At 45.7% G+C, this 72,089-nt stretch overlaps 1 protein-coding gene across 1 annotated transcript; it reads right to left on the bottom strand.

Annotated features, from left to right (window-relative positions):
- Positions 1–22,664: 22,664 nt before the first annotated feature.
- NDUFAB1 (NADH:ubiquinone oxidoreductase subunit AB1) lies at positions 22,665–70,583 on the bottom strand. Its single transcript, XM_086940454.1, has 5 exons — positions 70,193–70,583; positions 47,335–47,457; positions 24,874–24,961; positions 23,535–23,645; positions 22,665–22,959 (listed from the first exon to the last, which is right to left on the bottom strand). Exons 1-4 carry the CDS (start codon positions 70,355–70,357, stop codon positions 23,554–23,556), a joined length of 468 nt encoding a protein of 155 aa, XP_086796580.1. The 5' UTR covers positions 70,358–70,583; the 3' UTR covers positions 22,665–22,959; positions 23,535–23,553.
- Positions 70,584–72,089: the final 1,506 nt, after the last annotated feature.

The following is a 72,089-nucleotide window of genomic DNA, read 5'->3' as shown; positions in this document are numbered from 1 at the left end:
ATTCTGCTTGAAGCAAGGTACATCCAAAGGGCTGCAGTGAATCAGAATGCAGGGCATGATGGTGCAAATCAAGTTTCCAACTTGGCAAGCCTTCTTTTCTTAGTTTCAAGCAGCAGAGCGGATATGCTCTGTACCTCTCTCATATTTATTCAGTGGTTTCTGGGGTCAAGCAGGAGAGCACTTCTGTCCATTGAGGTGCAGGGCAACTCCCCAGGGCATGACCACTTCCTCCAAAGTGTGGCATAATCTTCTCCCAGAAAGCACTTTTCACCAAAATTCAATATAGCTGAACTTGCACAGAGGAGCAAGAACCTCCGAGTTAAACGAACCTCCAGTGTGGCTCCTTTCCATAGCACACCACCCACCACCATCTGCTTAGGCCTGCCAGCTGGCCGGGTCAGGGGAGCGGGTGGGTAGATGGGCATGACATTCCCTGTCTGTCCTAACCCCCATTTAAACTCCATGGTTTACAATGGCATTTCTGTGTAGCAAAGTCCTCTTACAAGAGATAGCCTCTCACTAGGCGAGCCACTTATCACTACATAAAAGCAGCCTGGCTAATCCTTTTAACTCTGACCAATCACGGGAGACCACAGGAAGGTTGAATTTTGGCTTATAGACAAGAAAGTTGTACAACTTATTTTCTGTATACTTTAGGATAAGTTAAACAATAGCATATTGTTGGATTTTTCAATACCATTCTCCTAAGTCCTTGAATGACACTTTCTTTGATACCTACCAATAGTTATGCATTAAAGAAATACTGCCATGTTAACCTGTGGCTGAGGATCTACAATGGGGAAAGTGAAATGCACAATTTCTTCACCAGGGACTAAAAAACATTTTTTTTATAAGGACCCTGCTTAAAGCTACATGACTCCCCAACCCTTGGAGACTTTAGGGGTCCTGAATATGACAAAAAATAATGTAGATCCTCACTCCATAGTGCTCCTAGCATGAACATCAATATTGGGAAGCACTTTGCTACAATGGGGGGAATTAAATGTGCAGTTTCTTTATTCCCAGGACATATAAACCTCTTTTATAAGGGTCGTTCCTTTACAAGTACCTGCCCCCCACCACTGGAACACGCAGGGGAGATCCAAGGGGTACCGAATATGCCGAAATATTGTAGTTTATCAATTTTTAAGTGCTCCTACCACCACAGCCCAGTTTGGGCACAATTTACATTTAAAAAGCAGTGCTGCAACACAGGGCTACTTTTAAAATGACCCCAGGCTCTTAGAAGTGCACACATGCAAGTGCAGAAAGGGCTGCTGGACTCTAAACTGCCATGCCCTATTATGTACTAGGAACTTATAGGGTAGGTCCTGCCAGTTATAGGGGTACCCCAACACATAATGTAGCCGTGTGTGTGTGTGTTTTCACCATAGTACTGGCCCTGGTTAAACAGAGCCCAGGGAGAGTCAGTTACCACCAGTCAGCACAAAACATTAGGGTGCCCAGGGCATAGGACGACTTTGCAACACAGACAATCAGCTACTTTTTGCAACACAAACAAGGAGTTATCCATTTTTACCATTAAAGCGTATTAATATCTGGTACGACTGCTCAAAAGGTCAGAAGTAAAGACATTTTTAGAATATCATTGGGAGTTTGTACTTTAGGTCGCTCATTACCTCAGCCTCCCATAGTAGAGGTCACTACTTGACCTACTCTTCTTGCGCAAATCTAATATCGTAGTCAAGGACACCACTCTATTAGCATGAGACGACCACCTTCTGAGCCTGTTTTATATACCGTCAATTATTAATGAGCAGCAGACATAGGAAGAGCATCTTGGTGCCCTATTTCAATCTGAGAGCGCCAGTTAATTGTAATAAAAGACGCTGTATCAATCACAATGCATATTCCTAATAATCCACAGCCTAAATTTAACAGTGACATCTGTAACTCAACTTTTGACCAGCAGGGTGAGCATTCAACCAAGTAGGGGTTGGTAGGTCTCGCCTTGAAGATGGACCATGTTGGCTTCAAAAGGAGCTCCCATCAGCAGGACCCTAAATGGTGAAACAAAACTGAACCAAACTTAGGCGTTGTATTCTAACTTGTGACGTGCCAACCTAACTTTTCTAGAAAAACCACAGGGCTATCACTTTTAGGTTCCAGTAACTCTTGATAGGTTGTGGGTGTCAAGGAACATACATCACTCAGTCGTAAAATCTGTTTACTCCACTCCAGGTCTGAAGACCACAAGATCAGGAAAAATCTAACACTGGCTAAAGTACTGATGAAGCACCGTGTGGATATTAAATGGCTGTATGTGGCATCACAGAGGATGGATGTGTGGCTGAAAGAGGACATGGATTAGGAAGAGGGTCCGCAATCCGCATGCCAAAAACTTGGCGGGATGAAAAAAAGATTAGAGCAACTGGATAATGTTTGTAGGTAAGCTACTATAACAAGATGACACCGTAAAGGTTTACCCGAACCTGTCAAACTAATATGCACTGGATCTGTACTAGCTTAATCCCCATACGGAACTCTGCTTTCGGAACTGTATAACTTCCGATATTTCCTCTGTGTTTTTCCGAATATTCAATCGCCATTTTATGTATACTTTTAACCCGAAAAATAATAAAGAAAGAAAAAAAAAGGCTTACAAGAAGGCTATCTTTAGGCCAAAAAGAAAGGAACTTGGGTTAAGGATTAGACCAGCTCTACCAAGGAAATATTTCAGGTTAACCAATACTTCCTAAATCCAGCAATCAGGCTAATTTCAAATTTTTTTCATTCAGAAAGCAAAGGATATTTAACAATCTATTGTTAATGCTCAGGGAAATAATTGCAATGTTTCAGAAATTACAGAAGGGGACATTAGTCTCCTGACAAAATCCAGAAACATCTAAGACCACATGGAATACAGGAAGTCATTGTACACTTGGCTCTTACCAAGATGAACACATAGCCGAAGGACATAATCCCTTGCCTTAACTACGAGTGCTGGACAACAAAAATGCCAGGATCATACCCACCAGAAACTGGGAGAGAAAAAAATAACAGAAAATTGGGACCGACATCATATTCAGATATCTCATTTTTCTTCGCTCCAAGGACAAGCACAGATGCACATTAGTAGCAACACCATATGAACAGAATCTGCCATACATGAAAGACAACAAAGCACTCCCCTTATAGGCCACACTGCATTCAGGCACTCTCTCTCCATCAAGTGTCTTGTAAGGCTCAGTGGTTCTATTTCGTAACCTTTCGCTTCACTGTATGTACGCGGTGACAAAAACACAAGAAGAGGACAACCATGGTGCTCTTACACAAAGCAGAAACACTACTCACAGCGGAAACATGACCAGATGCAAACTATTGCATCCAAGCACTTGCTAAGGCTAGTATGCTACCTATCCGCAAATGTCTTCGGTTCCACATCAGAGGTATGCAGCATTAAATGAGTAGTATTCAGGGTTCATTGATGTCGGTGTCACTGTAAATACAGCAGACAGGGCACCCATCACTATTTGGCGAATGTCCTGCTCAACCAAACTCTAATTAAGGCCCTTAGTACTCCAAAGTTTGGTTTGACCCATGCTGAAGGACTTTTTCTTTGTGCGAGTCCTGCTTCATTTATTTTCAGCCACTGACATCGTCCACCAGGCTCTCCTTGTTCGCAGACTGTCATTGGTGGCTTGGGTTAAGGGGGTTCCACTAGAATAGTTATTTTCCAGCGTCAGTACCGGAAGGTGGTCTATGCCAGAGTTTCAGGATAACCACTTTCCAGAAAATGTTTTTCATTTAGATATAGTGTGTTGAAAAGTTTTTCATCAGAACATCTGGGAAATTCAACATGGATCCGTCACAAGTGGACTCGCAAGCCACGCCCCTTTTTAACAAGAACAAGTAAGTTTAGCAACTTGTGTATTCAGAGCTGGCACAAGTAGACTAGCATGCAACCACATCCCCATTGCTCTTTAACATCCACTTAAGGCCCTTGATTAACCTAAAAACATGGTCAACGCCTTCAGTCTTCTGCATGGAATAGGCCACTTAATCAGTAGGTCCACCGTGGACCAGAAACTTCTGGTGAGGTGTCGAGGAGCTTGGAGTTGGATGAGCAATAGTGGCCGGAAGACAAATGGTTGGAAAGCATAGATGTGCTCGAGTCCACATCATCTGAGAGCTACTTCTAGGCAGCTTCCTTTCTTTGTGTAATGCAAGAAGTTCAAGATTACCTTAGGACTCCCACCTGAGTACTAGCACCCTGGTTGTCGATGATGCACAGGCAGATCTTTCAGACTTTTGAATTTGAAGAAGGCGCTTCCTTACTATGCGATGAACTTCAGAAAATGGTTGCTGAGGCCCTAAAAATTCTAAACAGAACTATACAAACATTATTTAAGCCAGATTGCGGACTTACTAAATCAAAGGTTCAAAGGCTGTGCAAAATAGTGCTGCTTGCTTGATACCGATGAAATTAAAAAGGGACTCAATACAATAGGCCGTGGTTTAAAAAGTCTACTCTGGGCTCCAGTCAATAAACATATTATCGTTAAGCCACTGTACCCGACTTTGAAATGTTAACACATCCTACCCCCCTCTGATCTGAAAGGTGAAATCATCAATGTCTTTAGACCACCACTCAGCACTAGTGATCACAACTCGCTACTTCCAAAACATGAAGCAAAAATATTGGCAATCTGACGTAAGCAGTGAGCACCAATCCTGCTACTAATAAATTAAAACTACCCACTTTAGTGAAGTACGGCATAAACTACTATATTTTAGAGTGAAATGTGCCCTTGCGCCCATTTTGGATGTGAGGACACATTTAATACTTTAAATAAAAAAAAAAACAAGAAACTAAACCCTAAGTATTGCAAATGAAAACTGTTTGCATTTCGTCAATTCATCTTGTACCCCTGCTATAATTTGGCAGAGTAATTACACAATATTGTGTAACGGTTTGCTTTTTGTACATCAACACAAAGTAGTGACCTTTAGCGGCAGGGACTACTATAGCAATGTGTGCTTTATGAGACCAACAGAAATATTTGAGCTTTTAGACACTTTTCTATATATTGTTTAGGGGCCATCGGGTCCCCCAGCAAGAACGTTTTACAGAAGACATTATCAAACAAAATAAGCATTGACAAATCCAAATGGCTGGTAGCCCACATCAGTCCTACTGTCTTTGCCAATACTTTAAATGTTTTGTTTTTTATGTGCACACTCTACTAAGGCCTCTTGCGGTAGATACTACTAGAACATAGCCTAAATGCATGAGCTCTGAGCGCCCTGTGAAGGTAGACACAGGGCCAGTGCTACGCATGGGCAGTGTGGGCAGCTGCCCAGGGCCTCGGACTCAGCCCCTCAGCATGGGGCCCGTACCGGTGGTGTATTCTATTTCCCTGCTGATCCAACTGAAAGAAAGGAGTCTCCTTGCAATTAGGGTCCATGTGAGGAGAGCGTCCCGGGGCCTCTCAGGGATGGTGTCGGGAGGCCTAGGGGAGGGAGATACTTACTCTAGTCCCAATTGCAAGTAGACCAGTCAGAGAAACCGTGGGACGCCCATTGTCCAGCATTTTAGCACCCCCACAGTTTTAACAGACCACAAACAATTCACACACCTTCAGTCGGATAGGAGCTGTAAAAGAGGTGCTTGTAGGTGGCTGAGAGGAGGAGCTGCGGACCAGGAGGAGTCTCCACAAAGCAGCTTCCGAAGCTGTGTAATTTATGTAAATTAGAGGGGGCCTCGTACATTCCTTTTGCACCAGAACCCCACAAATCCTAGAAACGGCCCTGGGTAGACATATCTTTAGTGTTGTGGAAAAGAGTTCCAAATAGACCGACTCAGGACTGAGAACCTCCCGACACTTTCCAATGTAAGTTTGACACGGAAGAGGCAATGAATCCGCACATCTGGACTTATTAAATGTTTTACTGTACAGTCAGAGATCCTACTAGCCACAGGTATTAGGGCCGGATTATTTCTGTATCTGAACACGGGCATAGTGAACCCTCTGCTTTAACAGCTGCAGCGGGAATGGAGCTCCCTCTGGGCTTCTTCTATCTGCAATTGGCAGAACAAAAGCTCACAATTAAAGTTAGAGAAAGATGGGTCGACAGAAATGGGAAAGAAGAACGTAATAGTTTGTAAAGGTATCAGGATTTTTCCCCATATATTTTTAGACCTAGGGTTATGAATAGCCTGCGGCAAGCTCTTAAAGAGTTTGAGTGCAATGATACGTCTGTCCTTTTATCAGACGGTCGTCTAGATCAGGATAGACCTGGTGTCCTTGTCTCAAATATGCTGCAACTGGCGCCATGCCCTTCGTGAACACTCTTGGTGCTGAGCGGAGACCAAAGGGAAACACCTTGAATTGGTAGTGGCACCCCACCACCTCGAATCTCCGAGACAGTTGGTGTTTGACATGTATTGGAACATGGACTTATGCATCTAATAGATGTCATATAGTCTCCTCTGTTCAGCATTAGAAGAATCTCTTGCAGCTATAACATTCTGAAGAGTTGCTTTCTGATATACTTGTTTAAACCTGTCAGATCCATCACCTGCCTCCATTTGGTACTTTTTTCTTTAATAGGGAAAAAAAATGCGAGTAGAATCCTTTCCCTCGTTGATTTTGAGGAACCTCCTCCATTGCCCCTTTCCTAAGGAGATTCAAAATCTTTCTTTAGTAAGGATAGGTGTTGATGTTTCTTGGGAATAGGAGGACGGGCCGGTGGTTTTTGAACGAACTTTAGGGTGTGACCATGATGTATAATGTCCAACACACATTTGTCTGATTTTATTGACAGCCATTGTTGGTAGTACTGAGAGAGGTAGTGGTTCTGATTAGGTTTGCTTTCTGACAAGGTGGTTGGCATCCTGAGAATGTCACTGTCGCCTACCACTGTAGTGCGACTTTTCTCTATCTGAGGTCTTTCTTCTGTTGATGGTAAGAAGCAATGGTGGATCGAAACTGTTGTTGATTAGGCTATTGTCAATACCCATGTCGCTGGTACCTATATGATTGAAAAGACGGCCTTTGTTGGTAATGGCCTCTTGCTCCTATACCACGAAAGGACTGAAAACTTTGTTGTTGTAAGATCCCTAAAGCACATGCTATGTCTGTATCGGTCTTAATTCCCCGAAGAGCATCAGCCAGGTGTTTACCAAATAGATTTTCACTATTGAATGGCATATCAACAATTTTTGCTTGAATTTCTGGACGGAAAGAGGTGGCTTTGAGCCAGCCCTGTCTGCGAAGAGCGATAGCCCCTGCCATCTGCCTAAAAGCCACTGATGAAATGTCCATGGCTATATAAATCATTTCAGACTCTGCCCTAGACCCATCTTGAAGAATTTGCGTTGCCTCTTCCTTCTTATCCTCAGGAAGGTGAGATAGCAAAGGCACTAAATCAGACCACATTTGTCTGTCATACCGGCTTACTATGGCTAAAGAATTTGATGCCTTGATGGACGCGGCTCCAATAACTGCAAATCGTTTACCTGTGTCATCTAGTTTTCACCTTCCTTGTCTAGTGGAGCGGAACATGTAGCTACCGGGCGTCTAGAGCACCTCTGCACTGCTTGCATGACCACTGATTCCGATCTAGGATGACCAATCAGACATGCCAGAGACGATTCTGGGGCTTTATATTTCTTCTCCATTCTCGGAACTGATGCCGAAATAGAAGCTGGATTTCTCATAATTTTTAGGCCTTCCTCCTATATATAGCTCACCAATGGGATGGTCCGAATTGACTTCCTAGCCGAAACTTTGAAATCGTATAAGAAACAGTCTGCCTAATTTACCGGAAGAGGTAGGTAGATCAAAACTTTTTGAGGCTCGCTCCATTAACTCATGGAATCCTCCAATATCCTCCGGCAGAGAATTTGATGGAGAAGGAGATGACGAAGCAATATACTGATCCCATTCGTCACCCACAGGCTCTTCCTCCTGTGTCAGCTCTCCTTCTGGTTGTTCTTCCACATCGCTCTCTATATAGTTATCCCTGATGGCTAGAACTGTTGGGGGAGCATCTTCTGTGAGGCTTGCGTGGTGCTGCCTTTTCAGCGGAGGGTGCGCTCTGCGTCTTGGTGTGTTGGGTACAGGAGCATTTGTTTCCAGAAAGTGTTTATAATAGTCCTTAATCATGTGCCTCAGATCCGTAACCAATGAGATTGGCACTGAAATAGTATCTTCTCTAGGCATTAGAGGATTATCCTCCTCTTCCTCATACTCATGTGTTCTGAAAAGATTTGTACCTCTGATCTTGATGGAGGACGATCTTTAGAAGAGAAATCCTCTTCTAAATATTCAGTTTTGTCCCGATAGTCTTCCTCATCCGAGTCTTGGCATTTCACCTTGAGCTGAGAGGGACTATACGCAGCTCCAAAAGAACCCTCATCCTCCAATTCCTGCATTTCCAACAGAGGAGGGTGGTAGCAGTGAGACTTTGCTCCAAGATGCCAATTCTGATGAAAATCTTCCAGAATCAGGTATGACTGAGGACCTTTTTCTTTCCGAAGAGCCGGTCGATGGTGGAAACCTCTTCAGTGAAATAGTCAGACTAGCTCTGTATATTTGGCGACTTGAATGCTATCATCGACGAGGTAGTCGACTGAGCGGTCGTCGAGGATGCAGTCGTCATGGATGCAGCCGCAGAGGTAATCCAATTTGAACTTCCTGCCGTCGACTACGCCATCAGAGTAACCGCTGTCAACACCGTCCGTGAAGATAAATGTGCTCTCATCAACGAAGCTGCAGCAACTTGGCCTTTTTCTCCACTGATTTCTTGTGTGGCACTGAGGAAGAAGACTTCTTAGAAACACCTTCAGGAGGCAGTAATTCCTTAGTTTTACTGACTTTAGTAACAGGAGGCTCTAGTTTCCTTTTTAGAGTAGAATGAGCCTCTTCAGCCTCTGAACCAGACTCTAATCTGGATTTCTTCTTCTGTAGCCAAAGAAGTAAACATGCCTCTGGGTCTTTTGGAGTTTTGGCACAGCAAGTCCTGCAATGCTTATTCTCCTTGGGAACAGGTTTTGGATATAAACAATCTTTGTGGGGGCCCTCGGAGAACAGTCTAGCCTTCCCACAAGATCTGCAGGGTCTGAATAACCTCTTCTTAGAGCCCTCAGACATCTTTCCAAAAGAGGAAAATACCTCTTTCCAGAGAAATACTGAAATGAATAGCAAGGTCAAAAGTTCACCACAGAGAGAGAGAACTGAGCAGAGCTCAGGGAGACGACTCGCATGACGTGCAGTTAGAAGTCTGAGGTAGGGTGGCTCTGCTGGGGATTGTGAACTCAGGGCTGCAGTCTCATTAGCTAACGTTTGGACCATATAAAGATGGTGATGGGTTACCAAAGTATGCCTTTGTACTGCTTTAAACGAATAGTTTACCTGTCGGTGTAGTTTTGCAGCTTGAATATCTTTCTGGATTCACTATGCTGTGCATATTCCGCGGTCTTGTGGTTGGGTCCGGATTCGTAGTCTTTTCTTTGTTTCTCCTTTTTTTTGTAGCCCCTGTGGGCGTCGGCGTCACACCTCCTCGGGTGCATTTCCGGTGACGTCGGCATGCTTCCTGCGGAAGCTCCCACTCTTGGGCGCCATCTTCGGATTCTTTTTTCCGTGTTTCCTTCTTTTCCGAAGCTATGGCAATGTTCTAGTCAGGTGATAATCTCTTTACCACTTGTCCTTATATTCTGTTATTTCTTCTCCTCCCATCTTCCATTTTTTTTTTTTTTTACCACCTCTTCTCTCTCCAGCCTCATCTTTCTGGCGGAGGTGGGTGGGTTCGCTAGTGAATCCAGAAAGATCTTCAAGCTGCAAAACTACACCGACAGGTAAGAAACTATTCGTTTTGCAGCGTGAATCTTTCTGGATTCACTATGCTGTGCATAGATTTCGTAGCGGTTTCTCATTTCCGTGGTGGCTGGGTGGAAGATGAGCTCTGGTTTCTGAATATATGCTGGAGCACCCTTTGTCCGACTTGTGCTTCCTTGTTCATCTGAACATCCACGCAATAGTGCTTCGTGAATGTGTGCACCGAAGCCCATGTTGCTGCCAGGCATATGTCTTGTATGGGAGTATTGGCCAGGAAGGCTATTGTAGCCCCCTTCTTCCTAGTGGAGTGGGCGCGTGCCCCCTCTGTCAGTTCTTCTCCTGCCCTCTTGTGGCAGAGTTGGATTGTCTGCGCGATCCATCGTGCAATAGTGGTCTTAGTGACTGCTTTGCCCATGTAACTGTTGGCGAACGACACAAAGAACTGTTTCGTTTTCCTGTGTCCTTTCGTCCTTTCGATGTAATGCATGACCGCCCTTCTGGGGTCCAGGGTATGCAGAGCTCGCTCTGCGCTAGTGGTTGGTTTTTGGAAAAAAACTCGGTATCTGTATGGACTGGTTCATGTGGAACCTGGACACCACCTTCGGCATGAAGTGTGGGTCGGTCCTCATCACCACCCTGTCACTGTGTATTTGTAAGTAGGGCTCCTGCAGCGTTAGCGCCTGCAGCTCGCTCACTCTGCGTAAGGACGTAATTGCAACCAGGAAAGCAGTTTTCATAGTTAGCATCTTCAAAGAGGCCTTGTGAAGCGGCTCGAAGGGCTCCTTCATGAGTTCCATGCCGGTGGCGGCACCCGCTTGGGTGGTGCAATCCTTTTTGCTCCTTCTAGGAACCTCTTTACAACTTGTGATGTGAAGAAGCTTCTGCCCATCTCACCCCTTGTGTATGCCACTATAGCAGCCAGGTGAACTCTCAAGGAGGACGAGCGGAGCTTTTTGTCCAGTAAGTGTGTCAGGTACTTCAGTACCGTGGAGTCTTTCTTCATTTTATTGTGAAGTCTCTCCCTCCTGCACCACATCGTGAACCTTTTCCACTTTGCGACATAGCACTTCCTTGTGCTGGGCCTTTGTGCCTCCCGAAGGACCCTGAGGGTGCTCTCTGGCAGTTTCAAATGTGCGAATTCGATGTCCTCAGGAGCCATGCTACTAGGCTCATGCTCTCTGGTTCTGGGTGCAGCACCTCTCCTTTCTGCATAGAGAGCAGGTCCTTTCTCCTGCTGAATCTGTGGGGCGCACACTGCGCCATCTCCATGATCTGCGAGTACCATGTCTGCCTCGCCCACTGCGGCGCGACCAGTATCAGGGTCATGGTACTCGCCCTGCACTTGCTCAGTACTCTGTGTATCAGTGGTATCGGGGGAAAAGCGTATGCAAATTTCCCGGACCAATCTATCCATAGGGCATTCCCAAGGGACTCCTCTTCGTGCTGTCTGGATGCGAAGTTTCGGCATTTCGCATTCTGGCGTGTTGCAAACAGGTCCACTGATGGTGTTCCCCACCTGTTGAACAGCCTCCTTGTCTCCTGAGCATTGAGCTCCCACTCGTGGGATGCCGATGTCTGTCTGCTCAGCCAGTCTGCCTGAATGTTCTCCTTCCCTGGTAGGTGTATGGCTAGCAGGACTATCTGGAGAGGGATGGCCCACCACCATATCTCCTGTGCCAGCGTCGAGAGCGTTGTCGACTGTGTTCCACCCTGTTTGTTGATGTAGAACATCGCCGTGGTGTTGTCCGTCTGTAGCAACACCCTCTGTCTGTACAGCCTTGTCTGGAAGGCTTTCAGTGCAAGGAAGATTGTCTTGAGCTCTAGGAAGTTGATGTGTTTTGTCGCATCTGCTGGCGTCCAAAGGCCCCTCACCTTGAGTTCCTCCATGTGAGCACCCCATCCCTTCAGGGATGCGTCCGTGGTGATGGTCACTGTCGGAGTTGGGAGTGTAAGAGGCTGTCCCCTTCTTAGGTTCTATAGGGTCCACCATGCCATCTCCTTCTGCACTGCGTGCGTCACCACCACAAGATCCTCCCAACTGCCCGAAGCCTGTGACCATTGTTCCTGCAGCCATTCTTGCATGGGTCTCATGTGGAGCCGCACATTCGGCACTAGGTGGATGCATGATGCCATCATCCCCATGATCTTGCTCGCAGTCCTCACTGTCAGAGCTTGCCCCTTCCGGTATAGGCGAGTTACCTTGACCAGTGCCCTTGCTCTCTTCTCGCTGGGGAACACTTTGCCCTGTAAGGTGTTGATCTCCGCCCCCAGGAAGGTCTTCACTTGCTCCGGTTCCATTGATGATTTTTTCCAATGGACGGAGAACCCCAAGTTTATGAGTGTGCTCGTCACTGTATGTGCATGCTGCCTGCACTTCTGATACGAGTTTGCTTTCACGAGCCAGTCATCGAGGTAAGGGTATACGTGTAGCCCCTGTCTTCGTAAGTGCGCTGCGACTGCCGCGAGGCACTTCGTGAACACCCTTGGTGCTGATTTTAGTCCGAAGGCCAGTGTTGTGAACTGGTAGTGGCCTCCTCCGATTGCGAACCTGAGCATATGCTTGTGTTTGTCGTTCATCGGTATGTGTAAGTAGGCGTCCTTGAGGTCTATCGTGACCATGAAGTCTCCGACCTGTAACTGCGGCAGCACTTCCTGCAAGGAGGCCATTTTGAACTTTTGTGTTCTTATGAATTTGTTGAGGAACCTCAGGTCTAGGATGGGTCTCATTTTGTAGTCGACCTTTGGCACTAGGAAGTACGTTGAGTATATTCCTTTGTTCCTTTCTCTGAAGGGAACTCTTTCTATGGCCTTTTTCTGTAGAAGTTCTTGCACTTCTTCCTGAAGCCTCGCCAGCTGTTCTTTTGCTGGTGGCCTCCCACTTGGTCTTCTGTTTGTTGGTTTTCTCTCCAACTCCAAGCAGTATCCGAATTGAATGATGTTTAGGATCCATTTGTCTGATGTTATTTCTCTCCATTCCTGGAGATAGAACTTTAACCTTCCTCCCACTGGTGTCATGTGGTCGTAGGCCATTAGATTGTCCTGACCCCTTCTTACGTGGTGCCCCTTGGGATCTTTTTTGTGGTCGGGCACCCGGGAAGGTGTGAAGTCACTTCGAGGTGGGCTGCTGCCCCCCTCTTCTATTCTGGCCACGTCCATTTCTCCCTCGAAAGGACTGACCCCTCGGTTGGTATTGCCAGGACTGCTTCTGGTGACCTTGCCGAGCCTGCGAGTCTGCCTGGTGCGTCTGCTGGAAGGCCTGGTGCGATGTACCAGGCTGGTTTCCACCTCGCCCGCCGGGCCTCCGTGCTGGGGTGCCCCTTCTGTTGCCTTCGAACTGCAATGCACCCATGGATCTTGCAGTCTCGTTATCTTTTTTGAGCTGGCATAGTTTGTCGTCAACCGTAGCTCCGAAAAGTGTTTCGCCGTTGAACGGTGTGTTCGGGATACTGTGTTGTACCTCGGGTTTGAACCCTGAGATCCTGAGCCAGGCGTGTCTCCTTTCCGCGACACCCATCATCATCAGCCTGCTGGCGGTGTCTGCTCCGTCCAGGGCCATCTTAAGGCAAGAATTTGCCGCGTTCTTCCCTTCTTCGATCAGTTTTTCGGCCTTCTGCCAGGCATCCTGGGGTAGGTCCTTCACCAAGTGCCCCAGCCCCTCCATGATCTGGTACATGTGCCTGTTTAACAGGGCGTTGGAGTTAGCCATGCGCCAGTGGGTCGCGGCATTTCGCTCGATCCGTCTCCCCACCAGATCCATCCTCTTGCTCTCCGTATCCGGCGGTGGGCCTGAGGTAGTAGATACGCTCGCCCTCTTCCGAGCTGTGGCCGTGATAATGGAGTCAGCGGAGACCTCGCCTCGAATGTAGGCCGGGTCCTTCGAGGAGTGTTTGTATTTTTTCTCTGGTCTGGGAGTTACCGCCTTGCATGTTGCGGGCTCCTTGAACGCTTCCTTTCCCTGCGCCAAGACGCTCTCGAGCATTGGGAGGAACTGGCTTCTTGTTTGTGTTGGGAGCAATGTCTCTAGCAGGAAGTCTGCTTTCTGCTTTTCTTCGTCGAGCTTTAACTTGAATGCAGTCGCAGCAGATTGTATTGCCGAGTTGTAAGCCCCGATGTCGTCCGGCGGCGAGGGTCTCGAGGGGTATGAGTCTACCGCCTCCTCCGGGCTCTCGGTGTCGACGTCTAGGTAATCCTCCTCACGTGGGTCAGAGGTGACCGACTCGGCGTCGACTCTACTGCCCTCTTCATCCTCGTAGCTATAATCCTCGTAGGGATTTTCTTCAGCTTCCCGGTCGTCGACCATCTCGTCGCTAGGCACGTGGTCGTCGACATGTTCCTCTTCCTCCTCGACCAGATCTAGCACGGCGTGCTTGGTCTTGTGTGGGATCGTGAAGGCACTCATCTCGGCGGCAACCTCCTTTCTCCGTTGCAAGAGGCTTGCCATCTCGGCTTCCAGCCGCCGTCTTTTCCTTTCCACCTCGGCCGCGTTCTCGGCTTCGGAACGTTCGGCACCTCTCTTCGGCGCCTGGTTCGGCGTTGATGTTTTCGGCGTCGACGGCTTGGACGTCGAACTGGCTTTCGGGTCCTTGGGCGCTGACGAGGCTTTAGGGTCTTTCTCCCTCGACGTCGATCGGTCCCTTTCGGCGACGATCTTCGACGCTTTCTGCTGTTCAACAGCCTTCGGCGCCAGGGACTCCTCCGAGGATCCGCTGGGCCTGCTCGTGGTCGCGGACGGCAGATGTCGCTGCGTCGGCGCCTTCGGGCTCTTGGCCTCGTGCTTTCGAGACTCAGAGTCTCTCGTGCTCTTGTGGGACGACGAGTCTCCTACCTTATCAGGTGTCTTCTTGTAACCGGTCTCTACGACCGTGTAGCCGTCGTCTTCGGCGGCAGCGTTGTCCTCCTCCTCTGAGGACATCCCCAGCTTGTACAGCGATGGCGTCGGGGATTTTCCTCCGAGGGCGGCGTGTGCTACCCTCTGTCTCTTCCTCACACGGAGGGTCTTCTGGGCGAAGACGGCGCAGGCGTTGCAGTCCTCGCTCCTGTGTTCTACCGGCAGGCAGAGGTTGCAAACCGGGTGCTGGTCTTTCTGTGCGTACTTGTGTCTGCAGTTCGGGCAGAACTTGAACGGCGTGTTGTCCATCCTCGTGCGTTCTGGTCTCCCTGAGCGCGTGGACGTCGTCGAACGTCGAAGTTCGAGGTTTTTCACCTTCTTCCTTCTCGTCAATGTTCTGTGAAGTCTCCTTTTAGTCTTCTTCTTCTAATATCTCCTCCAATTTTCACCCTTTTCAGTACTTTCTCCAAAAATGTCTGGAGCCCAACGGGAACGATCCAGACCCGACCGCGGAAAAAAGAATCTGAAGATGGCGCCCAAGAGTGGGAGCTTCCGCAGGAAGCATGCCGACGTCACCGGAAATGCACCCGAGGAGGTGTGACGCCGACGCCCACAAGGGCTACAAAAAAAAAAAAAAAAAAAGGAGAAACAAAGAAAAGACTACAAATCCGGACCCAACCACAAGACCGCGGAATATGCACAGCATAGTGAATCCAGAAAGATTCACACTGCAAAATTACATATTTCTTTTATACTGCTATATTTTTAATACTGTGAGACTCCCACCATGACGATGGGGAAGATTCAAGCATGTGAATCTATGAAAGATTCAATGCTGGAGAAGCAAAATAATTAAGGGTTAAAGGTGAGGATGGTGTTAACTGAGCTATAATGACAGCAGACTCCAACCAATGGCATAAAAACCACATGGTGGAGGGGTCACAGGGAGGTGTGACCACCTCCCAGATGAGACATAGTATATTGGACTGGGGTGAGGGTGCTTGCCAGCGCCCCCAAACTGCTTTTAAGGGCACATTCGGTGCCCTCCTTGCATACTCTAGTTGAAAGCAGTTCAGGGGGCCGTTGTCTCCTGTGCTGGTGCAAAACTGGACATCGGAGTATCCTGCCCTCTGTCCAGCCCCATCTCTGGTAGGGACCCCATATTCATCCCAACCCTTTCTTTTGTGTACTTAAGGGCCTACCTGTGGGGGTCTTTTTAGATTAGTCCCGGGACAAGATTCAGATCTGAAACCACTTCTACTGTCTGGGCACTCTGAACTTCATTGGACTTCGCTTTGGGAACAGACTGCATCTGGGAAGACTCCTACTCCTGGTCTTGCCACCCTGCCAGTCTTCTGCATCATCTGTGCCTGTGCTTTATCCAGGCTCTTATCCAGGCCTGTGGGCATCAAAGACACCCGAAGGAACCTCCCTTGGAGTGAAGGAGTCACGCCCCTGCATCTGCAGGCAGAACCAAGCTGACCGCTCTGCTGCTCCTGACATCCTCCGGACTTCAAAATGCCCAACACAGGTGGTGGTTCTGCAACTCCCTTGGAGGCCTGCACTGTCTTTTCACTGGGTTTGAGGCCAGTATCCGTGTTCAGAACCGCTGGAAAAGAACCGCTGTTCACCACATCGACTTGCAGTTGCCAATGATTGTTGACTTCACCAGAGATCTTTGGGCTCCAAGAAGCTTCAGCCTCAAGTATCTTCTAGAACCAAGGTCCCCGCCCGCACCTCATCCTTTGCGCCATGGGCCTTCATCATTGTGAGCTGCTCAAGGTCATCCTGCGACTCTTGTGCCTCCGGCCTGTGGGTCCTCGTGAGGGTCTTCTTTGGCTGCAGTGGGCTCCCCCGCTTGCTTGAGCCTGCTCTGACTTACCTGCGCATGTGGAGTCACTTAGACCTTGTTGGTCTCGACCCTGCACCTTTTTCTTCAACTATGTTTGCCGCTGCCAAGGCTTGTTGGTGCCACTGCCAGACACTGACCACTTGGCTCTTGACATCAGACATGAGACAGCTAGTGAACAGCTCCTGGGCTTTGTTAGTGTTGCCTGTTCCATACGGCTGCAACATCAAGGGCACTGTCAACTGTCCTGCATCTAACATCAGTGGGCATCAGTCTTCCGTGCCTTCTGGTCACTCCTGAGTGGCATAGACTCTGTCCCCTCTCTTTGCAGATACCTCTCAACTTGAATCCACATTTGGGTTCCACCGACTCATATCACCCCCATCAGCTGCATCTTCCTGAAGCCCTCCATTGCTGCCTATGGAGGATTTTGACGCCAACTTGCACATATGCACCTGGCATACCGGGTGTAAGTATCCCGGTTCCTGGGGCATCCACGTGTGTGGTGGCTCTCCAACCGGCTGTCTTCCCAAGGGTTTCTTCAGGGTCTGCTGGGAACGGCCCTTCTTTAAAATTGCAACTGTGACTTGCCTATTGACTTGAGTATGTGGTCATGTCACCATACTGCACGCGACCTCTGTGGGGTTTCTTTTCTACGTCTTCTGGATCCACTCTAGACTTGCGTTTTGGGTTGCATTCCACTATTTTAGTATATGGTTTGGTCTCCCCCCTGGAGACCACTGTGTATTTGTGCTACTTATGTGTTCTATTTCCAACATGTGTGTGTATTGTGTTTATATCTCCCGGTAGGAGATATTGCAATGAGTTAGTGAGAGTTTATAATAAACACATTTTAATAAGGACACTGTGTGGGTCTTTTTCACTTGACCTATACCATAAGCTTAAGTGCTGGTAAAACAAGCTGCTTTACTCCTTCTGGATGAAGCCTGAAGGGTGCTCTCCACACCTACCACATAGAGAGCTTTCTACGGTGGTCTAAAACCACTACAATCATCATAAGAGGCTTCAAGGGACCAACATTGTCAATGCCTACCCTCCAAAAGGAACCCCAACCACTGGGAGTAGAATTAAGGGTTCCTTTGTAGTGCTACCTGACTTACCACTGGCATGGCAAGTGACACAGGAGCCACAAAACTCCTTAGTGTCCTCAGACATAAGGGGGCAGTGAAAGTGAGGGAAAATCCGGTCCTAAGTCTTACTTTGCCTTAAGTGTCATGCAAGGGGAATGTCATGTGTTCGGGAGAGAAGGAAACCTCTGAATTCTTTAGATATTACCAACCTCCTGGTGGCACCGGGCATGGAGTCTCATCCTTCAGAACACAGAAGCCCATCTTCCCAATGGATCCTATGGGATCCACTGACATTCCTCAGCAGCAGCTTGCTGTCTGGGTTGTTTAAGAGAGGGGCAGGATTGCCGTTACAAACTCAAATCTGCACTGGAAGGGCCCCCTGCCCCTAAGAACTCTGCCTGGTCAGGTAGAAGTTCCTCTGGGACAATATAAATAGCACACAATACACAGTGGTGCCCATGGGGAGACCAAATCACATATTAAACTAGTGGAATGCGAACTACAACTTAAATCAGGAATGGACCCAGAAGACATACAGAGTCGAAGAACCAAGGACCACCCATGGTGAGTATCTAGGAATCCCATGGAGGTCGTGTGCAGAGTGGAAACACAACCACGTACTCAATGGAAGTCTACAGGTAAGTCGCAGTTGCAATTTTAAAGAAGGACCCATCCCAGCGGACCCTGAAGAAACCCTGTTGAAGACTGAATATTGGAGAGCCACCCCACCCGTGGATACCCCAGGATTCAGGATACCTACACAAGGAAAGCCAGGTGCAAAGTTGTGAAGTGGCATCGGGAACCGCCGTAGACCACAATGGAGGACTTCATAAATAATGCCACTGGCAGAGAAGGTGCAAGTGTTGATGGAACCAAAAGGTGGATTCAGGATGAGCGGTACCTGCAAGCAGAGAGGATAGATGCTATGCCACTCAGGAGTGACCAGGAGGCACAGAAGAAGATTGCCCACTGATGTTGGAAATGCAAAGAGTTTCCTTGAAGTTGCAGCTGTACGAACTAGGCAATGTTTAAACAGAACAAGGGAACCCTTAAGGTATAGTATAGGGACCTTGGGCATTACGTTTTTACAGAGAACAGTGGTCCATATAGGGACCACTGTTCTCTGTAAAGTACGAACTAGGCAATGCAGAAGAAGACCAGGAGCCATTAACGAACTCTCACGTCTGATGTCGAGAGCCAAGGGATCAGTGTTCGGCAGGGGCACCAACAAGCCTTGGCAGTGGCAAACAACGTAGTCGTCGAAAAGGGTGCAGTGTCGGGGCCAGCCAGGCCCAAGAGACTCACAACGAGCAGGTAAGTCGGAGCAGGCCAGAGCAAGCAGGGGAGCCCACTGGAGCCAAAGTAGACCCTCGAGGGAACTCACAGGACAGAGGCACAGGATTTAAACGAGGACCTCGAGTAGCTCACCAAAGGATGAAGGTCCATGGTGCAGGTGAAGATCTTGGTGGCAGAAGATGCTTGAGGGTGGAGCTTCTTGGAGCCCAAAACTCTGAAGGAGAGAGTCAGCAAGCCTTGGCAACGGCAAGTGAACACAGTAGACCAGGGTACTGCTCCAGAGGTTCAGACGAGAGATACAGACTACAAGATTGCTGTGACAACAGGACAGGCCTCGAGGCAGTTGGAGAACCACCAGCTGTGTTTCTCAACCTTTCGGAGTCTGTTGGAGCTAAGGAACAGCAGTACGGTCAGCTTTGTTACAGTGCCTGTAGATGAAGGGGAGTGTCTCCTTCACTTCAAGGAAGATTCCTTCGGGTGTCTTGGATGTGCACAGGCCTTGTGAAGAACCAGTCTGGAGCACAGGCTCAGACTTTGCAGAAGACTGGCAGGACGACAAGACCAGGAGCAGCAGTAGTCTTACCAGTTGCAATCTCGGTTCCCAAAGCGATGCACAAAGTGCTCAGACGGTTAAGAGGTTTCGGATCTGAATCTTGCCCCATGACGGCTCTAGGGACCCACCCACAGGTAAGCCCGTAAGTACCCCAAGGAGAGGGTTGGGACGATTCAGGTGTCCTTCCCAGAGGAGGGGCTGGACAGTGGGGAGAATACCAGCATATCCTTGGTCCAGTTTTGTGCTAGAGCAGGAGCCAATGGCTCCCTGAACTGGTTTCAACTGAAGTATGCAAGGAGGGCGCCAAATGTGCCCTTCAAAGCAGTCTAGGGGTGCTGGCAAGTGCCCCCACCCAGTCCCAATACACTGTCTAGGAGGTGGCCACACCTCCCTTTGACAGGAAACCTATTGTCCTGCCTTCTGCTCGAGCTTGGCTCAGCAGCAGGAGGGCAGAATCGGGTCTCCGGTTGGCAGCAGCCATAATTTGCTCTCCCGGTCTAGAAGACTGGTACAGGGAGCCCCGATGGCCTCCTGAAGGAGCTTTACAGTACATGGATTCATACCTTCTACACTATTTACGGTGTTGGGGTATGATTCAAACACGTTTGATACCAAACACAACCAGGTTTGTTACAGCCAGTTTAAAGATGGCCATTGCATAATGGCGCATGGCCACTATGTATGACAATAGCTGATGCACTTCAACCCGGGAGAATGGACTCTGAGGGTTGTAGGGATGTCCTGCTCATCCAGTGGTACCCTCACGCTTCTAACTGAGCACCCTGCCTTCAGGATTTAACAGCCTGCCTTCAGGATTTAACAGCCTGCCTTAGGGTTGGCTTATAGGTTTCAAGTACAATGACCTCAGAAATAAGTAAACTTACACAGGCTGCAGTGAGAGGCTTCCAGTCACAATTTGAGTGGTCTCTCATGGGTGGCATCATACATGCTTCAGCCCATGGGAGACCCCTTGTGCACCTATTGCCTGGGTACCTTAGGACTATATACTTGGGACTTACAAGGGTACACCAGTAGCCAATCTGGACTACACCCAAGTACTCACCATGTCCAATTTACGGGAGAAGCACAGAGACTGGGGTCTTGATTAGCAGGATTCCAGTCAGACTAGTCAGTAAAACATAATGACACCAGCAAAAAGTGGGGGTGAAGATGAAAGCAGATCCTACTTTCCTACACTATGTAAACCCAGCATTATTCCAGGGCTCGAAGAAATAAGATCACATTACCGCCATCCTCATGGAACTCCATTGGCTCCCCTAGACAAACCTGCACCATCTTCAAAATAAGATGCATCATTTACAAAGCCATCATGACTAGCACACTCCTGCGTATCTTGCAGACAATCACCATCAGTGAGGTTCTCGGCACATCTGCAGCCAGGACATCAGACTGTGCATGAAGAAGCATAAAAAAAACAAAAGAAGCAAGGTTGCAGGCCTTTTTCATCTATGCGCCCATGACCTGGAAGAGAATACCTGCATCCATCAGAACTGCCCCACCGCCACTCCAATTTAGGAAAGTGTTGAAGACTCAACTCTTTAAAGAACACTATATCACGATGCATTGACTGTCCGCAATCCACTACCTAGCCTACTGCTCGACTTTATGCTGGTCTTGGACCCTGTACAGCACTTTGCTACCTTTTGGATAGGTTCCCACAGCAGAGATACCATATACACATCTACATACAGGCACAAGGAGACGCTATAGAAAGTCCCAAACCTCAGCCACACGTTTATTTAATCAAACTTTAGACTAGCACACACCCTTTCAGCTCTGGGGAAACTTTGGCTAAGCTTTCCCGTGGCCTGCAGCTCCTACTGCATCTGATGCTTTTAAGACCAGTGCATTGATTCCAATTAAGACTTCCCATTGCCGTCCTGCTACTGTGCACACTGGAACTTGTCTCTGGAACCTAAACTACAGCCATTGACAGTTCCTCATAGTGGCATTTGTGGTTTAGTTTCGAAAAACTGGTATATGCACTCCATTTTTTGGTTGTTTCAGATCAACCACATACCCCTGGACCCAACTTGTGGCCAAGTGATGTCAGAGCCTTAAGTAACTTACATTTTCTCACAAAGTACTCTAGTACACTTCCAGAGAAGGCTCCGGGGCCCAAACTGCTGCACTGAACATTTATGGTGAGGACTGAGGTGTAATGGTCTAATTTACACCATACTGGACTGGTCCCCATCGCTCTCCTCCGTCTCCTCAGATGTACAACTCTGTTCTCCCTCTCAATTGAGGATTGTCACCTTAACCTCTTGGCTGCTAATGACAAGGGTAACTCGTCATGGACTTTCCATTGATTTCAATGGATATTATATGAGATTAATAATAATGCCTTAGCAGTAAAGGGGTTAATGGTGAGGGCTCCATTTTAAAAGTGCTTCTGGTTCCTCTTGTACATGAGGACTCTTTTCTTGCCTCTCAGACGTAGGTCTTGTGCCTGTGCCTCCGTAATGAATAAGTATGCAGGGGACACTACTTTTCTGTTTGATGCAGGGATCAGACAGCCCTGACGAATGCCCCAGACCTAAATGGCTCTTTGCGTGGGCAGAAACATGTTGGCCTTTTGAGAGATGGATCAGAGACATTATTCTCTGTAAGGTCCATCGACTTCTTTGATTTTAACGTACCTCTGGTCCTCACTAATAAAGGTGATAACCGAGGAACCTGAAGGCACTTTTAATTTAACTGGATCCCGCTTTATCCTGTAAATTTTATGTAAGAACTCCCTCCTACCGCCAGAAGTCTTCGCAGAGGTAGAGTCCGCCCTGGTAGTACCATCTTACCAGGGTTGGGCGAGGATGACTATGATGAAGCATGACAATATTGGGTGTGAGGCATTTTCTTCCATTAAGGATGGCCTTCTAGACTTTTAAGATTCTACATAACTAACTACTTCTGGATCTCCAGTACTAACCGCTTGTTCACTGTTTGTACATTACTTAGGGGCTACCTACTTCTTTTGTGCTTACTGTTTTAGAGTGGGGACAGCAGGTTGGCTGGTACTTCCCCCGACTCTCTCCTTTTTGTGGTTAACACGTCAATTTGGGGACACCCATCTTGACTATTACCTAGATACCACTGCTGTAGTGACAAAGCCAAAGTATAAGTCATGTAACAAAAGTTCAGCCAGGTCCATATATGCTTCATCCACACAGGCAAGGGATTACAATGGAAGTACACGAAAAAAAATAATGCAAATAAACTCAGCAAAGAGCTTCCTTATCATAAGGAACTGTATTTTTTTCCATACCTTTACATTGCGATCACAGTCGTTTACAGACCTTTCTTAGAGTAACCTTTGATGCAAACTTAAGAACACACAAGTAAAAGAACAATAATTAAATTTGGTAAATCCTATTTAGGTTGTGTACACTTATTATGAGAAAACATTGTAGACATGTTTAAATACAGGGTCCAGAAGAACCGAAGCAATAATGCAGCGAGGTCTCTGCATCCGCACACTCGCGAGTCTCATCCCAAAGTCCTCAATGTGCACCTGGCTCCTGAAAAGGAAAGAGACATCAATAGGTGCTATGTAGGACTGCTGCTTGGTGATCTCATACAAAACACAACACAAGCAAGTAACCTCCTGTGAACTACGCTTTTTGTACAGGATTATCAGCGATCAAAGCTTCAAATCAATTGATCCATACAAATACTCAAGTATTAAGCAGACCTATACAAAACATTACCCACAAGAAAGGTTTTACATGTAAAATCATACTCTATGACTGGAGACAAAACAATTGCACACAATTTTAAAAAGTACAACAGTGACTGAATCCACGTTCCCATCCTGCTCTTGGCAGTGTCATATTTAGGGGTCCAAATTTCACACGACCGCTGACCATCTTTCAAAGACAAAAAACTTGCAACAGGTAGTGATCTGCATTAGACCCTCCCACCAGGACATGAAACCAAGGGCAACCCACGGTGCCCTTTCAGAAATTGTCAGCAGCCAATGCAGTTACAGAAAAACAAACGAGTTGTCTCAACTGCAGCCTGAAGCCCAGCTGCTCACCCCCGGATCAACTAATTTAGGTCTATTTTCACTCAAGGATGAAATGCAGGAACTCACTTAAATCCAACAAGGCAGCTCATTCGTACACGTCTTTTTTATCAGCAATGTAATCTACGATTTCTTTTGGCGTCATGAGCTTCTCGCCATCTGCATCCGGGATTTCAAACCCTGAAAGAGAAACAACTAGTTAATGCCAGGAAGGTTTTCTGAAAAAATGACAAAGTAATAGCCTGGTACCAAAGGAACAGAAATTGCATCTTTGGCAGTGTGAAAAATTCTACTGGCTTGTAAAATTTGAATACTTTGAAGAAAGTCTAGATATATATTTTTTATTTACACAGGGAATAAAAATGTAATTCCTTCTAGGTGTGGCTTAATCAGGCATGTGGCTATGAATCTGAGAACTATCTTTTCTGTCTACAGGGGACTACAACAACCCTAACACCATGGATCCTACATAAGCCCTGGTAGGTGTATGAGAGCAGGTTCATAAGAAATAAAGGTCCGAAGTCCAAAACTTGAGACTGTGAGACTAGCCAGGAAATTGCCGAGAACACCCAAGGGACTGCGGAAACAGTACAACAATTACTATTCTGTCGTAGACAGCGATTTGTACCTGGAGGGTTTTACACCACTAGACCCATCCCTACATCATTTATGCTAGCAAACCGAAGACTGACCATGACCAATATTATGAATATGTAGCCATAACATTTTGGAAAAACCACCCCACGATGATAGAATTCTTCCAGGCCAACCACAACACAGCCAAGATCTACTCTGCTTCCAAAGGAAAGGGAGGCCAACTTTTAGCTGCAGTAATTTGCTCAACACGGTCCCAATTATGAGGCAGCAACTCAGACGATGACCCTGGCAAAAGAGTCTGCAGCAAGACGTACCGTTCAGTACAGGTCTCGAAAGTATAAAGTCAAGCAAGGCATTAACTGGAAGGCATTACTAGGATTGGCAAACCGTGGTAAGAGGAGGAGTGACAGGAAAGACAGGCATCAGTTTTTCACCTAGACATTCAGCCATTAAAGCATGTCGGTCTGAAAAACACATGAGACGCACTCTTTTACTGCACTCAAGACTTCATGCGCAGTTCAGAGCCAACCCGCAGGAGCCATACATCCACTCCATATATCGGAGCCAAGCTGGGAACTGCTTATCTATAACGCCTCATTTAAACGCCATGATGGCGAGGGAGGAAGAAAGAGTAAAAGAAAACTGGTTTGGAACAGTCTTTCCGCACTCTTTCAGTCAGACCCTCGGAGACCAGCCAAGAGACCACCACTACCCCCCCCCCCCCCCCCCCCTCCAAAAGGATGCGGACCCGACTTGTGGCAAATGCAAATGAAAGAAAACAGATCACTGTAAAGGAAAGACCCAACATTACCAAACTCGTCTTCCATTGCCATAATGATCTCGACTTGGTCCAAACTGTCCAGTCCCAGGTCTTTCATGAAGTGGGACTCCACCACGAGCTGGAAGGAAACCAAGAAGAGAAAGGGTGAGAAACGAAAGCTCCCTCCGTTTCCCAGAATTAACCATTACACAATACTATTAACAGTTACATTTCGATTCCGCAGAGAATACTGTACAAACACGGTTTAAAAAACAAATCAAACAGCATAAGGCCAGCACTGAGCGGCCTGTGTGTGGATGGTCCGGCCGCTGCGTCCCCCCGGCCTAACGAGATTACATCTCCAACAATGCTGCTCTGTCAGCACACATTTCCAGATGTGAGCAGTAGAAGTAGCTGCAAAGCAAGGCTGGACCTCTGGGGACAAGAGAGAGGGCAGACCGAAGCTGCGTTAGAGGCGCCCGATGCGGTCAAAGCCCCAAGGCCCGGCCAGGCGCGCTTCACCCGCAGCAGAGATTTCACAGCAGAACCCGCGCGGCTTAAAGGGCAGCATAGACGCAGGGAGGCCGAGGCTTCGGAAACTTTCGTGCCGACTGCCGGTCTTTACCCGATCACTGTGCTTGAAACCCCGGTTTTAAAAGTCTCATAACACCGGAGAGGTCCCTGTATCTCCGCTGGAAGGAGGGCTTTCAAACAGGCTGACCCCGCAGCCATCCGTGCCCTGACTTTCCCCAAGCGCACGCTGAACGTCCTGGTGTAAATGACCCTTTTCTGTCACCTTGCATTTCTGCTGTCCAACAAGGAAGATATCCAGCCCCCACCCCTAGAGAGCAGCTGGCTCCCGCGCCTAGACGCGCGAACAAACCGTGTCACTGCCCATCCAACCCTCTCGAAGAAAGACGGATTTCTTAAGACCTAATCTTGTCTTTTCTATACTTAAATCGGCGACCTGGGGAATGCCACCAGCTCTCGGTCACACGGACTTGATGCTCTGAGCTATCCAACCAACGCGAAGCATGAATTACGAGGGACGGTGTACAGCACCCCAGGGGCGAATGCTCAATCAATTTACAACGGACGGTTGCGGTGCTCCGCTAATGATGGTCATTTGTAATCCTTCTCGGCGTTTCCACGAGGCAGCGCCCGCACTTCAGTCATGACGCGGCACATCAGCCTCAGACACGTCCTGCCCGCGCGTCAGGAATGTCCGGCTTCCTGTCCCTACCCGATCCCTGGACACTGACCTCTGCTCCCCGCCTTCGGCCAGGGCCCCTCCCTTGCATCCCTCGGAGGACAGGCGGGGTCAAATGTTTGGCTGGTGGCAGACTCCCATCCACGTGTGCAGAGACGGCTGAAGGGGGTGGGGGGTCTCCCGCCTGCCTCACAGACCGCTTTGGGTCTGTCCCGCAAATGGGACAGAACCTGTGGATAGCATGTGGCCCACTTTCACCTCAGCACACACGAGGAAACGTGCACTCCTAGGCATGGCGACCCATCATGATCCCGATTCCCACCACAGTCCAGGTGGGAGGCACCAAAACAGTCACTAGAGACCCAGAACATCACAAGCGAGTCATCCAAGTCAAGTCAAGTCAAGAAATTTATATCGCGCGCTACATACCCAGAGGGTCTCAAGGCGCTTGAAGAAGGGTGGGGTATTACTTGTCGAATATCCAGGTTTTAAGTTGCTTTCTGAATGCTAGGTGGTTCTGAGTGAGGCGAAGGTGAATGGGAAGTGAGTTCCAGGTTTTAGCTGCCAGGTAGGAGAAGGATCTTCCTCCCATGGTGGTTTTGTTGATGCGAGGTACAGCAGCAAGGGCTTGATTGGAAGAGCGTAGCTGGCGGGGGGAGGGGGGGGGGGGGTGGTGTAGAAGGAAAGTCATGTGTTGAGGCATTCGGGTCCAAGTTCGTAAAGTGCTTTGTGTGCGTGGGTTAGGAGGCGGAATGTTATCCTCTTATTGACGGGGAGCCAGTGGAGGTCTTTCAGGTGACCAGAAATGTGGTCTTTACGCGGGATGTATAGTATGAGTCTGGCTGATGCGTTGGAGTTTTTTCTGAAGTTTTGCGGTGGTACCGGCGTATAGGGTGTTTCCGTAGTCCAGGCGGCTTGTGACCAGTGCGTGGGTGACCGTTTTTCTAGTTACGGTGGGGATCCAGCGAAATGTTTTTTGAGCATGCGAAGAATGTTGAAGCAAGACAATGAGACGGCGTTGACTTGTCTGGTCATCGAGAGTGAGGAGTCCAGGATGACGCCCAGGTTCCGTGCGTGGCCCGTCGGGATGGGTGCTTTTCCAAGGGCCTCTGGCCACCAAGAGTCGTCCCAGGCGGAGGGGGAGGTACCTAAGATAAGGACTTCTGTTTTGTCTGAATTCAGTTTCAGACGGCTGTGCTTCATCCACTCGGCTACTTCTTTCATTCCTTCAAGTAGGTTGGTTTTGGCGGTGTTAGGGTCTTTGGTGGGTGAGAGGATCAGTTGAGTGTCATCAGCGTAGGAGATGTTGATGTTGAGGTTGTGTTGGCGTGCGATGGCCGCGAGGGGGCTCATGTATACGTTGAAGAGGGTGGGGCTGAGTGAAGATCCTTGTGGCACGCCGCAAATGACTTCAGTGGCCTCTGACTTGAATGGTGGGAGGCGGACTCTCGGAGTTCTTCCGGCAAGGAACGAGGTGATCCATTCCAGTGCTTTTCCTTGGATTCCGATGTTTCTGAGGCGTTGTAACAGGGTGCTATGACAGACTGTGTCGAAGGCTGCGGAGAGGTAGAGGAGGATGAGGGCGACTGTCTCCATTGTCCAGTAGAGTTCGAATGTCGTCTGTTGCAGCGATGAGTGCGGTCTCAGTGCTGTGTTTGGCTCGGAAGCCGGACTGTGAGGAGTCGAGGGATTTGTTGGTTTCGAGGAAGGCGGCGAGCTGGTTGTTGACAGCTTTCTCGATGACTTTGGCCGGGAATGGAAGGAGCGAGATGGGGCGGTAGTTTTTGAGTTCGGTGGGGTCAGCTGTGGGTTTTTTCAGAAGGGCGCGGAGTTCGGCGTGTTTCCAGCTTTCCGGGAAGGTGGCGGAGTTGAGGGAGCAGTTGATGACGTCTCGGAGGTGTGGTGCTATGATGGAGTCTGCTTTGTTGAAGATGTGGTGAGGGCATGGGTCTGTGGGGGATCCTGAGTGGATGGAGTTCATCAGGCGGATGGTGTCCTCAGTGGAGATTGGGTTTCAGTCATTAAGGATGTTCAAGGGGGGTGAAGGTACAACAGAGGGTTGTGTGGGTTGGTCACCTGGGTTGGTTGTCGAATCTGTTGTGGATGTCTGCGATTTTGACGTAGAAGAACGAAGCTAGGTAGTCGCAAAGGGTCTGTGAGGGAGTGATGTTGTTGGAGTTGGCAGTGGGGTTGGTAAACTCTTTGACGATGTTGAATAGTTCCTTGCTGTTGTGGGCGTTGTTGTCTAGTTGATCTTTGAATGCGGTTTTCTTTGCAGTCCGGATCAGTTGGTGGTGTATGCGGGTGGCGTTTTTGAAGGCGTCCCTAGTGCTGGTGTTTGGGTCTTTTTTCCAGGTCTTCTCAAGGGAGCGACAGAGTTTCTTGGATTTTTTAAGATCATCGTTGAACCAGGAGGCGTTTTTGCTGCCTAGTTTGATTTGACGTTTTTTCAAAGGTGCTAGGTTGTCGGCGCTGTTGGTTAGCCATTGAGTGAGGTTAATGGCTGCTTGGTTGGGGTTCGAGGAGTGGGCAGGGGGGTTTTGAAGAAGCAATGAAGAGATCTGGTCGATGGTGATTTTGTTCCAGTTTCTTCACAGAGTAGGTTGAGGATGGTTGTGGGTTGTGGTCTTTTGTAGATAAAGTGAACGCAGCTGTGGTCCGTCCAATGGAGAACTGTGGTGTGACTGAAGGAGATATGTTTGCTGGAGGTGAAGATAGGGTCGAGTGTGTGACCTGCGAAGTGAGTGGGGGTATTAACAACTTGTTTGAGTCCGAGGTTGGCGAGATTGTCCAGAAGGGTGGTGGCGTTGCTGTCGTTGCTCTTTTCCAGGTGAAAATTGAGGTCTCCCAATAGAATGTAGTCCTCGGAGGGGAGGGCGTGTGGAGTGATAAAGTCAGTGATGTCTTCAATGAATTGTGCCCGTGGTCCTGGTGGCCTGTAGAGGAGGGTGCCTCTGAGTGTGGTCTTGGGGTCGGTGTGGATCTGGAAGTGAAGGTGCTCGGCGTTAGCGAGGTTGACGTCTGAGCTGGTTGAGATGCGGATGGCATTCTTGTGGACGATAGCAATGCCTCCTCCTGTATGGTAGGTGCGGTCTTTTCGGATGATCTTGTAGCCTTCCGGGATGGCAATGGTGATGTCTGGGGCTGAGGAGGCGTTCATCCATGTTTCTGTTAGGAAGGCGAAGTCCGGGGAGATGGTGTCTAGTAGATTCCAAAGGTCGATGGCGTGTCTGTGGACCGAGCGGGTGTTGAGCAGGATGCATTTTAGGTGGTTGGTGTCAGAAATCTGTTTGGTGTTAGTGGATGAGGAGTTGGTCTTGGTGCCGTCATACTTGCAGGAGTTGCATGTGAAGGGTCCATGGGTGTGTCCAGGAGCGGCTTGGGCGCAGTTGGGGAGTCGGCCGGGGTTTAGGGCTAAGAGGGTGGAGGCGGCGTATGTAATGCAGGTGGGGTGGGTGGTACGGGGGCCAGGGGGTCTGGCGCTGGGCGCGGGCTTGGCGCAGACGGACACAGCCTCTCTCAAAGGAGAGGGAGAGGCTAAGGAGGCCTGGGACAGGCAGTGCGACTTTGGTGAGACAAAGACTACAATGCTGTAACAGAGTCAATGGACCCAGCCTGCTGGGCCTGGAGGCTGCACTTGCCATCCCTAAACATTCACTGGTTTTCTCAAGTCATGCCACAACTTTTAGACAAACGAGGGTCTTTCCCTTGGTGGGCTCCAGTTCTCCCATCAAATGTGCGCTCTGAAACCAAAGCCTCCTTCACACAATCAATCAGGATTTATAAAGCCTGGCAAATCACCCGTGAGGGTCTCAAGGCGCTGGAGATGCTGGCTGCTCTGCTGTACTCGGTTCATTTGAACAGCCAGGTCTTTCCTGAATTCCTGGAGCGATGAAGCAGTCCTAAGGTGCCGGGGAAGGTCGTTCCAGGCTTTGGCCGCCAAGTGAGAGAAGGAGCGTCCTCCGCTTTTGGAGGGTGGGGGGGGGGGGGGGGGGGGGGGGGGGGGGGGAAATGTCTGCGAGATACAGTCCCTTTCGTCCTCTGCGCACTTCAGACAACAGGCCGAACTTCAGACTTTGAAACATTGAGGGGTGTGCCACACTGTTGGGAAATTCAGTTTCTTCCCATACAAAAGTCGCCGTGGCACCAATCACTTCCCACTGTTCTCCTCTAGATCTTGTTCCTCCAGAGATCTTCTACAGATAAGTCACCAGCTGGATTGAGAATTTGAAATAGATCAATGATGGTGCTTTAACACCAAGCAAATCTCCCCAATACCGATCCTTTTCGTCTTCCTAGATAATGGTGATCAGTAAGAAAGATGAGGACAACCATGGAGAAAGGGTAAAAAGATGGAAGATAGCTTGGGCCAGTGACCAGTGGCAATAGAAGGACCCCCTTCCTCCAAGTTAAAGAGCTATTTCATTAAAGTTAACAATGACCCTTAAACCATCTTGCCACAGATTAGTCCAACAAACAATGGTGAAGCACCGATGTCCAGAGAACCTGAGACTTCTTGGCCAAAGCCGGAATACTCTTCATTGAGAAATACAGACGTCGAGGTCCGCTTGCGATTTTACGAGAGATCGTGGCGTTTGGAAATCATACATGCAATCATTTCAAAAATACTAAAATGCCAACAGATATTTTAAATCGATAAGGTTCAGTCCCCTTTGTCAACAGCAGACTTCCTCAGCACTTTAGGATTTAATCCTTTATGTCAAACTTACGGGACTAAACCCCATAAGTTTAAAAATAAAAATATCTGTTGGCATTTTAGTATTTTTGAAATGATTGCATGTATGCATTGATGTCTATTGAATAATAAGTTTGACATCGTATTTGATTTCACTATTCCTTTTTCCACCTGTTTGTTTTAAACTCACGTCATATCATGAAATGAAATGTATTGACTGTTTGTTTTTCTATGTTTGCACATATGTTTTTGTAGAAATCACTTACTAAAACGTGTGGCTAGGTTTGTGTAGAACTCCTTTTTCTCTTTCTAAAAATATCGCTTTTTTGTAAAAATAACGAATAAAAGGCATAAATAATTGCCGAGATGAACATGATAAGGTTGGTTCATTTCTTGCTCTAAACAAGTTGAGATTAAAACAATTGGAAGTGTGGGTACTTTCTTCTTTTTCTAGGTAAAGAATCCAAGGGCATCAATTACCTTTGGTAATTGCTTACGTAATATACAAAAGATTATCGGGATACATTAAAAAAAAAATGCAACTTGTTTGCATGGTTTTCTTTCTATTCACAAAAAAATAAAATAAATAAACACACACTTGCAGGTGCAAATACAGGCAAAATCCAATCGTCTGGGACACCTACTCTGGTCCCTCTGTTACACAAGTAAGAGGAAGAGTCAATTTACAGCCAATGTCATGCATACAAATGAAACTGACTGTAGTGGAGCCAGATATTCCATATGCAGGATCTCAAAAAACGTCCTAAGACATTTTACTTTTCAGACATTTTTCAACTACAGGAAGCAGTCCGCTGTTCTTAGCCACCCTGAAAACTTTTTAAAACATTTTTTTTTTACTGGATGCCGGGTAGCAAAACGGATCTCAACCTGTACTTTCAAGCCAGATGAATAAGGGAATATAATCAGGCCCGCTGGATCTATGAACCAGGGGAAAACCAAATTATGCAGAAGGGTTGGCTAAATCATACAGCAAGAAAAGAAACAAGCATTGGAAATGCAATAGGTCTCGCACCATTAGAGTTAGTGCTTTTAGAATTGTTTATGGGTTTTTTTTGTAAATGTTTAGCATTTTTGTTTCCTGTAGCCAATGCTAAAGAATTACAAATAAAAAAAGCCATAAACATTTCTTAAAGCTCTAACTGAAATGGTCTGAGACCTATTGCACTGTGTGAGGGTGAGGGGTTGAGGGTGAGTGAGGGTGAGTGTGAGTGAGTGTGAGTGAGGGTGAGGGTGAGTGAGGGTGAGGGTGAGGAGTTGAGGGTGAGGACCTGGACCTGGGAAACCTGGCAGCTCTGGACAATATGTCTTTGAAAGTTGTATTCATTATACCTATAGTGACCCTTTGCAATACCTATCTAAACAAAAATCCTTCTAATGGCATTGCCTACTGTTACACTATGAAACTAATACTGTCTGAGCACCTGGGTGCCTATGGGAGGCTATGGGTCAGAGTTCATGAAAGCACTGAAGTAAAGGACGAAGGGCAAGTGCTGCTCCTGTGAAACTCCATTGATGATGACAGGGGCAGGCCATGCATTCCTGGTGTGGTCTCAGGGCCAAGGGAAAGGTGATTGCTAATAGGGAAGCACAGGTGAGCTGAGGGAGCCTTGGACAAATGGACGTAGATTAAGAATGAACAATGGTAACGGCTGATACCTGAGACTTTTCCTCTTCTGCACACAGCGCAGTCTATTCTGCACCTGATCTCAGTAAAGAAACATTGGCAAAGGTAACATGTCAAGCGTTGGTAACCTATTAGCTTTGCCAATGCTTTAGCCTGCGGTATATAATCCCAGATCCAGGTTACAACTGTACCTAAACAGAAAAAAACGTGCAAGGTATTTTTTAAACCGGGTGGGGGGAGCAAGGGGTGCAGAAGTAACATCAGGGGATGGGGAGGCAAGAAGCAACACAGGGAGTGGAAGCAACACGGGGGAGCACAGCTGGTTTGACAAAAGGAACATGGTGCCACAGGTGAGTGAGAGGAAGCAACATAGAGGGTAGGGTGGAGGGAAGCAAAACAAAGGGCGTGGGTGGGGGCGGCTGACAACATAGAGACAGATCAATGAGGAGTACTGGGAGGAGCAACCGAGTGAAAGAGAGCAACATGGGGAAGAAGCACATGAGCGAGAAAGCAACGGGGTTGGAGTACACAAGACGAGCGCAACATGGAGAGACAGGGAGAAGAATATCAGCAACAGAGAGCAAAACAGAGCGCAAGGGAAAGAAGTGCACGAGAGAGACAGCTGGGAAACACATGCACTCTCAATGGAGTGCTTAACTCAAAAGAAAAAAAATAGTTCTTGAAAAGCAAGCAGTGAAGACGTAGGTGAAAAGGCTGTTCTCCATGGGAGGGATAAACACAAGATTGACAAGCTTGCCACAAATAAGAAGCAGGCAAAGAAGACAAAACTTTCTGTCGTTTTTTCCCTTTTTCCTGCCCTCAAAGTCGTTTGCAGCAAATAACCTGTTGTAAAGCGAAAGGGGGTGGAAGAGGGTGGATCCCACTGAATTCAGAAAAGGTCAAGGAGAGCGTATTATCATCACCGCTGCCACCACTAGCAGTTTGGTGAATGGGAGACAATGTTTGTAAGGTCACAGTGAAGCTTTTAGTGCGGAAGTGGGGAGTGCACCTGCCCCTGAGAGCCCGGGACGGGAGAGTAGTGTGTGCCAGCTGATAGCATCATCTTCCTTAGCAGCCACAGAAGCTCGTGAACCGGGAAACTCTTATGACATGCAAAATCAGAGCAGAACCGTGGACAGTGGAACATATATGGGCGTGGACCGGAAGCTTCCATCCAGCAACGGCGCGTCAGGGGTCAGGCACACTCGGGGTATCGGTCAGCCACTCACCTGGAAGGAAGTCACGTCCTCTTCTGCAAGAGAAAGGGGCCGGGAGGGGGAGCAGGGGAGGGTGCAGCGAGAAATGAAATAGGAGAAGAGATAAGGAAAGACGTAACGGGCAGAGGAGAAAGAAATGCATATACGGATGAGAGCGAAAGTATAGAAACAGAAGAGGGAGAAAGAAGAGAGAGAAGTAGAGAGACGGGAAGACGTTTAGAGAGAAATGAGAATGAGAGAGGGCGAGAGGGAGTCAGAAACAAGCAAAGCAACCCCTGAACACAAGGGGCTGTGCAATCACCGCGGAGAAGAGGAAGGCGTCGCGTGCTGGGGGAGGGGGGAGGAGAAATGCGACGCGACATGGCAGGCAGGGGAGGGGGCGGAGCGGGGGTGTGGGAGGAGTGCGGGAACAGACGGCGAGGGGAGGAGAGTAGGAGGAGGAGAGTAGGGGAGGCACGGCCTAGCGGCCGTGCAATCAAGAAGTGAGGGGGCGGGAGAGTAGGCAAGGCAGGCGGCTGGGGGCATGTGCACGCGCTTTTAAGCTCAATGCGCATGCGCATTGAGCTTAAAAGTCACGGGCACTGCAAGGAATCGCCACGATTCCTTGCAAGTTGGACAAAGAGTGGATAAGCCCCCATAGTCTCGCTTGCTCGATGCGCATGCGCATCGACAGGCGAGACCTAAAAATGTGCTGCATAGTGCGGCACATTTTTAGATTGTATTATTGCCATTGGTAGACATGTAACACTGTCTGGGCAAGGGGTTCATCTCAGTAGTACCAGTTTAGGAACCCAGTACTACACTCTTTGTCCCGTCATACACACCAAGACGCCTCTGGACAAACGTTCGTGCTTAAATCAATTTTTTAAAATTCATTTTTCATTCAGTTTAAAACAGTTACAGTAATAATCCGTCAAACTACGAAAGGGGCATTCCACTGCGAGTCAATACATGCTGCTGCGGTTTTATTAACTTTGCACCTGTTTAAGCTAGAAACAAAAATATTTTGGTTAAAAACTGCATACTATGCAGCACATGGGGGTTTTAGGTGGCAATGCACGATTATGCAGAAAATGCCTTTGTCGCAGAACTACATAAAGTTTAAAGCACAGCTTGGGCCTGGTCACCTTCCCTCATCTTGCTAAAAACAGTCAGACAGGGTAGTAGCCGTCCTACAAGTTGTTAATAAGAGACATGCAAGGTTATTTCTAGCAGACAGAGATATTCACAGAACTCTTATGTCCGTTTCATTATCATTTTCTTCCCTGCCAAGTCGTCTCTTAAGACTGGAGAGGCTCATAAGGTCTCATCAGCAGGAGACAGCATTTCCTTCGGAGGAAAACGCTTCGATTTGCTAATAAATGCCAAATGTTGTGCAGATCCGTAAATATGAGCCAGACAATTACCATGCAAAGCCACTCCCATAGGAATCTATGCTCTGCTACAAAACGCTTAACGGATTTACAACGAACTTGGCATAAAAACTACAACTTTACTCTGGGAGTGCATTTGCTTAGTGTTCGTCCTTTCAGAAGCTTCAGAAACTAGACACAAACATGCATTGGTGGGTTTTAAAGGCTAAAAGTTAGTTATCTGGACCATTGGTCAGACTATCCCAAACTCCTGTTTACATAGTCCATATGGCAGCTTTACAAATGTCTGTTATGGTAGGTGCTCCGAATGCAGGTGGAATGTGGCTTAGGATGGGACTTTTTTGTTTGTTTTACATAACAGGTTGGGATGCATTTAATAATCCACCTGCCAATCTCTGCCACAGAAATGGGATGACCTTTAGGAAACTGTGAGAAGGCAAAGGACTGTATTCTTGCGAAAGGACTTGGTCCTATCTATAGAATGCATGAGAGCATGCTTGATGTCAAGTGTGTGGAGTACTCGGTCAGCTACTGAGTCAGGCCGCTGAAAAAAGTCTGGGAGCTCGACTGTTTGGATAAGGTGGAATGAGGAGACAGCCTTAGGTAAGGCTTTAGGATTGGTTCTAAGAACCATTCTTATTGTGCACCTGGAAAAAAGGTTCCGGCAGCATGGAAGCCTGTAGTTCACAGAGAAGTCTAAGACGTTATGGCTACAAAGATACAACCTTTCCAGAAAGAAACGGCAGAGCATGCAAATGTAGGTGCTCATTAGGGGGCCCCATATGCCTGGTAAGGACAATATGGAGACCCCTGACTGGGGCTGGAGGTACCATTGGTGGAATGGCACATTGAACACCTTCCATTGAATCCATAACGCATATGCAACACTAGTGGCTAAGTGTAGACGAATTGATGTGAAGGCCAGCCCTAATTTTTGTAAATGTACATGGTAAAAGAATGTCTTACACCGTAGGCATAAGAGGGTTTATGTGGTTTGGAGTACAACAGTGGACTAAACACTGCCAATTCGCAGTATAGCAGGTGTGTGTAGCGGGCCTATGAACTTCTCTAAGTTTGTCAATGTATTCTTGGGGTACATCAAGATACCCAAACTGTAGGACCACATGAGCCAAATCACAAGTTGAGCTGCTTGGGGTCTGGCTTTGCAGTGTTTTTTTGGTGTGAAGATTCGGCCTGTTGGTATGCTTCTTGTGAGAGGTAATGGACATCTCCTGAAGTGTTGTCTGCCCCACATTGGAGCCACCAGGATGAGTGTGAGGGATGTTTGCCTCAGCTTCCTGACCACAGAAGGCATCACTGGGAGAGGAGAAAAAAATTGTACACAAATATTCCTGACCAGATCATCCACAGAGCACTGCCCATGGACTGTGGGTGTGGAAACCGGGCGGTGAAGGTTGGGGATTTTGTATTTTCGTTTGTGGTGAAAAGGTCTATGCTTAGGGTGCCAAATCTCTGCAAGTAAGGGTAGAGGACTTGTGGATGGAGTTCCTATTTGTGGGCTTGTTGCTGCGTACTGCCGAGCAGGTCTGCAAAGTTGCTATCCACTCCCAGAAGCCTCTTTGGTTGGAGATGTACTGGAGGTGGATGCCCCAGCGCCAGATTCTCTGAGCTAGGACCGACAGCTGAGAGGAATGTGTGCCTAGTTGCCTTTGTAGGTAGAAGATGGCAGTCATGCTTTCTGGACACACAAGAACTACTTTGCCTCAAATCTATTGAAGAAAGGGGTTAAAGGCTAGATGAATGGATAACAGTTCCAAGTGTTTGATGTGGAGACCTCGATGTTGAGGTTGCCACAGACCTTTGACTGCCAGGTTGTTGAGATGTACTCCATCCCTAGCTAGATACACATCTGTGGCAATTGTCACCAGTGGAACTAGGCCTGCCCTGCTTCAGATCGTTGCCGTTTCACCACAGTAGAGCGTGATGGGTGCTCTCCTCTACCAACACTAGATGTTCTAACTAACCCTCCGCATGTGGTCACTCGCTTGATGGGCACTCCTAAAGCAGGCACATGTGGAGGTGATCGTGGGGCGCTATGGAAATGCACAAATCCATTCCCAGGAGGCACATTATTGTGCAACCTGGATGTGGACGGAGCGGCTGAAAGTGTGGTGCTTTTCAGACGAGGTCCGGGCTCGACTGAGATGGATGAACCGTCCTGGTTCTTCCTCCTGGCTCTGAAATGTCAGAGCTGATTATCTCTGGTCTGGGTTGGTGGGCCTGAAGGCCAGGTGAATCACCAGATTCTCTCTCGGCGCCAAGCTTGTTCACCTTACAAAAAATATCTGACATTTCCGACGAGGATTTGTACATTCTACAGTGGGTCCCCAGTCTGTCTAGTCTCCGATGCAGTTTGCTTGCTTCTGAAAGCAAAGCAAGAATAGCACCAGCTCTCGTCGTGCTCCAGCCTTCTCGAAAGAAGAACAAAAAATACCAGACAGGTTGGTGTTTGTTTCAACATTTTGCCCTAATTCAAACGCCCTAAAAAAAGTGGTAAAACAAAACTGGCATCTCTTGCGCAATTTAGATCAATCCTTTAATCAGGAACCACTTTTTGCTTTCAAAAAGAACTATAGTGTTGCCAATCAGCTGATTAGAGCAGCATTGCCCAAAAAAACGAATCCGGATTTAAGGACCATGTTGAATTTTCCACCAATCCAGGGACACCGCAAATGCGGCACATGTAGTTGTTGTGATACTACAGTTGAAGGATCTGTTTTCACTTATAACCACATCAGCTGGAAACATGAAAAATTCTCGAACTGCAAATCACGGAATGTTGTATACGGAATCGTCTGTCCCTGCAGACTGGCATACATTGGCAAAACTAATCAAGAAGTGCGCCTCCGAATACAACAACATAAATCCAGAATTCGGAACAATGTGGCCACAGCCCCTCTGGTCAATCATTGGAAAGAAAAACAACATAAAGAATCAGACATTATTTGGACAGTAATTGCCAAAGTAGAAAGCGACACTAGAGGTGGAAACCTTGACGCAAAACTAACGAAAATGGAAGCAATGCTAATCGTTAAATTCAATACTGCATTCCATGGGCTTAATGAAATGTCAGAAATGTTCAAACTCTAACCACCTAAAGACACTTCAGACACCAGCCATGACTCCCTCAAAACATCTGAACCCTGACCACATCATAGTCACAACAATAAATTCCGTCGAGTGAACACCCAATTCCAATAGGCTCAGTTCTAGATAGGACTATTAAAAAGCCAAACTATCATCATTGGAGAATTTCGAAGGAGCACTACAACTCCCACGAATTGGACATCAGGCCAACCGCAACTGACATAACGGAGGTGCAGCCGGTTCAAATATAGTTTCATACAAAACAATATGAAATTCAGTGAATTACATTGTCGTTTATCAAAATTCCCAAACCGAAAACTACAACTCCCAGAATTCTGTAAACATCGGGCCAACTAATAGTCACATGATGGATTTCCTGCCACTTCAAAGAACAAGTTTTTCAAAAAAAGCGACACAAGTTTAACGACATAGTGACTATTGGCAAGTCCTCACAATCAAAAAAATTCGGTCTCACTAATAATTCTGGCCCCTTTAAAAGACGGACAACACTAAACAGTCCGCACCCGCCCACACTCCCAGGATCCTTTGCGGACCCGGAAGCTTCGCGCAACTCGGACGTTTGGCAGAACAGAACGCTGCTCGGCTCTGACGCACCCGTGAGAAGGTAAGCCTCCCGTCCGCTGCACTCTTTACTAACTCCAAGACAATTGACACACGCATTGACAGTGTCCTCCTGTCTCGGTTCCGCAGATTCACCTCAAAGCACCACGGACAACCCGTCAACCCACATCAGATCGGCTTTTAGGACACAGTAAAGGAACCCCCAGGTGAGAACACACTCTCCCCTTAGCCATATGCTGCTTGTTCCAAACTCAGTATTACCGATTATTTACAATACTCCGTTTTTCTTGAACAGCCAAATCCCCACAATTTCGAGCCCCCAGTGAGCCCGGACCCACCATATTCATGTAAGCATAATGAGAGTAGTGGTGGCATGAGTGTGATGAAATATGGTCATTTACTGTTAGACATTGATGAGAGTCATCATTTTTTTCCACGACAGATGGTTTGGTGTCCCGGTAATTGTCGTTGTTGTACTTCTGGTTTCCAATTGATTGAGAGGTAAGAGACACAAGCTAGTAGTAGGGGTAGTCGGTCTAGTTTCAAGACGGCATACCAATAAGTTTCCCCGTTCTCTCTCCACAGACCTCGGTCCTGACGAGAACTCATTCACCCATATGAGTTCGAAATGCGTAGACTTTTCAAGCCTTAACAAATCAAAAATGTGTGATATTTATTTCTGAATATTTTTGAAATACAAGAATATGTTCTAGGCTTCTTTGTAAATCAAAGCGATTACATTGTAGATACAATTTATATGTTCTTTCTTTGTATTGTTTGTATATATGTAAATAGTGTGGTTTGTGAGTGGTATGACTGAGTGTTTTGTACTATATGTTGTTTAAAAAGTCTAAAAAGATTTCTATCTAAAAAAGTTCTGTTCTTTTTGAAATATGATGATTTGTTTGTTGTACATAAGGTCTTAAATTTTGCATTGAATATTCTCAAATTGAGATTCCAAGAATAAGGAATAACCCCTTTTTTCAAAAATAAAATACAAATAAAAGGACACTTTTTGGTCACAGCAACATTTGTTCTATGGTCAGATGTTGAAACTCAAAAAATAAGAGAGTCAAAGGAGTGGCAGCACATGCAATTTCTGTTGTTGTTTAGTAGCTTGTGGCAAGCAGTGCTGTTGGGAGCCCAAACCCAGTAGTTTTTTGTTTGAGGTGCTCCAGAAAGAGGCACAAGTTACAAACGGCGGGGAGCTCGGTGGGGGGTATTTGGAATGGCACTGCGGGCATCTTCTGACGGGTGACCGTTTCATTACCTTATGCGCGTCCACATTCTCTAAAGCTAGTCAGGGGAGTGCACTGCCTGAAGGACAGAGTGGCTCGATTGCTGGACGACAATGAACTTTAGGAGTTGAGTGGGCATCATAAAAAAAATGAAGTGGCGTTGAAAAGTTTCCTCTGCGATGGGAAGGAAGGCAACAGGCTCTACTGACATAACGGAAAAAGTCATTCTCGTTGTGACTTGGAGCAACCCCGATACACGTCCATGCACATTCCTAGAGGAGTCGTCACAGAGATCCTGTGACCCCAAAGACTTCTTTAAAGAAAAATAAGTTGCAACATTTCGAGCCAAATACTAGATGGCGAGTATGCAAAAAAGTTTACCTACTGCCACACATGCTACGAACATATATATATATATATATATATATATATATATATATATATATATATATATATATATATATATATATATATACACACACACACACACACACACACACACATACACACATATATATTATACACGAACACAGACAGATAACGCATATTGGGTAACTGTTATATGACCCAATATTCACATCAAGGGGTTAAACTACAAGTGCGAAGGCAGAGAGGTTTGTAAATTTAACCAGAACCAGGAGATGGCAACAAAGAACCATATTACAACATAACCAGTTATTCATGTTTATTTCTGGGTAGTTAGCTGCACTTTCAAGAGGACAGCATTTTCACGACAACATCTAAACACTTCAATTCCGATCAGCGCCCATTTTCAGCTGCATCTTGCAGAGAACTTCAATAACCATTTACTTTTGCAACAAGACTGCGATTATTAAAGCAAGATTTTTTTCCCTGAAATTATACAATCTTAAAAAGGCAGTTCAGTGCAATTCTCCTTTTATTAGATAACTAAACTAGTTCAGTGTTTCACTTACTGTTCAATAAACATTTCCCTACTTTAAGGAGAAAAAAATCTGGATGATAACTTTTCCAAAATAAATATGCAATATAAAAAAAGTGCACAACACTCAACTTTTGCGATTTAAGGTTCTGGTGAAACTTACAAACCTCTATATTTGGCCTAGTGGTTAGGATGCTACCATAATCTTTTTTTTGCAATATAGGGCCATACTACAATCTTAAACATAGTAACAAAATGAAACTCCATTCCTTAAAACTCGGCTAAATAAAGTCACAATATCTCCAATTCTTTACCCTCAATAAATGCTGTTAAAATCACTCCATTGTAAAATATTGGTAACAATATGCAAATCTCCACCGTTTCCACTGGAACACAAGATATGCAGTACTTTTAAAAGTTCAAACTTTATGGAAAAAAAACAAAAGTTCCTTACCACCAAAATTACGGTCAGTAGTGTCACTCTGCAGCTTAGAACATGCACACAGTGGGTTGCTTTACCGGGTATATCCGTTAACCCAAGGTATGCACCACTGCTGTATAGATATTAGAGTTCTGAAACCGTGAAATATGAGCTTACTCGAACCTCAATTTTACACACTGATCTTTCCAGCGAGTGCCTTCCACGACCATGAAACAAAATCATTGAATCAATACAAGTGCGCACGAAACTTGGGGCCCCATTTCATTTCTTTTACAACTCCAAAATGCAAATGTCGCGCGTTTATTTACTGAAACCTAGGATCACAAGTGACTTTCTCCATCCTTCAGTACCGCAATAAGAGAAGTGTGGAGGACCCAGGGGGACACAGGTGGCATGGATCGGGAGAAGTCAACGTGGGTGTTTTGGTGAGCAACAGAGGCGCCTGAGGAGAATAGAACAGATAAACAAACAAAAAGGCAGGGTGCAAGAATCAATGGATGGGGTGAGAGAAGTGAACAGCGAAGGGGTAGAGGAAGTGACCAACAGCGAGTGGGGGTCGGGTATTTGAGGGGGGCGTCGGCACGCAAAGGAGAAGAACAAATGCACTTACATGGAGTGCTAAAAGAAGAAAAAAAAGTTCCCCGATTGTTAGCCGGAAAGAAGTCGTCCAATCAAAAGAATAGTAAAGGTCCTACGCACCAGAACAGACCCCTGAAACACGTCTGGAGGGGAGGCCTTAGAAGCGGATTTTCCTGTACGGCAAGCTCGTCTACATTTTGCTTAAATCATGGCTCCCCTCGTGACGCAGATACTTCTGGGGTATCCTTTCAGACACGGCTGCAATCGACTGCGGAGCCTTCGGATGCTGACGGACATCCGCTGGCTTTGCGGTGCAACTCTAGAAAGTACGATCCACAGGATATGACTTAAGTCGTGCTATATTTTTTCCATGCATGCGGTGATAGGAGCGCATTTTATTAGTAGTGCTGTACTTCGCGCTCTCCACTCAGACGTGTGGCAACAGCACCACCGTGTGGACGGCACCAGACGCGAGCCCTACAACGAATTTAATTGAAAGCGGTCGCTGCCAAATAGGCTCTGCATCCCTTCCCTCAGTGCCTTGTGAACGTGTGGCTCATAAGAAGTCACGAGTACTGCATTAGTGTTACGTTAGCATTTGGAGCGCGCACATTCTGCATTTCACGCGGCGTCGAGGAGATATCGGTTGTCTCGTGACTTTTATCCAACGTAGAGTGGGCATTCGCTCACGGTCAAACCCTCTTACGTGCTTCTAAAAGCGTCGTGTGTGTATAAATTACACAAACGGTACTCCAGAATACACCCTCCCCATTTGGGCGAAAAGCATCCCCAGTAAAACAACGAAAGTCCGCCAGTGAGACAATAACATTCACTGCTTTAAACCTAGGTTTCAGCCATACGGCTTTGTAAATTACTACCCACACTAAGCTAGGAAACAAGCATTGGCAAAGGAAAGAGGCTTGGCTTAAAAGGAATACTGAAGTATGTGAAACATAAGTAGACGGGATGGGGATGTATTTGTGTGGAAACAAAGATCTGGAATATGATGTGTGTAGGTAAAAGATAGGCCCAATGATAGTTGCATTGTCAACCCAGACCTGAAGATTCATGTAGGGTATTAACTGCCCTCATCCAATCTGTGCTGCTGCCAGAAAAAAAAATTACACTTCGTTAGCCAAGACACTTTATTAGCAAGCCCAGGCAGCTGGATAAATACAATGGTCACAGTTGCGTGAAGGATAAGATTTTTTTGTGTGTGTGGAAGCACACAACCTGAGCCCAATCAAACAAGCACTTGCTGCTTCCAACATGTGGGTGGACCTAAAGTCCCTCTCCTGGTGATAAAGGAAGCCAGACCATAATGAGTGAAGGGAACATAACGGAAATGTATTTTAGCGTATGTTATGGTAAAACTGCGGCCAGGCTATATTCCTTTATTTTTCACAATTTCTTCTGTGCCTGTAGCTTGTGAAGAGTAACCGATGTCTGCAGTACTTGCACTCTGAGGAACGTGAAACATGTCAAGCTGTACAGGTGGCTTAATATGCAGCACAACATACCACCCTGCTCCCCCAGGAACAGGCTCGGCTTGAGTGGTGCTGCAATTCTGAAGCGTCGCTGTGGATTACGGATATGTATTTTTGCAGTCTCAGAATCTCCTTAGCTTCCATGCCATGTCCTTTGGGAGGGAAGGCACTGTTGAGTGTATGCTCATACAAGCGTTAGCCACTATGCGGAGGCGGACCACATTTACCACCTCTATGCGGAGGCTTACCACCCCTATGCGGAGGCTTACCACATTTACCACCTCTATGCGGAGGCTGACCACACTTACTATCCCTATGCCAATTACAATTTTCAGAAAAATGAATGAAGCAGACATCAACTAGATGGTGTAATAGAAACATATGCTAGCCCCACAGGAGTACTCAGTAGACTCCTAAGCTATTGAAAGGAAGTGATGCAGTAGGTTTCTCTTAAAAACAAACTGGTGGATACCAGAGGAGTAGCTTCCAGAAAACAGCAGAAGAGAGAGAGAACTGCACCCAATGTAGCAACAAACCAGTGTGAAGGAGCCAATAGGAAGCACCTCCTAGCCAGTGACTTTCGCACGTGCTTGCCTTAGCTGCATGTTTCTACTTGCTTGTCAGCACGCCACGCCATCGACCAACCTTGGTCACTGGACAGAAATGAAACCAAGGACAGTTCAGTTATAGCCGTAGGGTACACATCGGATAAGTGTAGAGCAGAGCTCTTCTATCTGTGGGACGCAACCCCCAGGGGGGCCGTGGAGTCCTGGGAAAGGGGTCGCGCCAGCCCCAGCTTCACTTGTCCTTTCATTTTGGAAAAAGACAGCCATCGTGCTGACCTTTCATCAATTAAGCAGCCTGTGCTGTGAAAAGCCTTCCTGCAAGGGCGCCTGCTTGCATGAATGAAATGCAAATGTGTGCTATTAGATGAGAACACAAGAACACCCTCAGAATATCAACCAGCACAAAGAAACCCTCAGCTCCGCCGAACACACGCACTTCCAGATCCACATCGATCCCACCACCACCTCCAGAGTAACCCTCGTATACAGACCCCCTGGACCCTGGCCACAGTTCAGCGAATCAATCACAGACGTCAGCTTGCGCGCCCTGGCCTCCACAGACTACATTCTCCTCGGAGACCCGAACTTCCCCCTCGAGAACGCTAACGACAATAACTCCACCACCCTGCTCGACAACCTCGGACTCCAACATCTCGTCATGACACTCACACGCTCAACCCCATCTTTTCCGCCAGCAACCACGTCACCTTCAGCCACAACACCTAACTCCACTGGACCGACCACCACAGCATCCACTTCTCCTTCAAGAAAGACACCGCACACAATCACCCGCAACAAACCCCCCACCGCAGATGGAACGAGTTCACCAAAAACCAGCTAACAAACACCCTCGCCCGAGACCCACCAATTGACCACACAGACACGGCCGCCCATAACCTCAGGCAGTGGATCGACAGCTGCGCCAGCACCCTCGCCCTGATCAAGAAACCCTCAAACTGACGCACCGACAGAAGGGTAATCTGGTTCACCACTGACCTCCAGGCATCCAAGCAGACCCGCTGAAGACTCAAGAAGAAGTGGCTCCACGAACAGACACCGGACAACCATGCAGCCCCAAAGAACGCCAGCCGCAGGCACCAGCAACTCATTTGAACCGCCAAAAGGACCTCCTTCAAGGAATTCATAGACCTCAACATCAACGCACATAACCGCAAAGAGCTCTTAAAAATCTGAAGGAACTCACCAACCCCAGCAACATCCTGTCGTCACAAGAACTCTGCGGCTCTCTAGCCACCTTCTTCCACTCCAAGATCTTAGACATCCACGACAGCTTCAACACGTCTCCTCCTCATGCTTCGCAAGATCTACAAATGGATCCCCGCCGGAACCAGAAGGACGGTCACCCAGGTCCTCGTCACCAGCAGGCTGGACTACGGCAACGCCCTCTACGCAGGAATCAAGGCCAAACTCCAAAAAAGACTCCAACGTATACAGAATGCTGCCGCAAACCTCATCCTCTACATCCTCCACCACAGCCACATCACCGTCCACCTGAGGGACCTGCACTGGCTCCCCGTCAACAAGAGGATCAGCTTCAAGCTCCTCACCCACAAAGCACTCCATGACACTGGACCAGCATACCTCAAACGACTCACCTTCTACACCCCCAACCGCCAGCTTCGCTCCGCTGATCTTGCCCTGGCCACCTTTCCACGCATCAACCGAACGACCACCGGCGGCAGATCCTTCTCCCACCTCGCCGTCAAAACATGGAACACCCTCCCCATCCACCTGTGGCAGACCCAGGACCTGCTGACCTTCAGAAGACTTCAAGACCTGGCTGTTCTAACAGTAGCAGCCCCCCCCCCCCCCCCCCAGGCGCCATGAGACCCTAGCAGGTGAGTAGTGAGCTCTACAAATGATTGATCGATCCTCTGCTCGATTTTCTACACATTATTAGTGCAATAAACTGCACCGAGTGTGGCTGGCAGAATTATTCTCATGCGTATTTGTAATCTCTAAACCACAAATAACCCTTTCAAATGTTTAACAAAAAATTCTGTTCCATCAAAAGCGGCTTTGAAAATCCTGATCTGAAAAGGCATTGTCTTTTCCACAGAGCAGTAATTTAGACATTTTTGTTTCTACACATCAGCATAAAGAGTACATCAGTATTTTTCAGGGAAAGTCTGGTGAGGTTCCAATGGTAAATGGCCGCAGTTTGTTTAGAATTTACTGTACTGAGGTAAGTGTGTGGATTTGCTATCGTCGAGACATGCAATTGATGGTCACGAGGATATTCATTCACCATACAGGGATAATAAAATTGGACCATCAACAAAATCTTTCCAAATTAAAGGTATGATGCTTAACTGAGAAGAGAAGAAAACTCTCCCTTGTAATGGTTTCATCTAAACTCCTTTGTAAATCATAATATCTCACCTGCCAGCATGAGAAACAAGGGTCCCCAACACCGCAGAGGCAAATCCAAACACTGCAACCATTCTCTCATGTATGCTTGTTAAGCTTTTTGATTGCACAAAGAAAACCAGGAACTTACTTGAATGGCTACATTCTGAATACAGCAACCAGTGCTGAGAGCATTAATGACCGATTTAACCCCTTAGCTGCGGCGGCTATTCCGCCGCAGTGCTAAGGGGGAGCCGCGCGGCGCTCCCGTGCTCGTGACAGAACAACTCCGTCACGAGCCTCGGGTGGGCTGTGCTTGTGACGGAACGGTTCCGTCACGGCCCCGCCCGCTCAATAGAACGCTCAGCGCGGAATTCGCGCCGTGCAGGCGCGGCGAGCGGGCCGTGACGGAACCGTTCCGTCACCAGCACAGCCCACCTGAGGCTCGTGACGGAACGGTTCCGTCTCCAGCACGCAAGGGGTTAATTTCCAATGCTCCTACTTCACAGGTCTTACATTAAAGAAAGACCAGGGCTTTTGTATTTAAAAGAAAATACTTTTTATATCAATATTAGTGCTTATTTTTCGTTTCAAAGCAACAATGCGATTTACATGTTTCACTACACACATTTGCATTTCTGAAAGTTTGCGGACTAAATAATATGACAAATGAATGGGGACAACATGAAACATTTCACTCAGCAGGTGTCCTGGGCTCTGGAGGAGGGGGGAGATCTTGGCAGACAGTGGGGTCACCAGCACCTCAAAGGTCACATGTAGAAGCCAAGATTATCAGGGCTGTGCGTTGGAGCAGACAGGCAGGTAACAAACATTACTTCTTGAAGAACAATTCCCAGTATTTTACTTCTGTGAGATGCCTCCAGTTACGCTTATTTTATTATTGTTGGTAGTTGTAAACTAAGAATACATGGTTCACTCAGTTAAATTTCTATGCATGCGCAGTAACTCCGACAGGGGCAATGTAACTCAGGAAATATGCCTCATTCTGAAACTAATACGGCATTTAGGAATTCAACAACAACATTTTTGGTACCAGATCTCATTTTCTAGGAAACCTGGAAACAGCATTTTACCAACCTTTTCTGGGTCAATCTTATCATACAGCTTCAAGACATACAAAACTCTTTCTGTAATGCTCCCGAAGGTCAATGGGGGCAGGTCTCCATACTGACGACATGACTGAAAGAACTGCCCAGAGAGCTGAAAAACACACAAAGAGTGGTTTATATAAAATCTGTAAGAAAAGTATCTTAGTAAATTGTCTCTAAGGTATCATGCATTAAGGGGCTCTGTGAGCAGAAAGATTTGCAATGGTTCTCACAAAACAAAAAATGAATATTGGGAGAAGGATGCATCCCAGAACTTGATACTACTCGAGAAAAACTGATGCCACAGTATTAACATTGTGAGAAAGAAAAACAAAATGACACGGTTTAGCTTATAATATTACAGTACTTTTAAATGTAGCACACATTTACCTGACGGAGGGTGGAGAAGTAACATTCACAAATACATTACTAATCAGTCAAATGCATAGTCTCAACTTCTCCAGCTACTGCTCACTCAGACTACCGGGTTGACAGATTTAACAGCTCGCCATAATGAAGAATTCTGCCTGGATGGTAACATCTCAAGCTTTAATTAATTTGTTGTCCACCAGTTGGACCGTACTCATGGAGATTATGTCAAGAAACTACTTCACTATCCATGACACTTCATTGTGACCATGAGCTTTATTTCCTCTAAAATATATGTATAGTGTAGCATTTAAATGGATTAGATATCAACCACTAGCTTTTGAGGCGTAGTTGTTCTCCCCTTCTTAGTTAAGAGTTCTTCTCTTGTACTACTGTCCTAAATAGCGACACAAAATCCTTGCAAATAGGACCGCAGACAGAGTATAATGCTACAGACCATACATCCAACCAATGTCTGCTACATATCCATACTTAGAGGTTAGGGTTTTAGTGTCGAGTATACCTGCATTCATTCTTTCTTCAGTGGGACCTTTCTTGTCTGGTTCTGATTGGTACCTCTAAACCTAATGTGCTGAAGCACAACACCCGTTACCTGCTGAGCTCCTCTAAGCAGGTTAACGGAAAAATCAAAGTCAAAAATTGTATTTGATTCAGACCTCGGCTGAGGTCAACAAATACATGATATAAGATAATTAGGTGTAAACTTTTAAGATTGCATTACACTCAATGTAAACACAGTAGGCTAAAATTCATGGAAAGATGTACATATGTTTATGATTAATCAAGCTCTGTGCTTTTAGTACATTTCAAAGAAACTCTTTAAATACTTAGACAGTGGCAAACAAATTCATTAGGAGATTTGCAAAGTGTAATTAGGTTTAGAGTTAAAATGACATTGTATTTAATGCGTATTGGGTTTATACAACGTTTTCGTGCATTTACCAAGATCTGATTTGGACAGACAAAAAGTACATGGTAAAGATCTTGTACTCCTCCGTTACACAGGTCACAAATGCCTGAGGACTGTTCAGGGGACTTCCATCTAGAGGAATAAAGTTTTAAGGCTAGAATTCCTAGTCGTAAAAGAAAAATACAGCGCCATACTTTTATGTTCTAGTTGAAATTGTATATAATGTTCAGGAGTTTTATATACTCTAGTTTCTGCAAACTTTCTAAAGTGCTTGAATTAGATACAGTGCTCCCTGTCTAGTGCAAAGCTTATTCTTGGCGTCGTATCTTTTAAAGAGCTCTTCAAGTGGGCTGGTGACCAAACCTTCAAAAGTGCGACAGTGTATTGAGATGCCTCGAGGGCTATTTTGAGGTTCCTATTAAAAGTATGCATTGCCAAGTCTTCTCCAAATGTCTCTTGTTTTAATATATATATTGAGCTAGGAATTGCGTGTATAAGATTAAAGGCCCACCGTAAAATATTAGAAATAGCACAAGCGTATTAACTTATTAAAGAAAGCTCAAGACGTATGGCTTCTACAGGAACTGATTGGTTAACTTTCAGCATTTTTCATAGAATAGTCCCTTCTTTTAATTCTATTGGTCGCAAGGTTTTAATCTATGTATATTCCAAGCCATAAAACAAAAAGGGTGAAATTTTCATGCTATCAAGCAAAGATTTCAAATGACTTGTTCCCAGTGGAGCAATAAAAACTAATGACCCGACATGAGTCGGCCTTCCGCCCAAGAAGCTGTAAATGGGAAACATTCTGGAGTCTGAATGAAAATGTTCAAACTGAATGAAAACATTCGACCCATATAAACATTCTTTCACTAGCTCTATCGGTTTACCTCCCAGGGACCAGTTAAAAGGCAGCAATTTACTTCTTCCTATGAAAAGTAAAAAATTTATTTTTGGAGATATTAGGAACCAAAAAGTCCTCTTCTGAATATCTATTTAATTCTTCCAAGTTTCTTTGTAGACCGATAGGGGTGCGGTCGAGTATAACAATGTTGTCTGCATACATTAGGCTATGGATTTCACTTTGTGCTAGTTTAGGGGGAAAGTTATTAGTTTGTGAAAAGTACCCTGGGAGGTCATTTATATAGATAGAAAATAAAGGGGCAAGAAGGCACTCAGACCATTCATTGTGGGGATTTGACTAGTTAGGCCCTGTTCTCCCCTCATTTTGACTCTGCACACAGCAATGTGGTGTAGAGATATGATTGTTAGGTCGAGGGGTATCCCTAAACTAACTAGCTTTTTACCCAGTTTTGGTCTAGCTACGCTGTCAAAAGCAGTTGAAAAATCAATAAACGCACAATAGATTTGTGATTTTAGGGCTACGTTATTATCAAGGGCAGTCTGAAGAATGGCAATATTGTCCGTAACGGAAAAAAAACAAGTTCAAAGATAGTCCAAAACTTTGCTTCCATTAAGAACAATCTGGCTATCCAGCTAAAGAAAATGTATTTGAAATTTGGGGCCTAACATGGACATCCAGCCAAACTAAAAGTCTGTGTGGATCAACTTTTAAATATTTCAGCATAAGCAGTTTAGTGGGAACCATTTACCAAAAGGACGTCATGACCTGCTTGAACTATTTGCAGCTTATGTATGAATAAAGTAGATCTCTAAAGTATTGCCAGTAATGTGAAACTTGACGGTACGTACAGTTGCTAAACAGACTAGAAGCAAACAAAGTTTCTTGTTTTTTGAGATGCGGTTACTACAGCAGAATGAGCAGGTTCAAAGCTCTTTATAGTTGGGATGAGTGGACCCTTTTGGACTTAAGAGATGCCTCCCAACTGGCCACACTATCTTGCAAAGTCAATTTGTTAGTCGCTGCCTCAATCTGTGTATGGAGTGGCACACTGGTCTAGTCTATCTGAAGCGTCAGGTCCCCTTCCTGATGAAAAAAAAGCAAACGCTTTGTTCAGAACAATGACAACATTCCAGTTCTAAAATGTTTGTCTGATGCATTAGCAGGCCTCTTAAAAGCAAGGCAATATCTCAAAAGTTGACAAAATCGGTCTTCCAGCAAAAGTAACACCGACTGACCATTTTCCCCAGCCACGCCTCAAGTATGTCCGGTGGCAAGGACATGGAACACTCAATCTGCCTAAGCTGGCACTGGCTGCTACTTATACTATGACAATTTACTTGCACAAGGAAACCATAGTTTTTGATTGTTTGCGGTAAGTGCCCATTTAAATCACCCTGCTTACTTATAATGAGTATTACTGACGCTACTATTTTTCCTCCAAATAAAAACAGCCAACAAGAGTCTAATTTTAACTAAAATTCGTAATAAGGTTAAAAAGTATTCAACAAGACAAAGCTAGATGGTTGATATCATTAAGAGTTTACATGGCGGTAAAGTGTAATCATTGGTTATTGGAGACCATCAGTGAAGGAACCTGGGCCGTTTACAGACCTCATGCTTTGCAGAGGACATATTTCAGAATGGGTTAGACTGAATCACCAGAAGAGAATTGGACCAGGAACATTAAACAAATCTACTAAATCCCCGTACAACTGAAAAAGTTTGGGTAGCTATACCTGCAGAACCTTCTTCTAATGCCCCAGGTGACAATGGGTTTCTATGGGAAATCTGTGTGGCTTCAGATGCAGCTCGTCCCTAAACTAACTTACCTTTATAACACTTTTTCCTAGAAGGGGCGGTACCCAGCACTTAAGAGCTAGGGAAGCTTGTGTCCTTTAAAGAAGGGGTGGGCATAACTCATGGAATTACCTATGAATTCCACGAGATTCCACTTAAATTATACAAGAAGAGTAATTCTAGGTTTAGTGCTATTTCTTAGTTCAAAAAATGGTCCCTCAAATCCAAAAGATATAGCCCTAAATGTAACTGAACACTAATAGTGAGCAAATATGCTCTAGGGGTAGGAGATTTTTCTCTTACTCACTCAGCATTTAGCACTTTTTTCTTAAAGCAAAATGCACCCTTCTGTCTTAAATGGATGCGAGGAGGCTTTTTGTGCTAAGAAACAGAGCAAAATGCAACAGAACACAAATAGAGAGCATGAGTTGCTGCTTGCGGACAATAAATTTGCACTCATCGTAGAATTCACCCCAATTCCCAAATTACGTTTGATTACACAAAGAGTAATTGCATAATTATCTGTATTTCAGCATCAGAGTAATTTGTAATTATCAAAAGGACTCTAGTGTAAACTTAATTCAGCTCAGTCCTACTTTAAACCAAACAAAATAACGGAGTGGTTTTGCTCCAACGGACCAATCAAATTGTTAAACACAAACTAAAACCTGCATTGGCATAGCAAAAGGTCTCGCCTTTGCTTGTTGTTTCTTATTTGTCTCTTCCCTCATTTTCTTTTGCACATGCCGCTTATTTGTGGTTTGTCCTCGCTATTGGGAGACTTAGTAAGTTAATTTAGTGGTGTGCACGTAAGATTAAACCTGAGTTCGTGCAGAAGACAAACAAGCATTTACAATGCAATGGTTTCGCCTTTGGAAAAGTTAGAGCTATTGGCATTGCTCATGACATTTCTTTTTTTTTTTTTTACTTATAAATAAATGGCATTGTTATTTACATTGCCAACAGCTCTCACAGCCCACACAGCTCTCACAGCCCACACAGCTCTCACAGGTCTCGCCTTCGAGACCGATTGGTTTTGCCAATGTCTTTCCTTGAATCTGTACAGCATGAATGAAAGACATAGTTGCCAAGGTTTCAAATTGCTATGTGAGGCATTTTCATAATTTCAATCTGTAATTGTGACATTCAGCATCTATGAGTAACACTTTCTAGCGAGCAGCAAGCAATGAAGACTAGGAAAGCACATAAATATCAGAAATGACACCCATTTGAGCAACGAGAAATTCTAAGATCTGAAAGCTGCTGCAAAACACCAGAAATGGAAAGGCACTAACTTCACAGGAGGGCCTCGTAGTGATAAATGAATACCAAAGAATGGGTTTATTGGAGTAAAAGAACTTGTGAAGAAGTGCACCACAGCTGCAGACCCCAACTATGGTCTCTTGGGCATCTCTACTGAGTATGAAGCACAAACCCTGAAGTCTCAGGAGTGTGGAAAGATGTCACTATGGGTCACTTGCACGGAACCAGCTATCTCTCTGCTGCCACATTCCAAGCTTCTTTTGTGGCACTCTTGTTTGTGTTCTCTACAGCTCAAGAACTGTGGCACAGTACACCAATAACCGCAGTGACAACACAATGACAGGTCAAGTTCCACACAAAGGAGCAGAAAGTAGAGACTGGAAGAGGAAATGCAATGGAAAGAGACGGTGGGAAATGAAATTATGAGCACAGCAGGGAATGTCTGTAAAAATGACAGAAAAACAGAATAAAGTATATGAAATGAGTGTAGGAAAGGGCAGAGCTTGAAAAAGGCAGCAAATAAAACGAGAAAGCTCAAAACATCATGAATTAAGAGAATTACAGGTAAATACAACAAGACAGAGATGGAAAAAGATGATGGCAAAGGAGAAACAAATGGAATCGAGCTAGAGAAGAGAAAATAATGGCAAAATGAAAAGAGCAAAAAGAGAGACAAATCACAAAAAATAAAGACATGAAATGAGAGATTACAGCCATAATGTTACCACATATAAAAGAGAGAAGAGGGAAACGATTGAACATGTCAAGTTAAAAAATATAGTAAATCAATGTTGCAAGTTAAATTGTGAGTGGGATACCACTTGTAATTTTGATGCAAATGTTGGCGACTGCTGTAGGCACTAGGTCACCAGTATCTGATTTATAGTTCAGTGGAGGTTAGATATAGACTATTGATTTGTACATCTTGAGAATCGAACGTTTTAATACAAGCCAGAGTATTCAGTGAAGTACTTACAATAGGGATTTTTGTGCAACTCTGGGATGCAGGCCGGTGGGCCTGCAAATCACAGGTTTTAATACCAACCAGAGTGCTCAGTGGGGTAATGCCCTAAGGCAGCAGTGTTTGTGCAACTTTGGACCGTAGGGCTGTAGAGCCTGAAAATCACAGCTTCTAATACCAAACAGAGTGGGCAGTAGAATAATGTACCTAGGGCAGAGATTTGTGAATAAAGCTAGCCCAATCACAGTGAGAGAGATCACTCTGCCCAGCCCTTGCTCCAAATCCTGCTCTCAAAGGGATGTCCTGCCAATCTTGCCTACTGTGCCGATGCCTGGAGTCTGACTGGACTCCACTACAACCTGCAGCAGAACCTCACACACCGTCACTGCTCTTCATTAAGGGTTGTAGTTTAAAGATGCTGACACCCTGGGAATGTCCGGCAATACTGGAATGTAATTGGGAAGATTATGGCTTAGGTAGCGTGGGTGGACGTCCCAATGGAGCCGAAGAGGTTCCTATGCTGATCCCGGGGTATGAGGCTTCGCCCAAATATAAAAAAACTGTGCAATCACTTTGTCTCATCTCCTACCTGTTTAATACTCTAAATATGAACGTGGTTAAGTACTCAACAGCACTAACAAAGTCTTCGTGGAAAGAGAGAAATAGCAGAGTATTAACATATATCAAAATGCATGGCAAAGGAGCCAGACAACTTAACTAGGATGTCAATTTCAATGTAAGAAATGCAGATTCATAACTATCAAAAAATATTGTATTGCTGGATAGTATGTATCTAGAAATATCCACTGACAGCAAGCAGGCAATTATAGCTCGTCTTAAACATAAAAAAATAGGAAAACTTGAATCATTAGCTTTCTCCAAACTACAAATAAAACGAATTCCGATAGCCAAACAATTGTTTTTCCATTTCTTCAAAAAAACTAAAGTAACAGCTATTAACACCTTCGCTGCTAGGTGTTTTCCCCTCCTGTGCTGAAGAATGCAGGATGTCAGTGTTTCATGACGAGCTCAGCTCGTCATCAGCACAGCTCAACCGTGCATCATGACGAGCTGAGCTCGTCATGAGCATGGAAAGGGTTAACTAAAATAAATAATTCTGCACAAAGGTATGTAAAGTGTGAGGCTGGACGATCAAATGTCATGTTATGACTGTGGTCACGTATAGAAATGTGTGGCCCCGGTTTTGGCCATCTGACGTCAAAATGCGACTGAACAGGTGTTAACGCGGGTAGAGCACAGATATCGTTTAGAGATCAAACTGGTAATTGATTTCTACACACAACGCACTACACTTTGTTAAAAAGGTCGGATTGCGCCATTCTATGTGCACTGCATACCCGGCTCTACTATCGGAGCCTCTCGTGAGAATTATCCATCTTTGTGCGCGTTTCCCGACATGGTAACCAGATTCAGAATGTTAACTTTAGTATTTTCGTTGAAAAATTAGTAAAACAGACCCTCAACACATTTGATAAACAGGAAAGCAGTGCAAATGAAATTCAAACACGCTCGTTTGCCTAAGGAAGACCCCGCACATGTAAGACGAGTGATTATTTTAGAATGGTTCCCCGGTTCCTTCCTTCCCCCTCCTTCGGGGGGAGGGGGGGGGGGGGGGGGGGGAATAGATCTAAATCTTTAGACCTAAACTTCGGGGGGAGAGGGGACTATGACACTTTTAGATCCCGCTTGGAATCGTTCTACAAGGAAGTGGCTACATCATCATCCAGCCAAAATAGCGACGATACCTGTATGTTCTATAGGGCGCATTAACAACGTTCCTCTTGTTTGTTAGACATTAACGAGAGTGACTTGAGTGGTTAATACCGATTGTAGTTTCGGCAAAGGTAAGTTTAGCAAGTAACTATTTGTGTTTGAACAATTACAAATATGAGGTGGCCGTGCCTCTGCAACAAATATCGTGCAGCCTTCAGCTCTATCAAGGCGTTCGCGTTATACATGTAATTGGAGCTTTGAGATGTAAAAGATAAAGAAACAAGCACCTACGAGGACACCGGGGCGGGAGAGGACACGGACGGCGGGAGGGAGGCGGGAAAGGAACGGACAGCGGGAGGGGGCGGGAACGGGCACAGGACAGCGAGGGGGGGCGGGAACGGCGCACGGACAGCGGGAAGGGGGGGAGAAGGATCACGGCGCACGTACATTTATAAACAAAATGCTCCTTACCTGATCGCCTCGTGGGAACTCGAATCTTGCAGCCAACTCCAACAACAGACACTTTGAAAAGGAACAAAACAGGCCCACTCGAAAAAAAAAATAACACACCCACCACCGTGATGACGAACAGAAGTGGGTGGAGAGGGAAAAAATCTCGGGAACGCCCCCGAATCTGGTCCGGCCTTGACGGACAGATCTCTGTTCCAATGGCTAGCCTCCATTTATGGAGTTAGCCAATGGAACAGAGGGGCGTATTCAAGGCACCCATACTGAAAACTAAAGATTTCTCTGGGGGCGGAGCTAAAGCTCCGTGCCCTAGGCGAAACCTAAAAAGGGATGGAGCACATCCCGGTAAACCAGGGCCACTTCAGGCCAGAATAACCAAAGCATAAAAGAACTGCCTGCAGCGGCTAAGCCAAGCCACAGGCCAGCTAGGAGGCCATGAGGTGCCTCCAACCTCTTGCTACAGGAAAAGTGGGACAGGAATCACATAACCATTTAGTAGTCAACAGGTAGCTGCATTAAGAAGCGACCTGTCTCCAGATACCGACAGACAAAAACACACAGGAGGTGTCAGAGGTAAGAGGTCACTTTTATAACCAATGGGGCTGGGGCCAATAGAGAGAGAGAAATTCAGAGACTGCAAATAAGTTCCCAGTCTCCAGAGAGAGAATCAGTCTCAAAGTAAGGGCTAGTAGGAGGAAGCAATGTGTTTGGAAGATTGGTAAAAAGTAAATAAAACGTCCTCTACACAAGACAAAAAATTAATGACCTAAATTACTGTCTTGAAAAAAAGGATGTTAGAACACCAGTCGTGCTCACCATAATTACCGTCCGTTACAGGTGCAGTCACGGGCAACTGACTTCACTTTCAAATAACGCACTATCCAGGGAAATTCTAAAAAGTGTGTTCACTTGTCGACACTCTGGTGTTTACCGCACACTGTACTAGCATCGGGAAACTGGAATCTGTGCATCAGTGTGGTTGCTTAGCACCGGAGTATCAACAGCTCAGAAACGGGAAACCGCCCGGGTGGAAGAAATTTTGCCCGAAAATGCACCACCTGCCCCAGTGGTAGCAGTGACATGGGACAGCTTGTGACGCTAAAGCAAGGGAGAGGGTGTTTAATGTACCAAAGCGTTAGTTACCCAGCACCCAGCTTGTATACCTCAGGAACATTTTTGTGTTAAACTCACTGAAAATTTTTCCCGGTCAGCCTCTCGACATTTATAAACATAACAAGGCTAACAACTCAGAAGTCCTGTCGTCAAAAATATTTGTTTATGCATGGAGAGTTAAATCTTGCCCAGGAATTCTTGCTGACCTTCCCGGACTGGTGAATACTCTACATCCGCTTCCGGGACCAGCTATAGGGCACTGCAATCTGGGCTTCAAGGGGTTGCTAGGCAACCGGGTGACAACAGCAGTAACTTTTTACCTGTGTGAGAGCAGCAGAGTTGGTTATCCAAGGGAAGGAAAGACTTCCAGCATCACACTACCGGAGACTTAGTAAGTTCATTTAGTGGTGTGCAATTACCTCAGTGGCACGCAGCATTGGCGCCCGGTTCCCATAGTAACAAATAAACAAAAGAGATTTTAACACACACAACAGGAACCCTTGATCACACGGAAAACATCAAAGACGCTGACGACAGGAAAAGAAAACAAGCAACAAGAGCTGTAAAGTCATTAGTAATAAGAACCTGGATGCCTGTAGACTGAGGGGTTTCAGTTGAGCGCGGCCGGATGTCCATGTACAGCGTTTACCTTACGGGAGCGAGCACCGGCAGGCATGATAATTACAAGCATTGGAAATGCAATAGGTCTCGCATTAGAAAAGTTGGAGCTATTGGTTTTGTAAATGACAATTTTTTTTATGTGTTGGTCTTGAAAATAGCAAAATTAATAGATTTGTCATTTACAATGCCAATACTTTAAACTTTTTCAAATGTGACACCTATAGCATTTGTAATGCAACATGTTTTGTATGTACGTGACTTAGATGTATCCATCTAACAAATACAAATGGCTTTTAATTTTTTTAAATAATTTAATACTGAAATAAAAGTTCTTGTAATTTATAATAGCAATAGCTTAAACTATTGTAAATAACTTTTGTGCCTACAATATGTGCCAGTCACACAGGTGCCCTTACATCTTTATGCCCACTTTATGCAAAGGCCTAGGTGTCCTATGAAAAATACTGTGTTAGTGCGTGTGTTAGACACACAACTGGACATCTGCGCCGAGGATTTGTACACAGATATTAGAAAAAAAATGATATAACCTCTGCTTCTCTCAAACCCAATGCGCACAATGTTGTAGGGGGTGGACGTTTTCTCGCATTGTTTTTTTCTCCTCTCGTAGAATGAAGGATAAACCCACATAGCCACTCAACAGTCATAGTAACTCGCCTTCCAGGATAATGCTCACAGACAACACCCACCATGACAACAAGCTCTTGGCATTGCTGTGGGGGGGAGGGGGGGGGGGGGGGGGGGGGGATGAGAAACGAGAGACACGGCCTGGCGGCTGTGAAAGTGAAAGTACGGCCGGCCGTGAATAATTAGGGGAGGAGAAATGCCTGAGGCAGAGCGCACGCTGGGGGATGCCTGTGGGAGAGAGGCAGATAGTTCTATAATCCAGGCTCCTTGAAGTAGTGAATCTTCGATTTAAGACATGTCCCTTCAAGATTATTAGACCAGCTAGGAAGGCATTCAGCTTAAAGTGGTATTCAATCGGTAACATAGGAGCTAGAAACATTTAATTTATGCTAATCACTGCGGGCTTTAACTACGACCCTTTTCAGAACTGGCACAGTGGAAGTAAAACGAGAAAACATTTACAGCAAGGGCAGACTATACTTGGCTCGTAAAACGTAAAGTTTGGCGAAATCGTTTAACGGTATGCATATATTTACTGTGCCAGAAATGCAATCCCAACAGGACATAAGACCCGGACATAAGTCACATGTAACTGCAACACAATTCAATCGGCTAGTCATGAAGGCACACAACTGCTGCCTCGATTCGCTGTGCCCACATATCTAACTAGTGAAATAAATGTTATAATAAAAGTACTTGGAAAAATACAATACTGGCAAACAAATATTTATTGTATTCGTGTATGCATAGGAGCATCTGAGCACAATCAAAACACGTACGTGTGTTTTCTAAACGCCCTAGACATTTCTTGAAATAAAAAAAAACACAAGACCGACCCAGCCTCTGGAACGTGCAAAGTAAGTCAGACACAGCAAAACAATCCATTTGGATAATTATTGGATATCAACAGTGAAATTACGCCCATTTCTCTGCTCTATGGCTCACTGCAAAAATAAACAAGGGCAAGATGGGTGCTCAATAGCAGAATGGCTGCAAAGGGCACCTCATTATCCAATGCTCAGTTTAACCGCCGTCAGCACAGCAAGTGGAGACATTTTTTTTTACCTCATACCGTGTTAAGAAAAGGGCCTTTTGAAATAAGAGCCAGCCATTTGTTTGGGTGTAAATGCGGTCTTTTGACCATTTGTTTGTCACTTGCATACCAACACTTTGTAGCCTCCACCAGTCTTTATGAGAAGCCAGTTTCACACTCAAAGGGGCAAAGAGGTGCCACCCCCTGTAAAGCTGCAATGGCGCCAAGCCTGCCTCACATGCAAGTGATATGCTAACGAGGACTGTTCTGAATACCAAAGGCGGGATGACGGAGCAATAACGGTTTTTATTAAACTTTTTGGTTTCCTCGTAATTTTTTAAAAGACCAAATCGCAATTACTCACAGAGTTTACATTTTGCAGCAGTACTTTTCATTTTTGCAAACGTACCGATTTGCCAGACTAATATAAAAAGTAGTCGCACCTGCATCCGGTTTCCACAGTAAACCTCTATGCTCATTCGAAAACGCAATTTGCCTCAGTGGCATTAAATGCACTATGAACACAAGCCAATGTTTTCAGACCACATACTTTCAAGTATCTATCGTTATCCGGTCCGGGGTGACCACTGATCTAGGAAGCTAACTTGCATATGTGGGGGAATCTTAAAAATACATAGTGCAACAGTATCATGTGAGAAATGAAAATTACAGCTAAAAATGTTTTTCGGGAAGCCGATCATTTGCCAACGAGATTCCAAAAGGGTGACATAGGGCCAATTATGATAATAACTTGCTTTTTAACATAGCGCTTCATACTGCACGTCGGCGCTTTCATAGCCCCGTTAATAACCAGTTTTCTGTTTATCCAGTCAAATAACAATCATCATTTGACTGGATAATGTCACGAGTTTGATGGGGTTTATTGTTACATTGAAACTTAAATCACCCATATTAGATCTGCAGTAAGCAAAATGTTTTATTACAATGAAATTCCTTCCAACAAGCATGTACATCTTAACAAGTAATCACCGAAAGTCGGCGTGCTCAAATCCCGTCAATGACCCCCATACTCTACTATAGTTGCGGTGTAGAACAAGCATTGACCGCAAAGTGAAATAATTAAAACTAGATCAAAGAAGCTGCAACGCTGTGCGTGTTTGACTAGAAGTGAGCGGCCACGTTCGTAAACAAGAACTCCGGTTGCGTATCTACATGTCGTGTAGAGGTATGTGGCCAAACAGAAAGTCTGCCACAGTCAGGCCATGGTTATTTGCAAATGTGATGTCAATATAAAAGAGCTAGCATGCAAGCGTCATGTGGCTGTGAAAGGAACAAAGGCTCGCGTAGGCCTATGCTGGTGCCGTTCAGGAGAAAAGCCCAGGCGCTGATGGTGTGATTAAAACGGCTATACGCGTGTAATCTGGGGAAAGCGCATGAATGACAGAAATCGGCACACAAGAGAAAGTTATCTGCGGGCATTTTGCAATGCAACAAAATCACGAAAGAAAAAAAAAAAGACACGGCCTGGCGGCCGTGAAAGTAGCGCGTAACGCTCGGCAGGAAAGGCTTTCCTTTGATGCAGCAAGGGGCGGAGCGGATACCTTTGAAGAGCTGCTGGAGGCACCCAGCTGGGGAACAGATGGCTGGCTTTGATGTGCACGCGCTTTTTAGGTCAATGCGCCTGCGCTTTGAGCTTGCTTTTCACAGGCACAGCATCAAATCGCCCGATCGTTAAGCTCTCGTTAAGCCCCTATATTCTCGCAAGCTCAATGCACAAGCGCATTGACAGGCGAGACCTAAAAAACAGATAGTGCTGCTGCTCGCTCCCACAAGGTAAACCCTGTACATGCACGAGTAATCATTGAAAACAGTGCAGTACATGCACACGTTTCCAAGAAAGTACGGAGTGATTCCAAAAGGTCACTCCAAAGCAGCGCTTGAGCGCTGAGCAGGCGAGACCTAAAAACAGTGTGAACCTGGAGGTAATTAGAGAGGAGGTTGTAAAAGTTAGAAAACTTAGCAGAAGCCAGAATGACTCACGATTTCATTTACCCAGAACACAAAGGTTTTCAAAAGAGGCATATTACTATTTGCCTACACACACTATCTAGCAGAAAATACCCCACAGTTATTCGATTCAATGACATAGAAAAGAAATTTTGAATGATGAATTGTCATACTTTGAAGTAGCGTTAGTTTAAATAAATTCCTGTACCAGTTTGTAAGGTTGATTTTGTCATTATCAAAACCTTACTCAGGTTTTATTAAATGGTCAGTCAGTTAGCTAAAGGTAGAACATGAACACTGCAAGAGCATCCATTATCACTATTTGCTTTGTTTTAACTGCCTTAGTGGCACACAAGGAACAGGGACGTTGTTTTAGTTTACCTGGTTCCTCTAAAATTCACTTCGGTATAATGTAAATATTTTATTTCTCGCACCAGACTCTAGTAATATTATAGGTTTAAATTAATAGGGGAATTTTCTACCATATTAAGAGTATTGGGTAAATAATCAAATGTAATCGAGAGAGTCATACCTGGGGATGCCCTTCACATTGAAATCTAAACAGGACAAAGAAATAACTCAATTTACTATTTAGGAATGTAGATAATTTCAACCCTCATCATATTACAAAAAAGATAATTATACAATACTTTCAAATATAAAATCGGATTTGAATCGATGGAGTCAAGGTTCAATTGCGTTAAGAAAAAATATAATCAAAATACACATTCTTCCACAATCTTTTTTAATTTTAATCCCTTTTGTGTTTGTATGTTTGTTTTAAACATACTGAGTTCTCTTTTAATTATATTGTTGCATTTATATGTGTGAGTTTTATAGTTTGCTGAGCCGAATAAAGTTTGATTGATTGAAGCACATACCTTAGTAAATCAAGGAAAATCCTATACTGAACATTAATGATCCATTAGGAAATTATGTTTGACTATTATGAAACACACAATATAATTGCTCATTACATAAATGAGCAAATGTACTTACAAAGATACACAATGAGCGTTTTAAGTACTGCTGTGCAAATAAAGCTCTAAAAGAATATGCCTTGAACATGTAAAGTAGAAACAAACAATGGCATGGGACTAGTATTTAGACTCCAGAGCAAATATTTAATGGAATCATGAAAAATGTTTTGTTCATCAATGTGAAGGGAATGCTAAAGATCAAAAGGTGACAGTAAATGAATACTACATTTCATAATGAGCCCATGGGCTATCCTCTTCAGCGGAAGTTAAACTGCTTTTTTGATACATCTGGATGTCTCATCTGATTCAAGGTACTGGCTATGTTTATGCCACACAGCTGCAGAATAATCTCATATAGCATGAGACTTGGCAATAAGATTTAGAAGAGGTGAGTATGGACCAGTTCCACAAGCATCACTTCTGAGAAAATACTGAACGACAAACACCTGATTTAGCAGTAAACCCTTCACCGATTGAATTCTATGCTTCATTTTTTTACCTACTCTACCGCGGGCAACCCTCCAACCTCAAGGCCATCAACCTCAACAGCCCTCGTTTGATTATTCGTTTATATCCAAATATTATATATACACACACACAATATGATTCAACCAAAATCAATAAATACCTAGGCATTCTACTCAATTAGCAGTGAGCCTATTCATTGTGGAAAAAAACTTTAACCTAGCAACTACAACCTTGATTATCCTCCAATTAATGTTATCATCTAAACTCTTGAGGTCAGTTTGGGGCTACATGTCAAATGACCGGCAAGGAATCTTTCATAGCTTCATAAGCACAGGCTAAATCAACCTAATTTTAAGAAACTAATCTTGTAAGGCGTGGTCCAGACGTGGACTGCGCTGAAACGGATTCTACTGAACTCCACTTAAGCGGGCATTGGCTGCAGCTTTATTACACGGTTCAGTTGATCTAGTAGTAGGTTGCAGTCGAGGACAAGAAACAGACGGTAGGTGCGACAGGGGTGATTCTGGCCAGGTGTTATTTGGCTGTGGACTTTTGCAAACGAAAGACTGCTGGAGCAGCAAAGAGAACCAACAAGATGTTTTGCCATAAGAGGCACAATCAGGAAAACCCACAATACTACAACAGAACCAAACTCCCTGCCTACTAGATAGAAAATATGGGTGTAACTTATAAATATTCTAAAGCGCTATTAGGTCGCAACTGAGCCTTGTGATTCAAAAATTACTCATACCACTGTGATAATTATCTCAAAAGACATACAATTTATTCAAAAACATTTGTTTTCATTAGTATACTAAATGTATGTAGCTGAGCAACTATGGTCATTTACATAAAAATCATAAAACAATCATTTGACATACATAAATGTCAGTACTTATCACAAAATGCATCCTCAGTAAACATCTGCCCCATGGCTCTTTTTTTCTCACCATGGGTCCTGTACCATTCTTCTATTGGCAAGTCTGTTTTTACTGTTGGTAGCACTTTATGGGATATAATGCACTGCGTCTGCGAGTATGCACTAAAGTGATTTTTGCACTTTTTCTGTTGCCCACAGTTTTTGCGTCATCCAGCCAATAAGTTGGTGGGTCCAAGTACACTTATTCTGTTAAACTTTACTTTTAGGTTTTGTTGCGAGCCTCATTTTTGTGATTCTTTTTCCATCTGCAGTGTTTTCTCTGGGCGGCACCATGCTCTCCCACTTTTGGTTGGTTCTTAGCTTCTTTGCGCCCTGAAGGTGTGACCACTTACTGTGTCTCCCACCAAAAAACACGTGTCTGCGCTTACCAAGAAACTGGCCCAAAGATCGTGGAAGCGGATTTATAAAGCTAACTGGGCCCTCTGAATATTACACGTATATTATACAAAACTATTCTCTGAACGTGTAGTATTATACAGTTGATTGTGTTTACTTGATGTAGGGTATTTATACGTAGGCACATATTGTCAATACATTTTGGACCATTATGAGTAATCTATATTTGCATGAAGCTAACTTTGATTTTTAACATTGCTGGTTTTGTTGGGCTTGGATCTTTAATGCTGATTTGATTTTAATTGCTGTTTCTGTATGAACCAGTATGATCGGGAGGAGTGGTAGAGCCACCCTTAACCCCTTACAGAAACCCTGACTGTCCCCCATGGGTGAGGAATTTTATAGTGGAACTAGAGGTACAGATGAGGGCTATTGTAAAGGAAGAGCTAGCGCTTCATCTCAGTAGCAATACTAGTGGCCATATGCCCGTCCTGCGTTCACCTGGCTACTCTGTTGCCAACAGCTCGCCGACCGTAGTGGAAAAGAAAGATGGTAGTACCCAGATAGATAAAATACAGCATCCTCCGCCACTCATTACCGTAACATGCCCAGCCACCACGAGTACCGTTCAGTTGGGGCATCTAGAGCTGCCACCGTGGTCAATGAGCACCCCCTTGGTAAGGAACCCGGTTCATATAAGGTTCAAAGTAGGAGGCCTGCTGATAGACCTAGGGGATCCTGCATGCAGAGCGCGAGCACCCATTCTGACCAGTCGATAGACAGGGAAGAGCCCACCCCAAAAGACCACGTGCACGCAGGCCCAGCCCAACCTCCACTTCCAATTATCGACCTACCTCCAGGCTCACTCACCTACGTTATAGTTTTAACTGGGGTACCTGAATCTAAAACTGGTCCGGTAGAAACACATCTTGAACTGAGAAACAAGTGCCTTTATTGGCTCACTAGGCATAGACAATTTCCCTATGAAAGGGCCGGTGAGATACTATTGGTGCAGAGAGTAGGATGGGCTGGGAAGAACCCTAAAACAAGTAATGGAGATTGTATAGTTGTCAACTTTAGCAACCCTCAGACAGTCCAACTCTTGGCCGATAAAAACCCCAGTCCTGTGCACCGCCCACAGGCATCAAACTACCCACCACAATGGACCCCTCGCACAAGTGCTCCTACACACTGGCTTCAAACTCCTATTACTTTTGGTCAACCACCCAGAACACAGTTTAACGTACCAGTAGCAAACAGGTTTGGGGCCCTTGAGGAGGTAGATTGGCACTCAAGCCTACCAGATTTCACTACCACTCAGAGACTTGGGGGGGCTAACAGAGAACCCATATTAAAAAGTATAGGGCTGCGCCCCCCTAATGTCACAAGAGAGACTCCAGTCGCCCTCCGCGAACCTCCTCACAAACCCCTTTTGGGTTTCCAAGACTTGGCAGGCGTTAACCTAGAGGTACCAAACAACCAGTCTTCCTTTACTACAGAATTGACAGCGGCAATGCAGGAGGAGGAGGGGGGGGGTCGATCGATCCTCAGCGCAAATGAGAGTACCCGACCCCGTTCCTGAGTCAAACACCACACAGACTACAACTCCCACTGACATTAGTGAAAGTGATGCCACCTCGAATCCGGGTCTACAGTTGAGGGTGCTGTCATGAAACATTGCTGGTATCAAAAACAAACTTCAAAATCCTGATTGACTACAGTTTGTCCAGAACCACGATATGTGCATGTTCCAGGAGACTTGGGCAAGAGAAGACACTTATGAGGGGTTTTGCCATTTTTAATGTGTCAACAACTATGGGGGGGCAGAGGTAGACCATCGGGTGGGTTAGCCACATGGGTAGCCACACATCTATACTGCACTGTCGAACAGTTGAACACCTCATCGGATTATATCCTGTGTACACTCCTTACTTTTGATGCTGGGTCTAAAATTTCATTCAATATTTACTCCTTTAATCCTTTGTCCAGGAATCCCAGGCGATAGATATGCTCACTACATTCCTTGAGCTAGTTCCCCCAAATACCAGGCTGGTGTTGGGTAGTGATTTCAATTATCAGTTTGAACCCCTAGCTCTCCCCACCGATCATTTGCTCACTGCCAAGGATTCCATTTGGTTGGATCCTGAACCGTTGATCCCTCCGGTGAGAGCCTGGACACCCCTGGTCCTACAGATCAACGCAGTCACACTAACCTACGCTTTGAGAGCATGCAACGGTCGCACCAAGTCAGACCAACCTGGCAAATCCACCTCCAACAGACCGGGGCAAACATCCTTATTGGACTATTTATTGGTAGAAACTAGCATATGGCATTGGGTTGCTGACTTTGCCATCTGGCCAAGATACGACAGCGACCACAACGCTCTGGTACTAGACCTCAAGCTCCCGGAATCTTATAGCCTTTCAACCTTTGACAACCCCACCGGTACCAACCCAACTTTAGATAACAGGAGACAAATTAGTTGGGAAACTCTGAAGCAGTCACCAGACAAGATGGCCGCCCTGTACTCCCCAACAATTCCACCTCTATTGGCAATAGAGAAGTTTGCACAGACCCCTGACCCCAAGGGCACCATCACTAAATTATCGGATATACATACAGACTTGACCATCAGTCTGACTAACATCTTTAAGCCCCTGAAACACTCTAAAGCCAAGAGGGCCCCCAAAACCACTTGGTTCAATACATTTTGCTGAATAGCTAAGGGTGCCCTCATTGATGCCATAAAATTAAAAGATAGATCTTTGATAAAAACCAGGAGGGTCCTATATGGCGACACTTTAAAGTCAGCCAAATCGGAGCTGGAGTCCGAAAGATGGGGTGCAAAAAAGCAGGCCCTCACCAATTAAGATCTGAGGGGATTTTGGACCTTGGTTCACACAGGTAGCACCCTAGGGAGTTCACCTATTGAGCCCAACATTGCAGCCGACGCCTGAAAACTTCATTTCCAATTGTTGTATTCCACCCAGGATACTGCAGAGCCTGCAGGAGAATCCTCGCAAGCCATTGAGGGGGAACTCCCCCAAGATGAGGGCGGATTTACCCTGTACGAAGTGCTTAGTGCAATCGGGAAACTTCCCAGGGGAAAGGCCCCAGGACTCAATAAGATCCCCGGGGATTTATTCCGGGACCAGCCCAATATACGGGCCCCTTACTTATGTGTAATATTCAATGCCATGGAAATACCGGACACCTGGTTAGAAGCAGACATGTTTCCAGTATACAAGAAGGGATCCCCTCCTGCCCACCAACTATAGGCCAATCAGCTTGAATGACCTAACACAGAAGCTGTTTGCCAGGATCGTTTTGGAGCCTCTCCACTCCTGGGTGGAGGAGTGCGAAACTGACCCCATACCAGGCCGGTTTCCGTAAAAACATGTCTACCATCAACCAAATCTTTAGGCTCCAACTACTATATTGGAAGACGGTGACGATAGAGGGTGGGAGCCTCTTTTGATCTTTGTTGATCTAAAATCAGCTTTTGATTTGGTCCCCCGTGACAAACTGTGGGTGGTTCTAGAGCAACTGGGCATTCCGCCATACTTACTCTCTTTGATCAAGAGACTTCACACCGGAAATTTTGCCGAGGTGAGATTCGGGAAACACAGAACTGACATGTTTCCCAGTGAACAGGGGTGTGTTTTGGCCCCCACCCTGTTTTGTCTTTTCATTAATGTCCTAGTGGCCCAACTGAACATGGTAGACACCGACGCCCCCAAGCTAGTCCATGGCAAGGTGCCAGCAATGATGTTTGCGGACGACACGCTATTATCCAAATCACCTATGGGCATTCAAAGGACGCTCAACAGCTTCGCTCTATTTTGTACGCAAAGGGGACTAGAGATTAATACACAAAAAAACAAGTATATGGTATTTAATCCTAGTAAAACATCTCACCCTAATCCCACGTTAAATGGCATCCACCTAGAGAGGGTAACGGCCGATTACTTGGATGTGACTTTAACGGAAACCTTCGGATGGGGCCTTCAGCAAAAAACGGCAGGCCTAAGGCTAGCTCAGATGGCAGGGGGGATTAGCAAACCTTTACATGAACTCTACGTCTAGACAACCTGGCCCAATGATTGAGATATATACAGTCCAAATCAGGAGTGCTGTAATGTACGGGGCAGAACTTTGGGGCCACCTCCCTGTAGGTGGAATGGCCAAATTAAAAACAAATTTTTGAGGCAGGTTTCGGGCCTACCGCAAAGCACCCCCCTCATCCCTCTACGCATGGACCTCGGGTTAAGACCCATAGATGAGGAGCTTGGACTGCGACCCCTGACCTTCTGGCGAAGGGTATGGGTGACTCCTGAGCTAATAGCCTACCAGTCGGAATTGAAAGCACTCATGGGGCTTCCAGGGGTGAGGAGGCTTCCCTGGTTCACACATATAAAAAGATCTGTGTTGTAGACTAGGTTGTCCGAACCCGAGGTGGTGGCCCCCACAACATCATGGCTCGAATTGGTCAAAACTTATAGGTAGTTGAGAATGACTGAAGCACACAGGAGTTCAAATGTAGGCCGCTTAACTTCCGACTTCTTACAGTTTAAAGATCAGTATTTATTTGAGATTTTCCTTGATGAGGTTCAACCGTTTTTTGCAAGGAAACTATGTTAAATTTAGATTGGGTTGCTTGCCGGTTCACACATTCACAAAGAACTGGTCAAAAGCTTCCCCTGCTAGATGCCCTGCCTATAATAGCCAAGAAGAGACTCCTATCCATGTTCTCTTCTTCTGACCAGAATACGCCATACCCAGGAGGCACAGGCTATTGCCAATTTGCAGGAACTTGGGGTTCAGGGAGACACAGGAGGCTTTTAGAGTCTTGAGAACTGACACCCATCCTCCGAATAGTCTTTGCAGTGTCACGGTTCCTTAACTATGTGGCATAGGCGTCGCAAGTTTTTAACTAATCCCAGTACAAGATCATTGTTTACTGGCCATTTCCAATTGTTTTGATTTTATTATGAACGGCACTCAAATGTTTAATACTTTTTTTTTTAATTCACTTCCTAACTGGCACGAATTGTGATTAATCCACTCTCTATGGTTTTATCCTGTAATGATCATTGATGTTTTAACTGTTTGAAATTAGTACTCTATGTATTTTATGTACTGCTTTTATGGTCTACTTGATCGAAATAAAGCTTGGAAATGGTTTTTATTGTAATTGCTGTTTCTGAATGCAACAAGGCTGGTGACATGTTTAGTATAAATGGGATGTGCAAGTATGATTGAAGATGTGTTGGCGAGTGGGGTGTGAGTAGGTGTACAGAGATGATGCATATTAGAATGAATACTAAGATTTGTGTCTCAAACCATTGTGCTTCATACATTTAGTATTATTAATTAAAACAATTTTTTAAAATAAATTGTATGTCTTTTCGGATAATTATCATAGTGATTCGAGCAATGTTTGAATCGCAATGCTCAGTTGCGAATTAATAACGCTTCAAAATATACAGAAGTTATACCCGTATTGTCTATCTAGTAGGCAGGGATTTTGGTTTTGTTGCGTTTTGCTTTTCCCCTGCTTCTGCCTGCGTATTTTGGCTCCAGGGGACCCTCGTCTTATGTAAACCCAAAATACCAGACAGCAGCCTGACAAGAATTTAATACACCAAGAAGTCCGGAAAATATCGGCAATTGCAATACCAAAAAAAAACATGTAATAAGAACAACTGCTCTGAAAACCAAAGCGACATACCCATCTCATGCAGTCTGCCCTTTCTGGAATACCAGGTTCCAAAGAACAACTTGCAGTATTCCTACTGCCTGCCCTAGATGACACGGACCACGTCCGCGAACCTTCAGTATCATCTTTAGGATGCTACCCGTGTAAGACTTCACCGATTTAGGAAGCCAGGCCTCCCTACCCACTGCAGCACGTCTCTTGGTGCACCCTACTACTACCTAGTAACCTCCACCTGACTAAAAGTTGCTAAGTGGCACCACGGCACGTGTGATACTTCTTACATGTTGTTCCTTTTGGACAAAAGACAGTACTTCGCAACGTGGTATTCTTCAAGCCACACTTTCAATTTTAAAAGCAAAACCTACAAGTCCTATACATCAACATGTTGTAGTCCAAACAGGCAGGAGTGGTTGAATTACTGCATCACCCATGCCACGCTGCTGCGACCATTTGGCGAGCCACTTCTTTCACTCAACTACACTAGTACCCCATGACCTCAGCAATCCTCTTTCTTCATCCCATGCTGAAGACCCACCATCTCCTTCTCTCTCCCGTGCTTCATACGCACCAGTGAGCACCTCTCCTGTCATTGACCTCTCCTTCCACAGTGGGTGACCCCCCTCCCCGAGGCTCACCTGGACTGTCAGAGGCTTTCTGGGCCAGCACAGGGTGGCGGAGGAGGCCTCCCTGCGGGGCTCGGTGAGCCGGATGAGTGCGGAGCCTCTGATAAAAGCGGCGGCCGGTGGCACGCGAAGGGCGCCCACACTACGGACACAGCACCAGAGGGCACGCGACGCCATGACTGCTCCCACAGTGCACCGCACCGGAAGAGCAAGTCAAGGAGGGTAGACTGGCCGCGGAAACAATAGAGCTCGGGAGGCGTGTACAAACAGGAGATAGAGCGTCTCCCAGACTAGAGCAACTACAGAGCGGTGAAATAGAGAGTCGCCTCAAGGGCTAGAGCGTCTCCAGCAGAACCGAGCTGGTGGGATAGAGCGACTCCAATGTCACTCACAACTGTCGTCCGCTTTCATCGCGCTCCTTGACCGTTTTCAGTTTCTATGTTGGTCTGCACAGCATGAACCTGATCGCTTAAAGTTTTGCAACTTCTTAAAAAAAATAAAAACATTTCCGAAATTGTCAAGGCATCAATTCTTTTTGTAAAGGGCCGTAACTGTATTATTTCCGTAAAAGAAACAAAAAGCGCCACGTTTTCGAAAACGGTTTACAAATTAACGGAAACACTAACTAATCTGAAATCTGCATATACATATACATTACTCGCAATATTATTATTTTCAAATCTCTTTTATTCCAAATACACTTTCAGAACTAATTCCCCCCCTTCTCAGACCCCGCCAGGAAGTTCTTTACTCATTGTAAATGTGTCACATTGTTGTAAATAGTAATGAGATCTCACGAACAGGAACTTTCAGGAAACAGCTTTATTGCAGCACAGAGCAGGTAGGACCATCCCTCATCTGACCAGAGCTCCAACTGCCAACAGGGCGCAGGAAAGCTCCAGAACTACGAGCGCCACAGTAATCTAGAGTGCCAGCCCAAGAAGAGAGCTAAGCACTGTACAACATATCTTCCCCCTTTAACAAGAAAAGAAAACAAAACATAAAAGAAAAACAAAAAGATCAATGTACATAGTCCTCCAGATAGGTGGGTGGACGACGAGAGCGAGAACTCCTCAACCTGGCTTCAAATGGGGAAGAAGAAGAAGTGGTGGGAACAGAAGTGGTGGGGACAGAATCAACCAAAGAACTACCATGCACACACAAAGAAGTGGAATCATCCCCACTACCCACCTTCCCCTGTACTGTAGGCTGAGAGGTGGAACAAGAACCTCCGCCAGAAGTCAACAAGTACCCATTGCACCCCCCCAGAATCACCAGCCGCTAAACCATCAGAAGAAAAATCTTTCTTCTTTTGGTAAAGAGCTACTCTCCTATAGTTCCAACTTTCCCCATTGGCCAGAACAACATAATGTGGAAAGGCTTTCATAACTTTGTAGGGACCTCTAAACTTGCTAAGTCCCTTAGCACACCTACCCGGCTTTACTTTAACAAGATCACCCACAGAGATGGGTAAGGAAACATTACTTTGGGATAAGGGCTCTTCATCTAAAGACCTTAACCAAGCAGGAGTCAATCTTGTAACTGGTGCACGCCCACGCATTAATTCAAAGGGAGATTTTTCTCCATTCCTATGAGGCGTTGACCGGTAAGCCCAGACAAGTTCTTGCACACGCTCATGCGAAAAACAACCACCTTCTACAAACATTTGAATCACTCCCTTCACAAGACGATTCACTCTCTCGCAGAGACCATTTCCTTGTGGATTGTAAAGACTCGTCTTCTGATGTTTGATGCCACAATCACGTACAAACGAAGCCATTTTCGAAGACGTCAATTGAGTGCCATTATCAGAGATAAGGACAGACGGATATCCCTCATTCAAAAAGACACCCTTCAGAAAGTTGATGGTGGTATCAGTATTTATCTCCCTCACAAACTGTACACAAAG

Source organism: Lissotriton vulgaris, chromosome 10 (genome assembly GCF_964263255.1).
Source record: "Lissotriton vulgaris chromosome 10, aLisVul1.2, whole genome shotgun sequence".
NCBI lineage: Eukaryota > Metazoa > Chordata > Amphibia > Caudata > Salamandridae > Lissotriton > Lissotriton vulgaris.
This window is presented reverse-complemented; position numbering and strand designations above follow the sequence as displayed.

Excerpts from the sequence above, each read along its gene's own strand:
- NDUFAB1 (XM_086940454.1), bottom strand. The coding sequence starts at position 70,357 with ATGGCGTCGCGTGCCCTCTGGTGCTGTGTCCGTAGTGTGGGCGCCCTT. Across the intron at positions 24,962-47,334 it reads ATAAGATTGACCCAGAAAAG|CTCGTGGTGGAGTCCCACTT; the intron begins GTTGGTAAAATG and ends GTTTCCTTCCAG. Across the intron at positions 23,646-24,873 it reads GGCAATGGAAGACGAGTTTG|GGTTTGAAATCCCGGATGCA; the intron begins GTAATGTTGGGT and ends TTTCTCTTTCAG.